This window comes from Sorex fumeus, unplaced genomic scaffold (assembly GCF_029834395.1).
Source record: "Sorex fumeus unplaced genomic scaffold, SorFum_2.1 ptg000063l, whole genome shotgun sequence".
Taxonomy (NCBI): Eukaryota; Metazoa; Chordata; class Mammalia; order Eulipotyphla; family Soricidae; genus Sorex; species Sorex fumeus.
This window is the reverse complement of record NW_026606120.1, coordinates 75184635-75252832: the sequence shown is the minus strand read 5'-3', so window position 1 is coordinate 75252832 and position 68198 is coordinate 75184635. Positions and strand designations below refer to the sequence as shown.

General features: G+C 49.8%; 6 protein-coding genes across 6 annotated transcripts in view; all 6 read left to right on the top strand.

Annotated features, from left to right (window-relative positions):
- KRT35 (keratin 35) overlaps positions 1 to 3010 on the top strand; it is a 4483-nt gene extending 1473 nt beyond the window's left edge. Inside the window, exons 3-7 of the mRNA XM_056128193.1 lie at positions 1 to 135; positions 714 to 875; positions 1129 to 1254; positions 1710 to 1930; positions 2872 to 3010. The exon at positions 1 to 135 is cut by the window's left edge and continues 22 nt beyond it. Coding sequence (XP_055984168.1) covers positions 1 to 135; positions 714 to 875; positions 1129 to 1254; positions 1710 to 1930; positions 2872 to 3010 — 783 coding nt within the window. The remainder of the gene's footprint in view (positions 136 to 713; positions 876 to 1128; positions 1255 to 1709; positions 1931 to 2871) is intronic.
- Positions 3011 to 11756: 8746 nt separating this feature from the next.
- On the top strand, positions 11757 to 18430 carry KRT32 (keratin 32). The gene is made up of 7 exons (XM_056128195.1): positions 11757 to 12212; positions 12855 to 12937; positions 13107 to 13263; positions 14595 to 14756; positions 14846 to 14971; positions 15924 to 16144; positions 18199 to 18430. Exons 1-7 carry the CDS (start codon positions 11757 to 11759, stop codon positions 18308 to 18310), a joined length of 1317 nt encoding a protein of 438 aa, XP_055984170.1. The 3' UTR covers positions 18311 to 18430.
- A 9557-nt stretch (positions 18431 to 27987) lies between these two features.
- LOC130035083 (keratin, type I cuticular Ha8-like) lies at positions 27988 to 31517 on the top strand. The gene is made up of 7 exons (XM_056126564.1): positions 27988 to 28353; positions 28481 to 28563; positions 29317 to 29473; positions 29800 to 29961; positions 30045 to 30170; positions 30647 to 30867; positions 31385 to 31517. Exons 1-7 carry the CDS (start codon positions 27988 to 27990, stop codon positions 31515 to 31517), a joined length of 1248 nt encoding a protein of 415 aa, XP_055982539.1.
- An 8855-nt stretch (positions 31518 to 40372) lies between these two features.
- LOC130035082 (keratin, type I cuticular Ha8-like) lies at positions 40373 to 43760 on the top strand. Its single transcript, XM_056126562.1, has 7 exons — positions 40373 to 40738; positions 40873 to 40955; positions 41796 to 41952; positions 42276 to 42437; positions 42521 to 42646; positions 43116 to 43336; positions 43661 to 43760. Exons 1-7 carry the CDS (start codon positions 40373 to 40375, stop codon positions 43758 to 43760), a joined length of 1215 nt encoding a protein of 404 aa, XP_055982537.1.
- Positions 43761 to 50267: 6507 nt separating this feature from the next.
- On the top strand, positions 50268 to 55000 carry LOC130035081 (keratin, type I cuticular Ha8-like). The gene is made up of 7 exons (XM_056126561.1): positions 50268 to 50696; positions 51698 to 51780; positions 52666 to 52822; positions 53150 to 53311; positions 53391 to 53516; positions 54104 to 54324; positions 54943 to 55000. The coding sequence occupies exons 1-7, from the start codon at positions 50268 to 50270 to the stop codon at positions 54998 to 55000; spliced, it is 1236 nt and encodes a 411-aa protein (XP_055982536.1).
- Positions 55001 to 64301: 9301 nt separating this feature from the next.
- LOC130036196 (keratin, type I cuticular Ha3-I) lies at positions 64302 to 67760 on the top strand. The gene is made up of 7 exons (XM_056128196.1): positions 64302 to 64652; positions 64764 to 64846; positions 65299 to 65455; positions 66266 to 66427; positions 66522 to 66647; positions 66775 to 66995; positions 67634 to 67760. Exons 1-7 carry the CDS (start codon positions 64305 to 64307, stop codon positions 67758 to 67760), a joined length of 1224 nt encoding a protein of 407 aa, XP_055984171.1. The 5' UTR covers positions 64302 to 64304.
- Positions 67761 to 68198: the final 438 nt, after the last annotated feature.

Genomic DNA, 68198 nt, shown 5'->3' with positions numbered 1-68198 from the left:
CGGCAGCTAGTGGAGTCGGACATGAACGGGCTGCGCCGGGTCCTGGATGATCTGACCCTGTGCAAGGCTGACCTGGAGGCCCAGGTGGAGTCCCTGAAGGAGGAGCTGCTGTGCCTCAAGAAGAACCATGAGGAGGTGAGCAAGGGGGAGCAGGTGAGGGTAGGGGAGCAGGTAAGCATGGAGAAGGTGAGCATGGAGGAGGTGAGAATGAGGGTCTGGTGAGCCTGAGGATCAGGGAGCAGGTGAGCATGGAAAAGGTGAGCATAGGGAAGAAGGTGAATACAGAGGAGCATATAAGTGTGAAGTAAGTGAGCGTGGGGGAGCAGGTGAACATAGAGGAGCAGATGGGTGTGGAGGAGGTGAGCATAGGGGAGCAGGTGAGCATGGAGGAGGTGAGCCTGGGGGAGCAGGCAAGCATAGTGGAATAGGTGAGTTAGGGGAGCAGGTGATCATGGGGCAACAAGTGAGCACAAGGATCAGGTGGGGATGGCGGAAACAGGTGAGCATGGAGGAGGTGAGCATATAAAAGCAGGCATGAATAGGAGAGTAGGTGAGCATGAGGGTCAGGTAAGAAAGGGGCGGCAGGTAAGCTTGGAGGAGGTGAGCATGGAAGCGAATGAGCAGGAGGCAGGAGAGGAGCATGCGGAGCAAGTAGGTCTGCAGATGAAAGAGGCAGCTGGAACAGTTGGTGCTGAGCCTGGTCTGTGCCACAGGAAGTGAACTCACTGCGCTGCCAGCTTGGAGACCGGCTCAACGTGGAGGTGGATGCTGCCCCGCCCGTTGACCTTAACCGTGTCCTGGATGAGATGCGGTGCCAGTATGAGACCCTGGTCGAGAATAACCGCCGGGATGCTGAGGACTGGTTCAACAACCAGGTAGGAGCTGGCAACACTGCAGCAGAGACACAGGGTGGGCCACCCAAAATGGGACCTGGGAGCTCTGTGCCATAAACCCTGAGCTCACTGGGGTCCAGTTGCTGGCCCCTAGGCAGCAAAGTATGCAGGGAGAAGTAAACGTTGTGAGTGGCCGATTTGAAGACTTTTCTTGGCTCGAGAAAGTCAGTAGCACCAGAGAGCTCCGAGTTAGTGCCCGGAGTTCCTCACCAGCTCCTGGCTGTGTGCATTGCAGACCGAGGAGCTGAACCAGCAGGTGGTGTCCAGCTCGGAGCAGCTGCAGACATGCCAGGCGGAGATTATCGAGTTGCGGCGCACTGTCAACGCGCTAGAGATCGAGCTGCAGGCCCAGCAGAGCATGGTGAGTTCAGAGACGGGCAAGCTGAGACTGGACCGGCAGCCCTGAGCCCCTGATCCAGGCTCTGATCCCCCACCCCCCACCAAGGCAGGATATGAGTCTCTGCAATTTCCTGTGCCAGAAAGAGAGGGAGTGTGAACCCAGCTCCCCATCATCAATGTCTCAAGGGCGAGAAAGACAAAGATAGGCCAGTAGCGACCAGCCTGTCCTGGCTGCAGCTGCTGCTGTCGCAACTACAGATACATCTGAGTGATTATCACTGAGAGCAGAGATTTTCTTAGGAGCTGGAGGGGCGAATGGGCCCGTTTCAAACGAGATGTTCGACTTGTACACCTCGTCCTGGCATGAGGCGGTTCACTGGGATTCTCTGAGTTTCTTTCTGTTCTTGGATTTTGAATCCTCACTGAGCCTCGGATGTAAAGCTTACCTTTTTCCCTGCCCTGTTCTTGTCTTCACAGAGAGATGCTTTGGAATCCACGCTGGTTGAAACTGAGGCCCGCTATAGCTCGCAGCTGGCTCAGATGCAGTGCATGATCACCAACGTGGAGTCACAGCTGGCTGAGATCCGCAGTGACCTGGAGCGGCAGAACCAGGAGTACCAGGTGCTGCTGGACGTGCGGGCCCGGCTGGAGTGTGAGATCAACACGTACCGGGGCCTGCTGGAGGGCGAGGACTGCAAGTGAGTGTCTACAGGGACCTGTGTTCTGGGGCAGTGGCCAGGTGTCTGGGAAGAGCCTCGGATTCTGAGTCAGGAGCCTTGGGATTGGTGCTGGTCTTGGTTATATGACCTTGGCAAGTTTTTTTTCTCTCAGTGGATCTCTGTGTCCTGTTGGTGAAACAAATACTGGATGATTTTAAATTGAGGGTACTCCCAAACAGTTCTCAGGGCACACAAGCAAGGCAAGTGCCCTACCCACTGTACTATCACTCTGGCCCTGGGTACTGTGCAATTTAAAGGTTCCCCTAGTCACTCAGGTGTGCAGCAGGGGCCAAAATCCCTTCATTAGGTGGAGGACAAGGCAGCTGGGGCTCAGGGACTCCAGACTGTACAATGAGGCAGAACTTAACTGATGACTGTGTTAGATGTTTGACTATTTCAGCTTTTGCTTTTTTTTTTTGTTTTGTTTTTTGGGTCATACCTGGTGATGCACAGGGGTTACTCCTGGCTCATGCATTCAGGAATTACTCCTAGTGGTGCTTAGGCGACCATATGGGATGCTGGGAATCGAACCCAGGTTGACCTTATGCAAGGTTGCCCTACCTACTGTGCCATTGCTCCAGCCCTGACTATTCCAGTTTTGGCCCTATCCCTCAACTCCGTTAATTCAAACATTTGGATGCTTGAATTAAAACACTTGGAATGGTTCATTTTAGTTGTTAAACACTAATAATAACAGTGATAATTGGTTGATTGGGTGCAGGCAACAGTCCAAGGTCCAAGCCCTGTGCTCAAGGACCATGCAGTGCCGGAAATTGAACCAGTCTTGGCATGTGCAAGGCCTCCATCTCTGACTGCCAAGCTCTCTCCTGGTGTGGGACCCGGTGATTTTTGAGGTGCTCTGAGTAATTGGTGGCAGCAGTGGATAAACTATACTAACCTGACCTTTTTCTTTCTCTCAGGCTTCCATGTACCCCTGACCTGTCCTCCTCCAAGTCCAGCCTTCCCTGTCTCCCGGCAGCCACCTGTGCCCCCAGTGCAGCCCGCACTTCCTGCAGCCCCCGTCCCCTCTGTGTGCCCTGTCCAGGGGGTCGGTTCTGAGAGGCTCTGACTCAAAAGCCAAGGCCGCTGTCTCCAAGGGTCGGTCTTGGCCTCCACTTAACCCTAGCCTCAAATTCTGATCCCCTGTGTCCCTGCCAAGCCAACCCCGAGAGGGATCACTGCCCCAACTCCCTGACTCTCAGGTTCCGCAGGCCTGAAACCAGTTCCTGCCTTGGAGTGCCCAGTGCCTCCTGGGTTGGTCTTCTTTTGGATGCTGCACCCATGGGTTCTGGGGTGGAACAATAAAAAATCATGTGTTGGGCTTTCTTTGCTGAACTCTCACCTTCTAGTCTTGGTTGGTGTCTGCTGGGGCGACAGGTGTGACTGCTGGGCAGGTGAATGGGGTTTGGACCAATTCTGGCCCTGCAGCACAGGACCTGAAGTTGTTTATGTGTGTGTGTATGGGGGGGCGTGTTAGTGTTTAATTTTCCTTTTGTCATGATGTTCCTAGATCCGTCTTATTACCCATCTTAACATACCCTCCTGTGAGGATCCTGGAGACAGGACAAGATGAGTGATGGGGGAGCAGGAAACCACATGTTCACCCCATATTATGGGCCTTGTAAGAGCAACTAGCTAAAGTCCCAAATTCGGTGCATTTCTGGGGCTAGTATTTATATCACCCCCTTCTGGTGCAGCCTTCTACACACCCTTTGAACCCGATACCCCTCCCACACACCCCACACCCCATCACAGCAAGATAATAGCATGCTTCTTATATGGTTCATGGCAATCTAGAGGGTCTTGTCCTGGGAAACTTGGCCAGTCATACCTCCCTGGAGCCAGTGCTCACCTTTTCCTTGCCCAGAATTTCATTTCTGAAGCTCTAAAGTTAAACCAAGTGGGCCAGAGTAGCTATCTAGAAATATGACTTATGACCGGCATCTGATCCCGAGCCCAGTGGGGTGGGGGTGGGGAGGGCACCACATTGCCAGTGGTTCTGCTCAAACTCACACTCCACATTCCCTTTGAATCCTTCCAAGCCTATCTACCTCTCAGGGGGAGTTGACCAGGACCCGGACAGCCCTGTCTGAATTAGGGTTGCTTCATTTGTATGAGCTTTAGAATTAAATGCTGTTTCCCAAGAGCCAGAGGCACTTAGCCTTAGTGTATAGGAAGTACTTGGAATGCTTTAAAAACAAGAGGTATTTGGTCTGTCCCCAGAAATCTTAACGACAGTCGGGACCAGGCACTGTTTTTTGTTTTGTTTTGTTTTTAGTTATTTTTTTGTTTTTGTTTTTGGGTGGGCTGGAGTGATAGCACCGATGGTAAGGTGTTTGCCTTCCACGCGGTCGACCAGGGTTCGATTCCTCGGCCCCTCTCAGAGAGCCCAGCAAGCTATCAAGAGTATCTCATCTGCATGGCAAAGCCTGGCAAGCTCCCCGTGACGTATTCGATATGCCAAATACAGTAACAATCACTCTCACAATTTGTTGTGAGACATTACTGGTGCCCGCTCGAGCAAATCGATGAACGGGAGGACAGTGCTACAGTACTACAGTGTTTTTGGGTCACACCCGGGGACCATATGGAGTGCCACAGATCAAGCCCAGGTTGATCACATGACAGGCAAGTGCCCTACCCACCATGCTATCACTCTGGCCCCAGGAACTGTGGAATTTAAAGACTCCCCTAGTCACTCAGGTGTGCAGCAGAGGCAAGAACCCTTTCAATAGGGGGAGAACAAGGCAGCTGGGGCTCAGAGGTTCCAGATTGTGATGAGCCAGAACTTAACTGATGCCCCTTTAGTTTTGCCCCTTTCCCCCCACTCTTTTTAATTCAAACATTTGAACTGAATGTTTCATTTTAGTCATTGAGTTGTTCAATTCATTTCATCATATATTCAATTCCAAAGAGCTATGTTTGTTCTCTGTTCTTCTTTCATAACACTCAGCTTTTGTTTCAAGGCTCTAACTGTGATACTTATCTCTGAAATTATTAAACTTTTGCATATTTGTATCTAGTACAGGCAGACTTAATTTATTGGGCTTTGCTAGATTTGTTTGCTTACTGAGGTGCCAGGGACCACATCCAGGACCTCACACATGTTAGGTCTGCCACTAAGTCACTAAGTCACACATGTTAGGTCTGCCCCATCCTTTGCTTTGTTAGACTTTGCAGATAATGCTGGGGGCGGGGGAAGGAAGATTGTGACAACTCCAAATGAAGAAAGTTGATTGGTACCACTCTCCCAGCAGCATGGACTCGTTTTATGTCCCTGCAATATATTTCATACATTATTCATCACCTTCTAATATTCTTATATCTCTTATGGTGATCTGTGATCAATGCTTTTTGATGTTACTTTTCTACTAGTTTTGATGTTCCATGAACAACACCTCTAGAAGAGATTCAACTGTGCTAGTAAATGTGTGTGTTTTGCCTCCTCCAACAACGATCCATTCCTCACATTTCTTGTGCCTCCCTATTCCACAAGACACAGTACAATGAGGTCAATTAACCCCTCAATGGCCTATAAGTATGCAAGTGAGAGGACTCATGTGTCACTCACTATGTGACAAAAGCTAGACAGGTCTGACTAAGCTGAGAGAGGAAAGCATACCAAAAGTGGAGAGAGCCCAAAGATCAGCCTCTTGTACCCATTGGCCAACTTATGAAGGCATAGGCCAAGGTCTTGAGAGAAATGGAAGGTGCTGCTTCAGTGAACATAGGATAAAAAGTTAGTTGTCCAGATTTACTGCTGATAGGGAGAAAGTTTTAGTGGTTTGGGCAAAAGTCACGACATTCCCTTAAGCCAAAGCCTCATGCAGAACAAGACTCTCTCTCTCTTATTCTATGAAGACTGAGCAAGGCAAAGAAGCTACAGAAGAAAATCTGAAGCCAGCAGAGGTTGGCTTAATAGGGTTAAGGAAAGCAGCATCTCTGTCACATCAAAGAGAGAGGCAACACAGAAGGACGGATGGAGAAGCTGTAGCAAGTGTTTCCAAGGGTCTAGCTCAGAGAATTAGTGAAGGTGATGACAGAAACATCAGAGCTTCAAAGCTGATGAACCTTCTTTGATTGGAAGAAGGTGTCTTAGAGCTGGAAAGAAGTCAATTTCTGGCTTCCAAACTTTCAAGAGAGACAACTCTCTGATTGGGGACCTACACAGCTGATTACTTTCAATTGGAGTCCATGTCCATTTACCATTCAGGAAATCCTAGGGGCCCAAGAATGATGTCATATTGCTCTGTTTGTGTTCTATGAGTAGAACAGCAAAGCCTGGAGGGCAGCTCATTCATATATCACACAGTTTACTGAATAGCTTAAGTCAACTTTTGGGGCCTATAACTGAAAAACCACAACAATATCATCAGCCACAAAAATGACTTATTCCCAAAATACTGCTGAGTTTGGGGTAATGTTTGTGGTTCCCTAAGGGCTGTGATGAAGACATTCAGGAGTCTGAATGCTTTCAATACTGTTTACATGCCTACTAATCTAACATCTATTCTACAGTCATGAATTAGGGCTTATTGTTTTCTTTTGCTTTTTGGGTCACATCTGGCGATGCTCAGGGGTTACTCCTGGCTCTGCACTCAGGAATCACTCCTGGCAGTGTTCAGGGGATCATATGGAATGCTGGGAATTGAATCTGGGTTGACCACATGCAAGGCAAATGCCCTACCCACTGTGCTATCGCTCCAGACCCAGGGCTCATTTTTTTCCTTTATTTTTTTTAATTGAATCACCATGAGGTACAGTTACAAAGCTTTCATATTTGAGTTTCAGTCATACAATGATCAGACACCCATCCCTCCACCAGTGTATATTTTCCACCACCAATGTCTCCAGTATCCATCCCCCCCTCCCATCCTTTCCCCTGTGTCTATGGCAGACATTTTTACTCTTTACTATCTCTCTACTTTTGGGCATTATGGTTCGCAATACAGATAATAAACAATAAACAATAGTTTACTTTATATTGCTTGTTACCACTAAAAGGCTAATGGGGTGATCAGAAAATTTTTCTGTAGAAGAAAATTTGTGAAAATTTCTCACCACGGGGACATTAAGTCCTTGTCTGAGGGTTTGCTAAGCTGTTGTTGCAAGTTAAGCCTTCTGTGTTCCTATTTTGGCTAGTAAATCTTTGTTGGTTTTCTGAACCAGACTGAGTCATCTGAGGGACCCTTGAGAGGGGCCAGTGAGGGCCCAGCACCCACCCAAACAGAGCCCTAGCAGCCGAAAACCTCCACACTCCACAATCACTGCCATGCTCATGGCTGGACTCCACAGGCTCAGGACGAGCATCATCTAGAAACTCATCTGTTGAAAAACTCAGGTATGTGGGTTTTGTGACTGAAATCTCCAGGCTCTCATGGATTCGGGGATGTGTTGCCGTACCCCATCTTCCTGTTCTTGAAATCTGGCAGTCATGCCCATGAACTGTCACTGTGCCAAATAAGCACATTAACCAGCCATGATATAGAGACTCATATATAAATCTTGAAAGAGACTAACAAGTCGCAGAGTTGCTCCAGACACCACGATAGGGCACCCAATGTCACAATACAGTAAAATTTAACTCCTGCTGTATCACCCCATTCAAAACTTTTAATTTCCTGGAGCATGTGGTTGCAAATGCGGCTGTACAACATCTTAAACTACATCACTGATAAACCAGGAATAGCATACAACATTGATGGGATGTAAAGAAGAAGGCAACCAATCTTGTTTAATAAGATATAAACACACAAGTCTTAACTAACCTGTAACAACATGTTAGTAATCTCTTATACAAGAGATCTCTTGTATACAAGTAATCTCTTACACAAGGGCTTTATGGTGAGATACAACAATCTTCACATACTTTCTTCTAAGGAAACTTTTAAAAAATCATTTTTAACGAATGATTTATAATAAACAAACAACAAACACTATCCTCCCGTTGTTCATTGATTTGCTTGAGTGGGCCCAGTAACGTCTCCATTTTGAGATTTGTTGTTACTGTGTTTGTCATATTGAATATGTCACAGGTAGCTTGCCAGGTTTTGCTGTGTGGGCGAGATACTCTTGGTAGCTTGCCAGGCTCTCTGAGAGGGGCAGAGGAATCAAATCTGGCTTGGCCGGGCTGGCTGCGCACAAGGCAAATGCCCTACTGCTGTGCTATTGCTCCAACCCTGATTTATAATAAGCAATATAAAATAAGTTTTACAGGGCCTGCTATAGGGGGAGGCTTGAGGGGTGGCTGGGAAAATGGAACTAATGGTGGTGGGATGGTGTAATGGTGGTGAGATTGGTGTTGGAATATTGAGAGTAACAAATCATCATAAACAACCTTATTAAAAAATTTTTATTTTTTCTTTCTATTGATTCACCGTGAGGTACAGTAACAAAACTTTCATGTTTAAGCTTCAATCATACAGTCATCAAACATCCATCCCTTCACAGTGCACGTTTTCCACCACCAAATCCCCAGTATCCCACCACCCCATCAACATCCTTCCCTGCCTGTGTGGAAGACAATTTGCACAATACTCTCTTTCTCTACTTTAGTTATCTTCGATATTTCGAGACCAGTCCCACCAGCACTCATACCTGCCTAAAACGTAATGCTAGACAATGTGTTTTGTGCACTCTAGGAATTCTAAAATTTTAATAATTAGGGTCGGAAGAGATCACTGCAGCAAGTTGCTCAGGTCTGAGATTTTTTTGTGTGTCTCTAGATCTCGGCTGTGTGGGAGATTAAGTAGAGGTGGCTGGATGTGGTGTCATCTCGGAGTCCCATTAGGGTGGGGGGAAGGAGAAAGGCGCACTCCTCCCCTGTCCTGTGAGACTTGGCATTTGTTGCCACCGCCACTTGTACCTGTAGCTTTTCACTGACTTCTAGAAAATAGTGGCCACTGGGGATCCTAGAGGGCAGGTGAGGGACAGCACCTGCCCCCGTCTGGAGCAGCCCAATGGGAATGGCCTACTGAAAAGTCTAGGGCCATCTCTGCAGCAAGTAGCTCGGGTCCGAGATTTGTTTGTGTGTCCTATTAAAAAAACTTTTTTGAAAAAAAAAACTTTTTTGAAAAAATGACTGGTTGGTTCTGTGGCTTCTGTTACATCCCAACCAATTTGGTGTGCTTTTACTGGGCTATCAGTATTGTAGAATTTGGAGACATCATACAGAATGCAGACCTGTGCTCCAGAAAATTCAGAATATTTAACTCAGCAGTCTGTGTGTCAGCAACTTTGGGGTATGGGAGTGGCTGCTGGGGTTTTGTTGGGGTAGGAACTAGTCCGCCCCCTCTGAGATCACTCCAGAGGTCTCAGCTGGGAACAGGTGGCTAAGAAATGTTTGCAGCTAGTTAGTCACTTTTGAGATTTATTTATGAGTCTTTGGAACAACGCTGGTAGATGAGCTTACATGGTGGTGGCAGTGGGACATGGGCCTATCTTGACATTTTTTTTTTGAGACCCCGGGGGCGTAGATCTCCAAGCCTGCTCGTATTGGGACTGGGGCCTCCTCCACCCAGATACCCCATCTTCCAATATGTAGGCGTTACACCCACCAACTGCCCCCGGCACCATGCAATCCCATCAATGGCCAAGACCCAGAGTCTATAAAACCCTGCTCCCGGAAGAGAACAGTGCAGAGTCTCCTGCCTCTGCACCTGGCTGTTCTCACCAGGGTCCCTTGGAGGAGGGTGGGTTGAGTTTTCCTCCCCACCCCGAGCAGAGCCCTGGCAGCTGAAGACCTCCTGTTCCAGCCACAGCCATGCTTAAGACCACTCTCTACACGTTCAGACGATCCTCATGTATGAAGGAACCAGCCAAGGAACCCAGGTGTGCTGGACCCGGGGCATAGATCTCCAAGCCTGCTCGGATTGGGACTGGGGCCTCCTCCACCCAGATACCCCATCTTCCAGTATGTAGGCATTACACCCACCAACTGTCCCCAGTGCCATGTAACCCCATCAACAGCCAAGACCCAGAGATTATAAAACCCTTCTCCCGGAAGCACGCGGCCGCATTTGCAGCTGGATGACATCTTATCATCTAGTTCTTACTCTGGAGAACCTGGCAGGCTACCAAAAGTATCCTGCCCACACGGCAGAGTCTGGCAAACTCCCCGTGGCGTATTCAATATGCCAAAAACCACTAACAACGATAGGTCTCATTCTCCTGACCCTGAGAGAGCCTCGAATGTGGCACTTTTTAAAATACCAGGGCTAGGATGAAGGAGACGTTACTGGGGCCTACTCGAGGCAATTGATGAACAACAGGAAGACAGTGATACAGACAGTGATAGTGATTTTTGGGTCACACCCGGCGATGCTCAGGAATTCTTGGGTTTGCACTCAGGAATTAGTGAGTTCTTGGGGGTTCAGGCGGTGCTTGGGGGATCATATGGGATTCCAGGGATTGAACCCGGGTCAGCCACGTGCAAGGCAAATGCCCTCCCCACTGTACTACCGCTCAAGCCCCTATCTTGACTTCTTAAGCAAAGAACTTAAGGGAATAGGAAAAGGTGGCATTTCCCCTTCTCTACCCAGGAGCTGAAATTTCTTCAAACACTTGGAAAGTTGGACAAGCCCATTTACCACAGCATTATAGAGAGAATGTGAATGAGAAAAAAAGCCATGAGGCCTGGGAGCCCTCCAGCCTGCAGGCAGGGCAACAGCCCTGGGCTTGCATGGTGCTCTGTGCAGAAGGGCCGAGGCTTCTGGCCTGGAAACAGTAGCTTTGTTTCCAGGGCTTCAGTGCGTCACCCATTTCTGCAAGCAACAGTAGAGCCTATTCGGGCCTGTCCCATCCCTGACAATCCAACCTCAGCCTGCCCAACCTTGGCTTGTCCAACCTCGAGGGTTAGTCCTATATCAGCCTCCCCCCATGACCTGTCCAACCTCAGATAATCATCAGATAATGTCGAATAATCATTGACCCCTCAACAACGTAAACTATGGAGATGATGATGAGGAGGAGGTTTAGGAGATGGTCCCTTACAGAGCCGCATCTTTCAACCTTTGTCTGGTTACCACTGCTTGGTCTATAGACCAGCTATTATAACCAAGGCAGACCCGTAGTCTTCAACCTTCCCACCCCTGCAGACTGGAATGGGTCTGTGGCCTGGCGCTGCCTCATGTCGCCTGTCATGACATGGTCCTCCTTTCCCAAGCATGGGGTCCTCCCATCATCCTCAGGAGTGTCTCTGCTTCCTAGACTTCCTGCCCATCACTTAGCGTCACTCTTTCTCCTGCTCCATACTCTTTCTTCCTTGTGGCAGGGAGAGGGTACAGAGGGGGACTGTGTGATTGCTTACCTATCCCTAGGATATATACGGCTGCCAGTTGTGCTGTAGCTTCAGTCACCCACACATTTCCTTCTTAAGGGACCAGACTACTGCCCACTCGCTTGTTAAAGGCTGGGGACTTTCTCAGGGTGGCAATGGGGGAATGGGGTACAGGGGTGGCGTTCTGGCAGCCCCACCCAAGTAATGAGGGCCCAGGCCCGGGAGCAGAAGCTTTGAAGCTGTGTCAAGAAGCTTTCCCCAGGGGAAATCAATGATAGGACCCCAGAGTCCTGCATTCACCAAATGACACGCTTGGTCCCTTTTATGAGGAAAGGAACTCCTTATTGGAAACCAAATTACAAATTAATTAGCAGCTTCCTGTGGGGCTGAGGAGCCTCATCAACACCCCCCTGCTGACTTTCTAGCACGAACCCCCTCACTGCGTGGCTATAAAAGGTTGTCTGCAGGCCGGCGATGGCAGAAACTGGGGCTCCAGGGAGCTGTGTGGAGGAGAAAGACCTACCCAGCATGCCATCCAGCTGCTCCCCAGCCTCTGTCAAGAGCTGCCCCCGGCCTGCCTCTGCCTGCTCCAGCAGCCTGAGCTTCCGGCCCGAGCTGTGCCTGGGCTACGTCTGCCAGCCCATGACCTGCGTGCCTTCTGTCTGCATGCCCCCCACCTACCGGCAGGCCAGCTGCCTCCCCAAGGCCTACCTCTCCAGCTGCTGCCGGCCCACCAGCTGCCGGCCCACCAGCACCATGGGCGTCTGCGGCTGGGTATGCGAAGGGACCTTTAACAGCAGTGAGAAAGAGACCATGCAGGTCCTCAATGACCGCCTGGCCAACTACCTGGAGAAAGTGCGACAGCTGGAGCAGGAGAACGCCACCCTGGAGAGCAAGATCCAAGAGGCCTGCCAATCCCAGGTGCCCACCATGTGTCCCGACTACCAGTCTTACTTCAGGACCATCGAGGAGCTACAGCAGAAGGTGAGGGACATGCTGTCAGTGCCATTTGTGCGCTGGGTGACTGCCATAGGGGGTTGCCGATGTAGGTCTCACTCCACAGAGTCGGAAGGTCCAGGGAGAGGACACTTCCTCAGGGCGTTGGGTTGATGCATCATTTGAGCACTCGGCCAGATTCCTTCGTGGGGAAAGAGTTCTGGGGTCCCTCCGGTCTTTGTTCTTCTGATGACTCACTGCATGCCTTGGAGAGCCACTTCTCTTCCCTAAGCCTCAGTTTCTCATCGGTGCAATGGGCACTGTAAATGGTCCTCCCTCAGAGGTAACTTAGGTGGGATCTTTGAGTTCTTACAGGCATGAACTTGCCCAGCTCTCAGTGCTCAGAGAACTGTCAGTCAGCTGCACTCAGAAGTATGATTGACTTCTGGCCAAACATGAATCTTTCCTTCCATGCTGGGCATGGCACCCAAGATGGGGCATCTGGGCTGAGAGGGCTTCAGATATCAATCTCATATTCTCCAAGGACAAGCATGCTTCAAATATCCCCTTGCATTTGTGGGAAGTGGGCTTCTGCAGGAGGGGGGCACCCCACCTGGTCCCCACTGGGGCCTTTTATCTCCTCTCATCCTAGACCCACCCCACTCTTTTATTGTATATATTGTCTCCCAGGTTCTATGCACCAAGGCAGAGAATGCCCGGATGGTCGTGCACATCGACAATGCCAAGCTGGCTGCTGATGACTTCAGGACCAAGTGAGTATGGCCTGGGGACAGGGAAACTTCATCTTCAGGTGTATCCATGGGGAGGAGTCAGTGTTCTATTAGCTTCTTTGAGGCAATCCAATACCAGCACTTCCAAGTGGGTCCCGGGTCTCCGTGCCTCCCCTTTTCCCACTTGGTTGCTGACCCTGTCCCTATCCAGGTATGAAACTGAGGCAGCCATGCGGCAACTGGTGGAGGCTGACACCAATGGCCTGCGCCGGGTGTTGGATGAGCTGACCCTGTGCAAGGCTGACTTGGAGGCCCAGGTGGAGTCCCTCAAGGAGGAGCTGCTGTGCCTTAAGAAGAACCACGAGGAGGTGAGCCCTGAGGTCAATTGGGGGCTGTGCAGGATGGGCTCAGCTTGTCCCTGGGAACACCAGCAGCCTTTCGAGGCCTCGGCCCAGTACTTCCAAAGGTACTGGGGCGAGGCCTTGAAAGGTACTGAGTACTGGTACTGAGTCACCTGCTGGTGTCTGGGAGCCCTCTGCAGAGGTCTGTCCTTTCGAGGTCACATGGAAGGGTAACTTGTGTGTCTACTTGTGTGTCTACTGATGCCTCAGTGATTTTTTCTTCTCTATCCCCTGCCTCGTTCTCCCTTCTCTCTGCAGTTAACTTCTTTTTTGTTTTTGGGTCACACCTGGCAATTCTCCGGGGTTACTCCTGACTATGCACTCAGGAATTACTCCTTATGGTGCTCAGAGGACCATATGGAATACCGAGAATTGAATCCAGGTTGACAGCATGCAAGGCAAACACCCTACCTGGCAGTCAACTCTGAAACACATCATCCAAAAGCCACTGGCCAACCCTAAATCCTCTGATTTTTAATTTGGCTTTGGCAGGTCTGGGAAATTAGCTCCTCTCTCCCTCTCCTCACACCCCACATCTGTTTGGGCAGGATTCACCTGAACTATGACACCTCCCCCTCTTCCCTAGCTAGACTTGCAACCCTTTGACTTTGTGCTTTTTTAATTTTTGGGGTCATACTCAGTGGTGCTCAGGGTTTACTCCTGTTTCTGTGCTCAGGGATTACTCCTGGTGGGGCTTGGAGGTCCATGTATGGTGCTGGGGATAGAACTGGGGTTGGACTAGTGCAAGGAAAGTACCTTACCTGTACTGTGTCTTTGGGCCTTGGGATTGGGTTGAGGAGGTGCCCACCATTCTGGCTGTGTTTCCTTCACTGTAAACTAACAGCCAGTTATAACTGCTCCCCATGCCCAGAGGCCCTTGACTCAGACCACAGAGATCTGGGAACCCCACCAAGAAGCCACTAATGAGGCATGATCAGCCTCTGTAACAACTTTCTGTCTTTGGCAGCCAAGCCTGCTCCAAGTTGGGCCTTGGACTCGGGGAAGCCAGATCCTGCTATCTGGAGGAAGGCTGGCAACAGCCGGGTTTGGCCCCGTGTGCCAAACGAACTCAGCTTCTGCCAAGGGGACAGGTAGTGCTGTATTGGGGAGCACCTCCCCTCACCCATCCCCGGGTGTCCAAGTGAAGCAGGGCGACCGCAGGACCCTGCAAAGTGGACAGAACCAACAACATAGACACCTTACCCTGGCCACTTCCATTTTTTTCCACGCCTCTCTGGGGTGCCGTGAGTTGAGCTTTCGTGTCCTCCCACTTGCCCGGGACTCTTATGCCTTTGCAGGAGGTCGGGGCCCTTCGCTGCCAGCTTGGGGACCGCCTCAACATTGAGGTGGATGCCGCGCCCCCCGTGGATCTGAACAGGATGCTGGAGGAGATGCGGTGTCAGTATGAGACCATGGTGGAGAGCAACCACCGGGACGTGGAGGAGTGGTTCAATATGCAGGTGGGCCTCCCCGCTGGGCTGGGCGGAGCGTGGGAGCACCCCTGCATCCCCGAAGAGCACCAGCCTCCCCTCCGCTCCCCCACGGGCAGATGGAGGAGCTGAACCAGCAGGTGGCCTCGAGCTCAGAGCAGCTGCAGAGCTACCAGTCGGACATCATTGACCTACGACGCACTGTCAACACTCTTGAAATTGAGCTGCAGGCCCAGCACAGCCTGGTGAGGCCCACGGGGTAGTGGCTCCCCAGCTGTGCTCCCAGGGCAGGGAGGAAGTGGGGAGGGGGACTGAAGCAGCCACACCCCTGCCCTCCCACGCCACCCCGTACCTCTGCTGAGACTCCTGGAGGGAGTTTTCTCCCAGGGCCCCTCTGTCTGCTGAAAGACCTTGTGTGCCTCTGTACTGCTGTGGGCACCCATGCCTCATTCCTCCCTAGAGGGACTGTTTAGTTCCTCGTTTATGTTTTTATTTTGGCTTTGTTTTGGGTTTGGGGGCTATACTCACCTGTGCTCAGGGCTTTCTCCTGGCTCTGTGCCCAGGGATCATTCCTGGCAGGGCTCGGGGGACCTTAACTGGTGCCAGAGATCAACCAGGGCTGGCTGCCTGTGAGGCAAGTGCCTTAATTCCTGTGCTAGCTTTCCGGGCCTGGACCAGTTTCTGTAAGTGCCCTTGAGGTCTGGATGTTTTACAAGACTCTCCCTGGGGCTTAGCAGCCAGCCTTGGTGACCTCTGTTTTGACAGGCCATCAGGGAGGGACACCCCATCTCCCAAGCTTGAGTTTAAAGGAGGAACAAAGGCATTCATGACTTCTTGGATCTGGGTTCAAACCCTGGTTTGGTGTGTGAGCAGCTACTAAGAACTTGCAAAAGCCACTAACCTTTTCTAGGCCTCATTTTCCCCAGATTTGAGAGGGAGGGCCTGAGACACTTGACTCTTCTTGGCCTTTTCTTATCTCTGTTTGATTTTTGGGCCACACCCAGCTATTCTCAGGGATCACTCCTGGCAGCGCTCGGGAGACTGCCTGTGGTGCCAGGATCTAACCTGAGTCAGTCGTGTGCAAGGCAAGCCCCCTCCCTGCTGTGCCATTTCCCCAGCCCCTTCTCGGTTCTTTTGGAATCAGGTCACATTCCCTGGCTCGCTGCCCTTAATAACCTTGTCTCTACTGGGCCACAGAGGGACTCCCTGGAGAACACGCTGACCGAGACTGAGGCCCGCTACAGCTCGCAGCTGGGCCAGATGCAGTGTATGATCACCAATGTGGAGGCACAGCTGGCTGACATCCGCTGTGATCTGGAGCGGCAGAACCTGGAGTACAAGATGCTGCTGGACGTCAAGGCGCGGCTGGAGTGTGAGATCAACACATACCGGGGCTTGTTGGAGAGTGAGGACTGCAAGTGAGTGGTGGCCCTGGTGGGGCCCTGCAGACCCCAGGGCAAGGCTGGGGGTGGTTGCAAATGGGTCTCCTCATAAGACAGAAGACGCTGTCATGATGGAGGTGCTAGGAAGCGGGTATGACCAAAGATAGCTGGGCAGGGAGTCATGGCGCCAGCCCCTAACCCAGCCTGTGGAGAAGGCTCAGTTCTGCTCCGACTCTGTAGACTCCTCTCCTGTGCCATCCTGTGCCAGGCAACCGGGTGGGGTGGGTGGTTACTGAGATAGATGGTGGCAAGGCAGCTGCTCTCAAGTTATTTCCTTCGGCTTTGGGAGCTGGGCAGACAGTCAGCTGGTGTTCAGACTTGGCAGGCTCACGGGCGGTGCACAGAGCTGAGGCAGGGCAGGCGGGAGGAGGATGAAGGGTCTGTTTCAGCCTGTCTCTGAGATCCTTGACAAACTGCAGGGGAGGGAGGAATCTTTCTTTCTTTCTTTCTTTCTTTCTTTCTTTCTTTCTTTCTTTCTTTCTTTCTTTCTCTCCTTCCTTCCTTCCTTCCTTCCTTCCTTCCTTCCTTCTTTCTTTCTTTCTTTTTTTCTTTCTTTTGAGGAGGGAGTAAGAACTGACTTAAGTGCCTGTCTCCAGCATTAGATGGTAAACACCCAGGATTCAGAGACAATAGAAAGTATGTTAGCCCCTGTCCTGGCACGTAGGTGCTCATGGAACCCATATCCATGGAGTCAGTGACAGGAAGAAGGTGCAGGTGGATGCAGGAAGGACGGAGTGGAGGGAGTAGGGAAGCTGGGCAGGAGGATCTGGCCATGGTTGGGTTCACCTGAGGAAGAAAGGGGCTGGATCAGGGCAGTGGGGACCTGGTGGAGCTGCGCAGTGCTTGCCTGAAAGCTGCCTCCCTCCCTCCCTCCCTCCCTCCCTCCCTCCCTCCCTCCCTCCCTCCCTCCCTCCCTCCTTCCCTCCCTCCCTCTTGCCCTCCCTCCTTTCTTTCCTTCTACTTTTCTGTCCTTCAGGATCTTGTCTGGAAAGCCCCATGCTGTTTACATGCACAGTGTTAACAACTTGATGAGGCTAGAGAATGGGGAGTAGGGGACCCAGTCCTTGTCCAGTGCGATGGTGCTGCTCCCTCGGACCATTTTCTACAGGAGAGGCGCAGGCCCAGCATGCTGGGGGATGATGCTGGGGGAGCCTGGAATCTGATTTGTCTTAGATGTTAAATTTCCCTGATTTTTGAATGTTTTTGGCAACAACAACAACAAAGAGTGTAAGGATCAGGGAAGCACATGGTCCTTGGGCTGCCTCTTTGGATTGGGGTCCACCCACTGTCCCCTGTGCTGGCCTTGGGTTCGAGCTACTCTGCCAGACTCTGAGATTTCCCCTCTTTCCCTTTGCCATATATTCCTATATTCCTTCCGTACTCATCGATGAGTTCCTCTTATTCACCATATTCTTTTTTGTTTTGTTTTGGGGTCACCCCTGTGGTACTCAGGGGCTACTCCTGGTTCAGTTCTGGCATCAATCCCAGCAGTGCTCAGGGGATCAAATTCAGACCCTCCAGCATGCAAAACATGTGCCAGCAATCTCCCTGGCCCCTTTCCCACATTCTCACCAAATGCCTGCTCTGTGCCAAGTGTGGGGTGTGGGGTACACATGCACATATGCACACACACACACACACACACACACACACACACACACACTCCAGCTGGACTCAGGCCTATGGGGAGAAGGTCCCGCTCACTTGTCCTATGTGGGGATTTGATGTGGAGGGAAGCTGGAAGCTCTTCTTCACCTTGAACACCAAGGTGGAACCATGGAAGGTTCTGGGCTGGGGAGGGGCATGTTTTGTGTTTCTAGAAGATTGCTCTGATTGTAGAGTTGGTGATGGACAGGCTAGAGTGGTCCGTTGGGGTGGGGGGACTTCTGTTAGATGTGATCAGGGTCCTGGGAAGATAGGTGGAGATGGTGCTGTGGGGGAAACCCTGCTGGATACTGGGGTGGGAAGTGGTGGATTTGTGGCCCTAGTATCCTTCTCCTCTAACCCCACGCCTGTGCCTTTCTCCACAGGTTGCCCTGTAACCCGTGCTCCGCCCCCTCCTGCCCTCCATGTGCGCCCTCCCCGTGTGTGCCTCGCACTGTCCTTGTCCCCTGCATGCCCTGCCCCCAGGGCCGCTACTGAAACCCTGCAGGACTGGAGCAGGCCTGAGGGGCCTCTACAGGACCAGCCTGATCACAGTGTAGGGGCCACCCAGTCCTTGGGGAGCCCCTTGCCAGGAGGAGGAGCCTGGGGGTAACTGGATGGGGCCCATCTGCAATGCGCTTTGCTACAGCAAGGGGCGCCCCAGCCCCCGTCTCTTGGAAACTGCCTCTCATTTCCCCAGGGCAACTTGTTCTCTGCTGAAGCTTCTGTCTCGTTGCCTTGAAGGGCCTGTGTGCTGATTTGACTGAGTTAATAAAAGCCTCATTCAGTGGCTCTGTAAACTCCTCTACTCTCTTAGGCTGCTGCGTTCACTGCTCAGTTCCACTCAATTGGGCTCTGGAAGAATGTGGCCAGATTCTATCCTTATTCCTTAGGCCCCATCAGCTTCTGTGGAGCTTGTCTGAGAGGCATTTGCTAAAAAAAAAAAAAGTCTTGAAACTATGTAAAACCGGGAGTTGGTCCAGAGCCAAGTAATAAAATAATAAAGAGAAGGAGGGAGATAATTATGCTTAGAAGCCAAGGCCAGACAACTGTAATTGAGAATAATTCTGTAACACCCCACCCTCCACCTCATTATAGCTGGTACAATGGGATCATTCATTCCCCAGTTTCACCGACTCCCTGCTGAGTATAGGCTCTGCATTTGGGGCTGGCTGACCCAGATGACAGCTCCCAGGTCACTTTGTTAATAATGTCCCATCGAAACCTTGCAAAAAACCAAATCTATGAAAAAAAGTGCCATTATAAAGCTACCCTTTATTAATGAGGAACCTGGAGTCCAGAGAGATGAAGAAACTTACCCAAGGAAGCATAGCTCAGAAGAGGTGGACCCAGGACTCAAAGCTAGTCCTTCAGTTTTAGCGATGCTCAGAACATCCACATTCCAACTCCTTCTGGGGATACCAAACCATGCAAGTGACCCCCTAACATTTGGACACAAGTCAAATGGGTGGCCCCATTCTATCCTCAGTCAGGGTCACCTAACAACAGCAACTGCAAACACTCCCATTACTTCCACTGACCCTTCTGGGCGTGCATTAGTGCCAAACAACAACAGTGGTTTTCACAGCCTCCCTGTAGGACCCATCGGGTTCAGGGTGGTTTTAGGGGTGCAAATGGAGGTATGGAGAAGGCCTGAGTCAGGGGCCCAAGTGACCAGCAAGAACAAAGCTTTCACTCCACCACTGTAGCATTCTTGCTGTGCACAGCTGCTGGCCTTCCTGGAAGCTCCCATGGGGGCAGTGTTGGGGGGTGGCTGGTCTGGTCTACAGGGAAGCAGAGTCCTATCCAGCAGGCCCTGGGGAGGGGGGCTGCGGGGAGCAGCAGGGGCCTGTGAAAGACAGGTGGGAATGAAGCCCAGAGGTTTTGGAGGTGTCTGCTATGGGGAGGGGAGCTTAGTTTCCTACAAAGTTCCTGACTTCTGACTCCAAGGGCTGCTGCACAGTCGCACCAAGGATGGCCTGAGTAGAGCAGAATTTGAGAAGGTTCCCCCAAGGAGGATAAACGGGATAGTGGGGGGCTAGCGTGTGGTAACAGGGACTCAACCGGGGCATTGTTTTTGGGGATGAAAAAGGAATGCTCTTGAGGGGTACTATGAAGAGGGGGGGCATGGGGGTGGCTAAACATTGGCAGTGGCAGATAGAGGAGAGAGCCAGGAATAGGAATCTTGAACCCCTTTCTGAACACCATGCTCCAAGTCTATAGTTCTTCCTTTAGGAGGGAGTAGGGGTTCTTTCAGGGATTGGCACGTGCCAAGAAAGGTCAGAAATGGACTGGGTCCCTAAGCTGCCTGTCTTGCAGGCACGTAGCAAGTGTATGGTGAGACCTCACCCTGCACTCAGCTGGTAGGTTCCAGCACATCATCAGTTTTAATAACCAAGTGCAAACCAGCATCCTTCTCTGCATCCTTCTGTAGCATTTGTCTGCATTGAGATTATCCTGGTAAATGTCATACAGAGAAGGGAACTGAATCTTTGTTCTCTGGTACTTGATCTGCTCTGGCTAATCTGACAGCCATTAGTGATACCAGTTGATTTTTTCACCTGAAATCAACAGGATTGAAATGGCAGCATTGAGCCACATTTCAAACACTGAATCCCTACCTGTGGCTTGTGGTCCCGCCCTTGATGGTGAGAATATAGACTACTTCCATCATGACTCTGTTGGCTGGTGCTGTGCTTTCAGCATCATGTGGAGCTTTGCAAGGACCTGGTCCAGCCTTTTTCCTGTGCAGACAAGAGCCTTGAGCCCAGGAGACTGGAAAGATGTATTCACAGACACACAGCCGACAGGTGGGAACTGCAGCCAAGCCTAGCAGGTCTCTGCACTCCTTATTCATCCTCCAGATTTTATTATTATTTTAGGCAGGTACATGGTTTCCCTTTCCCCTTCTTCCATGTCTCTAAGAATAGACTCTTTTCTCTGAGAGGATGGAGCTCTTTTCTTGGACTAGAGTTCTGTTGAAAACAATGAACAACTGCCAGATTCAAGACGTCCTCATCCTTGAAACACTTGACATAAAATAGGAGGAGCCTGGACCTCAGAGCAATCAGCTCAGAGCCTTGGGGTGGGAGGGGAGTCCTGGGCCCTTTGGGAATTTCTACTGGTTCCTGTGTCCAGCAGATATGGTTCAATTCAACTTGGGGCTTGTTTTCACAACTGTGTGTCACTCTGATTTGCCAAGGCCTGTCTGACTACCTCCTGCTCACCCCCCACCCCTCAATGTCTATTTACATTTTCTAGATGAAACTTAGTCCCAGGTCCTGGAACACACACCTCTCCTGGACATGTGTGGCTGCCATTTTTCTTAGTGGATGGTGCCTTCCCACTGGAAATGCCATGCCCGGCTCCTGATGGCTCAAAGGGTTGTTGATATGGGAAGCATTTCTACCCACCTGCACCAGGACCTCTTGGAAACTGGGGCCAGTGCATTAATGCGAGGATTCTCCTATCAAAGCATTTGGGTTTAATTAGCTCTGGTTTACAGGAAAACTGAGGTGTTCTAAAGCAATAAAACCTCCAGTCTATTTGATGTTTGGGAGAAACTCCCACAGATATCAGGATCCTCCCTCATTAGGGTTTGGAAAGATAGGACAGTGTTTCAGAGACATCAGCTTTCACACGGAGGCCTTTTGGACCTCAATACCCTAGGGGCAGACCTCTGTGTGTGTGTGTGTGTGTGTGTGTGTGTGTGTGTGTGTGCTGTTCAGGGAAACTCAGCTAGAGGGCGATGGTGAGTGAGAAGCCAGGGGGTGACACTTCCTGGGAGGAGGGTTGGGTCTTCCACTCTCTGTTCTATGAGGCACACTTTTACAGTCAGATCAAAGAAGAATACAGCAGGTGATAACTGAAAAAAATAAATCAGTAACAAACAATGCTTTTTGGGTTTGTTAATTGTAGTACATGAATGCAAGAAAGGACCTCAGTTTTGTTCAACAGAAAATTCTTTATTTTATTTTTAAACAATTAGCCAGGGACTGGAGTGATAGCACAGTGGGTAGAGCATTCGCCTTGCACACGGTCAACCAGGGCTTTCCCAGCATCCCATATGGTCCCTTGAGCACTGCCAGGAGTAATTCCTGAGTGCAGAGCCAGGAGTAACCCCTGTGCATTGCCAGGTGTACTCAAAAAGAAAAAAAAAAACAATTAGCCAAGATAAAAATTTCTACTTCTAAATAGTTCTCGTTCTACTCCACAAATCAGTAATCAAGTTTTCCTGTGCATGTTTTTTTCCTGAATAGGAAATGACTGGTGGCTTTGGTTTTGTAGCACCTGGGCTGAACCCTCTCACCTTCATCCCATCCCCACTACCTACTTCCTCTGTGTACCTCAGTTTCCTTCTCCCCTTTGGAGGCAAGTGTGGTTCCCCTTCATCACAGGTCGGGGACAGTGTGGGTTCACACATCTCACTGTGGCTGGCAGGTTCTAATGCTCCAGAAATGTTGGCACAGGAAATTTTCTATGGCCACAAGCCCCCTGTCTTCTGCTTGCTTCCAATGATGGTGGCTGTTGAGTCCAATGTCACTTTTCTGAGAATCTGGGAGTCCAGGTTCCAGAAAGAAGAGTTGCTGCAGTGACCGTAATGGCATCCGGGCACTTTGGAGACACTCTGCTCTGCTCCTACATTAGAAAATGTGGACGGATTCAGTTATGGGCCACAAAGACTTGGTCATGTGGGCAGTTCTGAATCTGAGGCTTAGATCTGGGGTCCACCAGGAGGATGTCCTCTCTCATACCAGTCCTTTGACTTCCCAATCTAGGAATCCCCGTCAGGTTTGTCTCAGTGGTTGGCCTCTGTAGACCGGGGATTTGCAAACCAGAAACTCAGGTATTCCGTCCTGGAAGGAGAGGGGCTGGAAACTGAGTTAATGATCCATCAATGCCTGTGTGATATGGCTACCATAAAACCCCTGTTCACAGGATTTGGAGAACTTCTGGGTTGGCTAACATGCTGAGGTATTAGGAGAATGGGGTATGTGTTCTTTGCACCCTTCCCACATACACGCCAAGGTCCCCTGCCTCTGGTAGTTTTCTGTGTCTTTTATTATATTCTGTCTAATCAAACACCAAAAGCAGCTTATGTGCCTGATGTCTGGGAATAAATCCAGCAAATGACCAAACTCCTAGGTCCCTGGGATCCCCTCAAGGCAAAGCAGGTACATCAGAACTATAGTTGACAACCGGAACTTGAACTTTGCCATTGGAATTGATAAGGTGGAAGTGATAAGAAAAAATGTGTAAGGTAGGGTTAACAGCAAGTAAGGGATTAAAGGTGGCAGAGACTGATCTTACTGAATCAAAGGGATGTGAACTATAAGGCTTTACAGTTTACGTTAACAGCAGGTAGCTATGGCAACAATGGGGAGCTGGAGTCCTAGGGTTAGAGGTGGCAGAATTGGGTGGGGGTGGGGGGTAGGGTGGGGATACAGAAACATATATTGCAGCACAGATTAGAAAAGGAGTAAATCCAAGCAACACATTTCATAACAGGGTACACATCCATAAAGTTCAGGAGTGATTTCCCATATCAAAAGTGGAGGGGAAGAGTACCAGGTGAATGACTTGATTAAATTGGTTATTTTGAATCTTACCTGCTAAAAAGATCTCCAGTCAAAATAGATCATGGGATGGCTGGAGGTGGGAGCTAGCAGATTAAGGGAAGCCCCTAGCCAGGTAATGCTCTTTGCCCTCTCACCCAAGCCTAGACAGATGGATAGATAGCAGAGGGCTGTGCCTATATGCCTGTAGCCACGGTCAAGGCGACAGGAAAGCCAAGGTAACGGGAAACTGCCAGGGGACACTTTGGGTAGCCTAGGAAGTGGGTTCGAGGTGGCTGGGTTCCAGCTGCAGATTCCAGGCCAGGCACTGGACAGAGAATAGCTCAAGGACAAGATTGGGTCATCATACACTGGAGCCAAGCAGAATGTCAGGGGCAGGACTAAGACATTGTAATCTGGACTGGGCATTGAGGGACAGGATGAGCGACATCATACATGGATTAAAGGAGAGGCCTGGATATTGGGGGAAGGACCTGAGTCCATCGACTTCAACTGTAGAATAAACCTCAACTTCTTTAGCATCTGAGTTTTGTATGCAAACCTTTCATCAAGTTCTCAAGAACCCACGAGTTCAAGACTAAATCCCCTTCCATGAATCTCAAGTGGGCAGTCTCAGGAGGCAGAACCCTCACCATATGCGATGGCAAAGGAACCTGGGTGGGGCCATCACAGAAGGACATTCTCAGACACTTGGGTGGGGCAGACAATTGTTCAAGGTGTGGAAAGCTCACACATCCGGTGTGTGGAAGAGATAGTGAATGAGCAAGTAAAGAAAAAGACACACGTGGTTTTCTAGATTGTGTCTCCTTTGACCCCTTCTTTGGGCCACCCACAGGGCAAAAGGAAGAAGGAAAGCTCTAGACACCAGAGTGAGTGGGCCCCCAGTCCCAGCCCATAGAGTGGAACCTTGTCACAAATGGCTCCCCCCTTTCAGGCAAGGACTGTACTTTTTAATAGCTGCTTCCTAGAACATCTTGAGAAATGGACAAGAGAGGAAATAAGTGAACCCAAGAAGCTGACTTCACAGATTCGGGACTACACTGAGAAATCAAATGGACGCAGTTGTTCCTCTTTAAAATGAAAAGGTACCTCTTTGTTTATTGCCACTTTAAGGGCTGTACCCCTGGAACAAGAAAGTCACTTAAGTCCCCAGCCTCTTCTCCTGAGCTTCCAGGCTTCCTAGACCTGCAATCTCTGCATCCTTCCCTTAACCCCCTCTGCACTGGCAATTTTCAACCTCTGAGACAGAAGTGTGTACTGGATGGTTTTTCCTTTTTTCCTTCCAGATAGAACCAAGCCTGGGGAGTAGGGGGCAGGGAGGGAGCCCCATCTCTTCCTCAGTGGGCTCCCCCACCTAGAAAGGTCCACAGGGGCTCAGGCACAATTTCCAGGTGCAGGCTTTCCATGCCACATCTTCACTGCGTGCTTGTGAAGAGTCTCACCACACATCAACTCCTGACGTCTGTCTGCATTGGACACCTTTCCTAGAGGTTGGCTGGCCTTTTCCAAGTAAGAATATGTGTGGGTCCCTTGGTGCACATAGGTGGGTGGAGGATGGCAAGCTTCCTCTCTGCTGTTCCAGATGTTAGCCTGGATCTTGGTTCTCCTTTAGTCACTGAGGACCACAGGGACTCCTGTTAAAGGCTCAGGGAGGGAGGCCCCTCTGAGATAGGAGGGCGAGAATCCTCACCCCACACTGACCTCCTTTGAGAAAAATGCAAATCAGAGCAATCAAGCTACTACACAAAGTCAGAGTCAGCAAATCAATCTCATCCTACAAAGCAGCATCCTGGGAACCCGCCAGGGGAATTCCTGAACTGAGAATTTTCTTCAGAGAAAACTGTGGAATCTGGCTTGGGGTCAGTCTGGAGGTGATGAAGCACGAAGTGTGTTTTGAGCTGGAAGACATCACGGTTTTTTATTTAGGTGACGGAATGAATCCTGCAGGAAAACAAGGCCACAGACTGGACTCTAACTAGCCCGTCAAAAGGAAGGACTTTGAAAGTTGAGCTTTCGGCTTTATAGAGAAGCTCATTGCTGCATGAGGAGGTGGAAGAGTGCAACAAAGGGGTGTTTGAAGGTGACACCTATGCAGATTGCACCCGAAGCTTCTGAAGGATGGGGTGGCCTGGGTCGGGTGCTGGCTCCTAATTATGGTGTCTGAAGGGGTAATTCATCGAGGAGCTCTGAGTAACCCTTTGGTCAGAGCCGACCACTACTTTGCCTTTCCTGGGAAACCCCATCTGCACAGAATTCACCATGTCTCTGTTCTCCTTCACAGAACCCCAAAGCATGTGTCAAGCCTCCATATATCTGCTCCCCAAAGCGTTGTCTGTTTGGCTTTTGATCCATGCACAGAGCACTGGCAAGTCCTCATTTTTTTTCAGAGATCTATATTAGGTCTCTGTTGGGCCTAAGTACCCAGATATTGCAGTTAGAGAGAAAATATTTTGTCTATTAGCTGTTAGCAGTTGGCTGTCTCCTGGCAGTGTGAATAGGAAGCATAACAGGGCCATTTTGGAGAGAGAGAGTTCTCTTTGGTAGATCCATGTGTGTGGTTTTTGGAGAAACCCTGCCCTATCACTTTAGGACCCCAATATCAGTGTTTTTGAGAAAAAATTCCCCTTCCTTCTTTCCTTCCTTCCTTCCTTCCTTCCTTCCTTCCTTCCTTCCTTTCTTCCTTCCCTCCTTCCTTCTTCTTTTGACAGTACTCAAGGGTTACTCCTGGTTCTGCACCCAGGGATCACTTCTGGCAGTCTCGGGGACCATATGGGGTACTGGAGATTGAACCCAGGTTGGCTACATGCAAAGTAAACACCTTCCCCACTATACTAACACTCTGGCCCCCCAAATTTCTTTTTTTAATATCAAGTTCATGGCCAGTTTTGACACCTTTTAAATTCTTGTTTTGGCAATGACTCAGTGATTCTCCTAGTGGGGGCGTCCGGGAGAAGAAAACCAGATAATGAGAACAGGCCTGGCCACATCACAATGGGGTTGGTTAAGTTTAGAAGAAGGACTTCACATCTCTGGCTCTCAGCACCTTCTTTCTTTGATGAAGTTAAGATCAGACCATCCACCTTCCAGGATGGTAGGAAGGATCTGACAGAGGTATGGCTCACACGTGGCCAGGACTCTGTCGCTGACATTCAGTCATGGAAGGAAGGCACGCTTTGGTTACTCAGGGTCTTCTGCATTCCTTAACTAGTTTCTTATTTGAGATTCATCTGTTACTGACTTAAAAAATAAATTAATTAAAAAAATTGAATTACAGTGAGATACACAGTTACAAAGTTGTTCCTGATTGGGTTTCAGTCCTGTAATGTTCCAACACCCCATCCCTTCACCAGTGGACATTTCCCACCACCAAAATCCCCAGTTTCCCACCAACTATACCCCTAGTTTCTCTTCTGCCCTCACCCCTGCCTGCCTCTATGGCAGTCTCTCTCTCTCTCTCTCTCTCTCTCTCCTTTCTTTTGGGGTCACTGGCTTCTTTTTTCTTTATTTTTTGCTTTTGGGGTCACACTTGGTGTTGCACAGGGGTTATTCCTGGCTCATGCACTCAGGAATTACTCCTGGTGGTGCTCAGGGGACCATATGGGATGCTGGGAATCGAACCTGGGTCAGCTGCGTGCAAGACAAATGCCCTTCCTGCTGTGCTATCACTCCAGCCCCATCACTGGCTTCTTAAGCTCAGTTTTCAGGCTCTGGATCAGTCATGGTCCTTAGAGTCACCCTGATATTGATGACTATCTCAGAGTTCCTGTTGAGCCCCTGGGCTGCTCAAGTGTGGTTATGTCCTGATGGACAGCAGTAGCCACCTGCATGTGTGCACCACAGTGCTGGCAGAGAGGATGCTCCGGAAGGTGCCTGTTGTATAAATAAATGTACTTTGTAACCATTGTTTCTTCAAGGGAGTTAAAATAGCCAACAACTGATATAAGGAAATGTGGGGTCTCAAGCTAATCAAAACATGGGACAGCTACCAATAGCCAGTTTTCTTCTTTTACAGGGAAGCCTGGTTGAGTCTGAACTCAGGAGAACGCTGCTGGACTCTGGTCTCTCTTGCAAAATGCCATGGACAGCTGAAAGGGCCCAGTGGGGTGCAGGTACAGCCACCAGGAGGCCAGTTCACCCAAATAAAGGTGCCAGCATCGAATGGGTCAAAGGACTCATGTTCTTTGAAAAATGATGAAAAGCTTCTGATCTCCCACTGACAGTCAACCTGATATCAAAGAGTCAAGAGGTACCTCATTCATCACCGTTCTTTTAATGAGGCGGAGAACGCTGGTGGTAACTCAGGAGCTGAGTAACAGATGACCCACCGCACTAAGCAGAGAATCAAGGTGTGAGGTCAAAGCCCCGAGCCAACACCCACCGGGATGGGGTATAAAAGGGCAGGAGGGAAGAGGGGTGTCAGACTCAGACGCTTGGCCTTGGAACCTGCTCTGAACCACCTGTCACCGTCAGCTCAGCACCATGACTTCCTCCTGCATCAGCTCGTCCCCCTGCCAGGGCAGCACTAAGTTTCCTGGAGTCAGACGTTTCTGCATCCCCCCCATGGACCACATGGAGCTGCCTGGGCCTGAGGTTCCCCCCATGTGCCTGTCAGCCACGGTGGCACACGCCAACAAGGTGCGTGTGGGGTCCACACCCCTGGGAAAACCCAGCTTCTGTGTGCCTGCCAGCTGCCACACGGCCTGCCCCCTGCCAGGAACCTGCAACATCCCTGGCAATATTGGCAGCTGTGGGCCCTATGGCGAAGGTGCCCTGAATGGCCACGAGAAGGTGACCATGCAGTTCCTGAATGACCGCCTGGCCAACTACCTGGAGAAGGTGCGGCAGCTGGAGCGTGAGAACGCGGAGCTGGAGACCAAGATCCAGGAGTGGAGCAAGTGCCACGAGTCGACGATGTGTCCCGACTACCAGAGCTACTTCCGTACCGTGGAGGAGCTTCAGCAGAAGGTGAGCACCAGGCAGGGGGGTGCTGGGTCTGAGGAAGCAGAGGACATGGACCCCTGAAGGTCAAGGAGCTCTGGGTCTTGGAACCTCTTGAAGGAGAGTAAATACCACAAATGTTCTGTTTTCTCAGATCTTGTGCAGCAAGGCTGAGAATTCCAGGCTGATAATCCAAATCGACAATGCCAAGCTGGCTGCTGATGACTTCAGAATCAAGTGAGTAACCTTGAGGAATGATGCTTTTCCCTGTTCCACATCTCAGGGTCCAAATACTTGCTGAGTACGGGAATGGCTCTTCTGTTTTTCTTTCCTTCCTAAATTCCCCTCTCTCTTCCCAAATGATTTGTTTGCTACAACTCCACTGGGTTGAAAGTAGAAGAGAGAATGATGAAATCAAGCAGGGTGAGTGTTGTTGTGACATCTTCGCTTGTCTTTGTAAAAGGGTTATGACAAATCAGCCTGGGTTCACTCACCAGGAGCAAAATCAAGTAGCTTCAGAATAAACTGAGCATGCGCTTATGAATTTGGAACCATTTAGGAATAGGCTAATGTTCAGTTTTCCCCTTGGAGAGCTCTGCTCTCAGGTGCTTCCAAGATAGAAAGGGAAGAGATGGAAAACCAGCTGAATACAAGGACCGAGAGCAGATATATAGCAGCCAACACTGCTCTCCTTCACTTCAGAGAGCTCTTGCAATGGTGTCAACCCTGGGATACGTGCGCTTCCCAGTCTCTTCATCTCTCTAACCCAATGTTGCCTCAAAACTCACCAATAAATTGATCCTTGCCGTGACTATGTCTCTCGACCCTGGGCAGTGGCACAGAAGAGTATGAGTCTATTTTGTCGGAGTTCAAATGATGAACTCTGAGTTCAGTGAGCCTGGAAGGTTAATGAGGACAAGAGGGTTCAGGAGCAAGGGCGCTGAGTAGAGTTGGCCATGACAATGCTGACCTTGTGTCTCCCCGATGAAGGCTCGACAGTGAGCACGCGCTGCGCCAGGTGGTGGAGGCGGACATGTGTGGCATGCACAAGTTACTGGACGACCTGAGCCTGGCCAAGGCTGACCTGGAGGCCCAGCAGGAGTCCCTGAAGGAGGAGCAGCTCAGCCTCAAGCAGAACCATGAGCAGGTGGGGGGCCTGGGGCCCCAGACTTTCAGGGAAGGGGTACAGAAAGGGGAACCTCTTTTACCTGGGCTCAATTGGTGCTGGGATATAGAGGTGATCTGGGTCTGGGCACAGGGCTGAGACTGTGGGGGGCACCAGAGGAGGGTTTTGTGCCCCTTTGGGTTACCACGTGACTTTGGGTAAGTCCCTATGAGGGCTTTCCCCTTTGCTCACCAGGGTGTGTGTGTGTGGGTTGATCCCAGAGGCTGCTGGTCACAGAGAGGCTCTGTGCCACCTGCTCTGTCCGAAGCCCTTTTGTCACCAGGGCATTTGTCTTTCTGCCCATGCAGGAAGTGAGAATCCTGAAGTCTCAGCTGGGGGACAGGCTGCGGATTGAGGTGGACACGGAGCCCACCGTGGACCTGGCCAGGGTGTTGGCACAGATGCGATGCCAGTATGAGACCATGGTGGAGACCAACCGCCAGGATGTGGAGCAGTGGTTCCAGGCCCAGGTGAGGCGGGCACTGCAGGGCAGGTGAGCCCTCCACTTCCTGTGAGCAGGGGGTGACGGTGTCCCTGTGTCATTTTGCTGCAGTCAGAGGGCATCAGCCTGCAGGCCACGTCGTGCTCTGAGGAGCTGCAATGCTGCCAGTCGGAGATCCTGGAGCTGCGCTGCACAGTGAATGCCCTGGAGGTGGAGCGCCAAGCCCAACACAACCTGGTAGGGGAGCCCCTGCATTGCCCCCCCCTGAGTTGTGAGGCATAGACCACACACTGTCACACACTGTAATGTTTCCTTTTAGTCCTCTTGGCTTGTTCAGTCTTTACATCTCCTTCCTCACTACCTGCCTGTTCCTTTGTCTATTTATGGTCAAGTTCAAGTCAAGCCCAGGAACACACTTTGCAAAGCTAATCTCTCATTTTCAAAAGAAAATTGAGTTTGACATTCATTATACAACATTGCAAGGGACTCTAACTTTCCATTAGGTACTGAGATAGGGGGAAGAAGCTTCAGCTTTGGGTACAGTGCAATTCTGTCTCAAGTCTCTCTCATTGCCATCTTTTTGATGGAGAGCTCCCAGGTGGGAGTTCCTGAGCCGGGTGTTCAACTTGGGGTGTCCCTGACGAGAGATGTTCGCTGAGTGTGCCTGGAGTTCCCCGAGGCCGCAGTCCCTGACCTGCTCTTCCCCATGGTAGAAAGACTGTCTGCAGAACTCCCTGTGTGAGGCAGAGGCCCGCTTCGGCACAGAGCTGGCCCAGATGCAGTGTCTGATCAGCACCGTGGAGGAGCAGCTGGCTGAGATCCGCAGTGACCTGGAGCGGCAGAACCAGGAGTACCAGGTGTTGCTGGATGTTAAGGCGAGGCTGGAGTCAGAGATCGCCACGTACCGGAACCTCCTGGAGAGCGAGGACTGCAAGTATGTGTGACCAAAGCACTTCTTGGAGAGACAAAGTAGGGAACCTCACGTGATCCCCAGTGTGCTTGCTGTAGATAGCTCCAATCATGTGCTGGCTGGGCACCTCATTGCTCTGGGCTTCGCAGGATCACACTGTGGAGGGGGTGTGCAGGGGATGACTGAGCACTGGGCAGTGGGCACTCTCCAGGGCTCCATGGAGTTCTGAATCAGAGGAAGTTGCTGCTCCTCAGACAGGAAACTAGACTGTAAACATCAGCAGGTTCGGAATCTCTTTTCCTTTCTTACAGTTTTTCTACTAGCTTCTGTGGGATAAAACCTTACTTGCTGTGGAGAACTGCAAGACCTCAGCTGACTCTGGGGGAACACAAGAGGCACCCAATGGCCAGGGCTCCCCTGGGGGCCTGTCCTGTTATTTCAGAGTGGTTGGGGTGGGGGAGCATTGCCCCAGCCTGTCACCAGAACCTCCAGTCCTTCCCTACTGTTCTTAACCTCATTCACCTTTTCTCTCTCTCTGCAGACTGCCCTGCAATCCGTGCTCCACTCCACCATCCTGTGTGGCACCCTCATGTGCTCCCCGTCCAGGCTGTGCCCCTCGAACCACCTGTGGGCCCGGTTCAGTCTGTGGAGTTGGCACGGGGGGCCGGTTCTGAAGACCCATGGACCAGTGGGGCTGGGGAGGACGAGGAGACAACATGATTGTTATGAGTACCTGGCTTCTCACAGCACCTCATCTCTGTCTGAATGGCCCTTGCAAAGATAGGGAGAGGCAGAATCGGGGCTCTTGGAGGGGCCCCTTCTTTCCTAGCTCCTCGTTTTTCCTGACAAGCCTCATCCCCCACTGCGATGGGACCTGACCCCCAGTGGGTGGCTCAGGGTGTCTACAGTTTAGGGTTCTGGGGCAAGGACTGGTCCTGACATTTGCATCTCCAGGACAGTAGTTTTAACTTGAAAAACCCCTCCTTTGCTGCTAATTTACCCATCTAACTCCTCCAGTTCCTGAGAATAGTGCAGGAAAGCAGGGCTGGAACTAGAAACTGCCGGCTGACGCTTTCTTTTCTCTCTCTGTTCTTTCTGCCCGTTCTTCTCTCAGACTTGGTTCTTCTTCCTCTCTAGGTGGGGGAGCATCCCTGGCACAAACTCTGAGTTCTGCTCAGTGCTTTCTTAGACAAAGGGCTTGGTTGATCTCTTGCCACCCTCCTGCCACCCTTTCTCTCCATTCAATTTTATAGTACAATTCACGGCGCCTTCATTGTCACTTGCCAGGTTCTGGGTCTGGAAGGGGTGTGGTGATATAAGGGTGATGGGGCCATCCTTGCTACAACACTGAACCTTCTCACCAGCCAAGGATGTCTTCTTCCATCACCACAGCCCTGTCTGGGTGCCTCTTGCTCTCTGTCTCTCTGGAAGCTTATGCCCAGGTTTCTTGCTCTGTGGTTCTCAACTGAAAGGTCATGCACCCACTGTGTCCTGTTTCTGTCCATCATGGGTATCTCTCAACCACCACATTGGTTTGCATTTTCACTGTTCCTCATTGGGGAGGATGAATGCTTGTCAACCACGGCCTTCCCAGAGCCTCACTGTTTATGAAGTAGATACTTAATAAACATCTGAAAATACTGAATGCCCCCTGGCCTGGCTTTATTTCCAGTTTATTACTTTGGCTTGAGATTTTTCATTGATCACAATGTTCATCCAGAACCAATATCATAAGGATGCATAAGAGTGTGGATGTAAGGCTGGGTCGGTCATGTTCAAGGCCCATCCTTGGCTAAGGCACTTCTCTTTAGGCAACTGAAATGAATTTTCTCTCACTTCTAAATTCAATCAGAACCCAATGGTGTGCACTCCATAGCTTGCTTTTCCAGAAAATTCTACTGGGGTATTTGCCTAAGTATAAAGAACCAGGGCACTTAGCCTTGAGGGCAGAACCTTTTTAGCAACTTCCTGTCATGGGTCCATACGAGAAGAGAGCAAATGATTTTATGGCTGGGTTTGTTTTCTTCTAGATGTCCCCTTGGGGTCTTCCAATGTTTAAAGCAAGTGTGTATTTGGGGAAGGGTGGATAACAAACTCAGGTAAGGCCTTAGCAACCCAAGACCATTCAAAGTCTTTTGGACTTTATATCAGGGGTGGGAACAGGGATGCAATGATGCTTATTTGTGCCTTGAGTTTCCCAAGGTGCTTTCTAGGTGGAGGGATAAGTAACTCACTTCAGCCTCACTGCTGGCTGTGTTTTGTGGCTTTATAAGAGAAAAAAAAGTCTGCGGAGAAAAGAATGGTGGCAGATCCCCAGAGTCAGAGTAAAAGCTGCCTGCTGTGCACCAACTTTCTCTTCCTGAGAAGGAGCTGCCTGCTGGCATTGGGGTCTGCATCTTCCAGGGCTAACTGTGGGCCAGGAGTTAATGACTCCTTCTTAAAGAACCTCTCAAGATGGGGCTGGAGCAATAGTATTGCTGGTAGGGAGCTTGCCTTCCATGTGGCTAACCTAAGTTCGATCCCTAGCATCTCACATGGTTCCCTGAGCACCACCAGGAGTGACTCCTGAGTGTTCAAAGCAGGAGTAAGCCCTGGGCACCACTGGGTGTGGCTCCCAAACAAAAAACAAACAACAACCCAAAAAACAGACACCTCATAATATAAAATCTTTTGATTTTGTCTGAACTTGATGGACCAGGCTATGTTAGGGGCAAGAATGAGAATCTTTTTTTTTTTTTTTTTATAGAAACTGGTTGGATATTTTGCTTCTTAGACTCTGAGTTCAAGTGCTCATCTTCTCCCTTGAGGAATAGACATGAATTCCATGGGATCCTGTGATTCTGAGATGCACCGTGAGCACCAATTATTACTGGTTCTCATAGGCAAGGGTCCTGGCCTGCAGTATAGTTTGAAAAGATTCTAGACCATGATGCATTTAGCACGACATGAAGGACAGTAGATCAGCTTCTGCACTAACCTATCCCAGCTCACTTCCACCCTATTGTCCATTTGCTACATTTGTGGTCTGAATTGAGCACATCAGGATCTGAGAAAGGGAAGATGGGGACTCTTGTGGGGAGAACATGCCCTTAGTCAAGAAGGGCTCTCCTCGGTGATATAAAGCCATACCAATGTCATCTACCATCAAATGATTCCATTCAGAGCTGAAGCGATAGCCTAGCAGGTAGGGTGTTTGCCTTGCACATGGCTGACCCAGATTAGATTCCCAGCATCCCATATGGTCCCTTGAGCACTGCCAGAAGTAATTCCTGAGTGCAGAGCCAGGAGTAACCCCTGTGCATCACTGGGTGTGATCCAAAAAGCAAACAAAAACGAAAAACAAAATAAACGATTCCTTCTTTCATAAGAAGACAAGGAATATGCTCACTTCTGAATACTCTGTAGGACTTTTCATTCTCAGTGTAAACCCAATGAAAGCAAATCTCCTCAAGTTGATTCATTTAGGACTTTAGGGCTTCAAAATCAAAGATGTCTTATGTCACCTTTGGTGCCATAACTGTTGTTTTATTTCATACTGTATTCATTCACTCATTCATTCATCCGACTCACATTTGCTGAACATCATAATGTACCAGTCGATGTGAAGAGTAGTACTCACCATGGTTTGCTCCCCTGAGATCATGGAGTCATTGCTTTCAGGTTTTCATTGATTGAGCACTTCCTGTGTTGAGAAGTAAAGAGATGACTGAGCCAAAGTAATAAGACAAAACTCCCTGCTTCTAAGGTTCTTCCAACTAAACCAGCAAGAGAGCAGACTATGATAAGGGCTACCTTCCACATAAATTACAAGTTCAGTGTGAGTGGAAAAGAGGAAGGGACTGAATGTCTAAGGTGGAAGGAAGCTTCCTGTGCAGTTTAGAAATAAAGTTTAGAGAGAGTCAGACAGAGAGAGACAGAGAGTTTAGAGAGAGAGTCAGACATAGAGAGACAGAGAGAGAGACAGAGAGAGACAGAGAGACAGAAAGAGACAGAGAGAGAGAGAGAGCACATGAGTGCAAAGGAACTGTGAATACAGGTCAGAAGAAACCATCTGGCTCAGTAGGGAAGTCATAGACTTCTACAAGGGGACACAAAGGACAAGGTGGCCAAACTCTCCAGACTGACCATTTTGGGATTCTTAAAAACAAAACTAGCTTACAGAAATTATACAAGAAGAATATTCATATTGTAAAAGTGTGATACAGAACAGAGGTCCATGCAGCGAGCAGCCCTGACTGCATTCCAGATTAAGGCAAGCACAGGGAGACTTGGATGTGGGAAGCGCTCAAAGTGGGACCTTTATCACAACTGTGCTCGAAGTGTTTGGTGATTTGGGGAAGTGAAGGCCTAGCAGAGGGCAGGAAAAAGGTTTCTGAGCCTCTGAAGGCTGCATCTGAGTGGACAAGAGCATGCACAAATAGGAAGTGGGACCATGTATCTTCTCTGATGGGATCAAGAACAATGGGAACAAGGAGGAGGGGAGGGGAGGAATGGGAAATTTGGGACTGGTTCTTCCCCCTCTCCCAGATCAGGGCATAGAATCAAGGACAGGACAGTTAGTTTGGGGTTCAGAGAGAGCAGAGGGGACCTGAATGTACTTCTACAGGCAGAGCCTAGAGGGACCTCAATTCCTCCACGGAGAAGTGGTTCTTGGGGAGCCTGAGCAGAAGGGTCTGAGAGAATCCTGGGGCCCAGAGATGAATGGATGTGCATATCAGAGATCTACAAGTAAGGAAAAAAATAAAGAGTGACTCCAGAGCTCCAGGGGTGCTATGGATGACCCAGGGATACCTGAGCTTTCTGACAACTGAGAACCAGGCTGGGGGATCCTGGGCTGGCACTGGCCCCAGGATCAAGATCAAGAGAGGTAAGGGCACCCTCTTGGAAAGTGCCCTTCAGAAGACAGATGGTTTCTGCTACTGGATATAGGAAGGGAAGGAGATTAGAGGAATGATCTCATTCAAGTATGAGAAAATAAAGTTCTACCGAAAAGAACAGGATTCATCCTTGACTTTATGGTCTAGATTTGTTCTTGCTCTCAATTGTAATTCTACATAGATTCCCTCTGGGTAACTATACTATAGTATTCCGGGGGAGTTTGTTGTGTACTTGCCTTTTCTTTACTTCACTGCAGTTGTGTCACTTGGATGTTAGTGTAAGCAGTCGCTAGTATAGAGAATTTCCTCTCAGTACTCGTCACAGTTTCAAGCTTTAGCTCTATGGCTGCATAGAAAGTTCTCCAGTCAGGCAGCTGTTGCTGGCGCCACTTGCTTTGCTCCTAGGCTGCTCTGACTCCCAAGGAGTTGCAGTGGATATTCTCACCATCCCATAGACAGGGCTTTGTAAGTGAGCCTATGGCACACATTCCTGCAGGTAGAACTACGGGGTCCTTGAATAGGACCATGGAACATCATCATGAAAGATCCTTAAAGGACTTTACTCCACAGTGCTGGATAGTACCTTTTCAACACAGTAGTGTTCACCTCTTGTTTAATTTTTTGTTTTGTTGCATTTTGGAGCTACACCTCATGATGCACAGGGGCACATTGCTTGGGGGAGCAAAGTAGGCTTCCCACATGCAAAGTGTGTGCTCTAGACCTTTGAACTTTTTCCCTGACCCCATATTTGCCTTTTTGATCTTTGCTAACTTCAGTAGGGACAATATGCTAATTTAATAAGCATTTTGAAATTATGCTAATGTGGGCATCTGAACCCACGACTAAAGGGCACTTAAAATAGCAAACCTGATGGTTAAATAGCAAACCTGAATGGTTTATTTAATCATTTAAAATAAAGACACACACTGTTTACTGTGCCTTTATTTTAAACGATGGACAGAAAACAACTTCTTGACTGCTTAATGCAAATCTGTGAGTGAGATGCTCTTATTGCCCACATTAACATATGCAGAAAGAGCTCAGTGAGGTCAAGACATCAGTTGAAGGTCATACAGGTTAGAAATGGTAGGGGTAGAAATTGAGTGTAGGCAGGCTGGCTCTGGAGTTCTCAGTCCTAACTCCTCCATCTCTGTTGCTTTAAAAGACTTGAGAATGGGTTCTCACAGACAAGAAGCAGGCCAATTTCCCACCCTAGAGTAACATGATAAAAAAACCTAACTTCAGGAGACAAAGTGGAGGAAATAACCTTCATAACTTATTCCAGTGCTTCCCAAAGTGTCATCCTGGGGTTTCTGGAACAATCCAGGGGAGCAGTAGTAGACTTGAGTGTTATTGTGGGGGCTTTCTGCTTGTCTTCCCACCTCCATGCTTCTAGTTTTGGGCTGCATGGAATGATGCTCAGGAATTATTCTTGGGTTTGCACTCAGGAATTGGAATTACTCTTGGCAGTGCTGGAAGGATTGTATGAGATGTCTGGGATTGAACCTGGGTTAGCTGCATGCAAGGCGAGCTCCCTACTCCTTGTGCTACTGCTTTGGCTTCTCTGTTCTCTTAAGGAAGGTAGATTTCCAGGTGGGGGAACTGAGTAATTTTTTTTTCTGAAAATGGGGAGGTTGCCAAATAAGTTCAGGAACTTTTTGACTTGGTTGTTGATGACATGGAGATGGGGAGCAAGAATAGCGTTGAATAATCATCATCTCATGGTCTGTAGAATCATCCTCAAGCTCCGTAGGCAGCCATGTTAGAAAGGCCCACTTGGTGGGAATGACAGTGTTCAGGCACATCTTTGCTTTTCAAAGCCTCTTCTGGGGGACTTTAGAATCACAAGTGTCCTACAGCGATCTCCTATCCACTCTCTGTGTTTGCGAGTGGCTCAGGAAACACCTGTCATGGTTTGCAGATCTTTCTCTGGTACACAACACACAATGGATGTGGCATGTGGCTAGCACCAGTCCTTACATATCTGCACTGTCTGTCTCCACAATGGAGAAGGTGGTTGCAGATCAGCCCCAAACCCAGGGGCTTTGCTTTCTCTTTGGCTCAGAGCAGCATCCCTCCACCTGCTCTCCAGGTACTGAATGACGCCATCTGGACCTATTGTCCCACTGTCCCTTGCAGGGACTGTAGCTTAAAGCTCTCCACTACGGGAGAGAAAGGTGGTGAACTCCACTCTGGGAGAGAAAGGTGGGGACAGTGGCGCCTCTCCCTTCTTCACTCCTCATCACCGGTATGCCCTTCATGCAACCTGGCTCATCTGTTATTCTGGGGACCAGGAGTCTTTGTTTTTGTTAAACTGGGGAAAGAAAGATGGGACATCTAGGGGCTCCAGGATGACCTCTCTCCATCCACGGGCCAAGAGCATCTCAAGTTCCTGCTTCATGCCTCCTACTTATTCCCAGTTCCGGTGCACAGCAGAACCAGAGCTCCACAGAGGTAAGGGCAGTGCTGTGTCCGCTGCAATCTGGACCTCTCAGAGCCAGCCAGGGGCCTGAGAAAGCTTTTGAGAGGGTGTGAGGCCAGGATGCACAGTTTCAGCTGGGAGACCTGAGAAAGGGTCAAAAGTTGGAGCTTATTTAGCAAATCAAAGGAGACCATTTTAATGGTCCAATTCTCTGGATTAGAGTCATGCTATGTGATGAGACCTTTGAGGGAAACAAAGGAAGTGTTTGAAGATGGAACATATGCAGATTGCACCCCGTATTGCACCTCTGAAAGATGGGATGCACTGGTGATGGCTCCTAATTATGGTGTTGGTAAAGGGTTATTCAGGGTGACCTTGGGAGAACTAGCAGGGTCAACATACATCCATAAGGGTCTTGCTTTGGGGCAATAATTCTGGATCCTTCATTCCTTCTTGAGTGAATTCCAAGAACCCAAGCTTCATTAACATTCCCGCCTATTATTGCCTTTTGGTTGGTTTTTGTGGACTGCTTGTTCTCTCATTTAGTGCAAAATAGAAGCTTATTTATACTCAAATGATGGATCCCTAGGTTCCCTCTGTCCTTAGGACCTCCTAATTTCCCTCCACTACTTTGGTGTCTGGCTCCTTTGCAGTGAACTACCTTGTTTTAGACCTGCTGGAAATTGCTAGGATCTGACCTCTCTTGGAAACTCTTCTCCACAGAGGGAAGGTCTCCTGCGCACATTTCTATGTCTTCTCTACCTCAGTCCCCAATTTATCTTCCTTTGCTGGAATCCAAGGACCCTTTATAACTTTCTGACTTCAATTTCTTGACCCATAACCAAACTTTCTCCATCCGGACTCATGCCTTCCACCTGCTCTCAGTTCCTTTGTGACAAAACATCAGCAGAAGCACAGAACAGCAACCCCAAAGCACCCCTCTGTGAACCCCAGAGCCGGGCCAGGGACCCTGCATCAGATCTAGGGACTCTCCCCTGAGCAATGACATATCCAAGACTGGTCTCACTGTGGGTGTGAGAGAGGAAAGAAGATGATGCAACTCTGTAGACAGGAGACCAAATTACGCCCCTTCACTATATCCCCCCCAAGAAACAGACACCAGAGACGAGGCTTCCCACAGGCCAGCAGACTTGATGAAGTGGTCTCATGCTCATGTTCCCAATAAATGATAGTTCTTGAACTTCTGCTTAAATACCTCTTGAGTTCTACACCCGATTCCTCTTTTCAGGGTCAAATACAATTTTTTTCTTGTTAGTAGCTATTCTGAAGATACAACCTTGGTTAGGGCCAGGAATCTCTCATCTTTTGCTAACATGCATTGGCCTTGGTTCTCAAGCAAATTTGTGGAAGACAACCTGGATTTCTGCCGTGCTGCTTCCTCCTGAGAAAAAGGACTCCCATAGGCCCCTTGGCTAAAACACTGCCCAACCAGGGTTGGGGTGGGGTCCCAAACATAGGGAATAAGTGAATGGAAGAAAGCCAGCTCATAAACATTCCATTCACCATAGTGTTTTGGGGGACACTGATTCTTTTTTTGCTTCCCAAGTTGACTGTGAAGGGTAAACAAGGGGAAAGGAGGAAAAATAGGGGTTTCCCCAGAATCAGGCTTTAATAGGCTTAGCAGTTTGAGAACTAGAATTTCTCTTTAACGCCTTTCATGGAATCCTGAGGCATGGAATCTCACTGGTTACACAAACCTCCAGAAGATGTGATCCTTCAATGGTGGCCAGGTCTAGAATGAGACCACCTGGTTCTCATGAAGAACCTTTGGGACAGAATTATTGCAGGCGACCATGGGTAAAAATAGTAATCTCTGATCTGCATCAATAGTCAACCAGATATCAACAAGCCAAGAGGCACCCCAAATTCATTACCATTTCAAATGATGCGGGGAACGCTGGTGGTAACTCAGGAGCTGAGTAACAGATGACCCATAGAACAAGGCAGAAAATCAAGGTGTGAGGTCAAATCCCTGAGACAACACCCACTGGGATGGGGTATAAAAGGGCAGGAGGGAAGAGGGGTGTCAGACTCAGACGCTTGGCCTTGGCACCTGCTCTGAACCAACCATCACCCTCAACTCAGAACCATGACTTCCTCCTGCATCAGCTCATCCACCTGCCAGGGTAGCACCATGTTTCCCAGACCTAGATGTTTCTGCATCCCTCCCATGGACCATATGGAGCTGCCTGGGCCTGAGGTTCCCCCCATGTGCCTGTTAGCCACGGCGGCACATGCCAACAAGGTGCGTGTGGGGTCCACACCCCTGGGAAGACCAAGCTGCTGTGTGCCTGCCAGCTGCCACACGGCCTGCCCCCTGCCAGGGACCTGCAACATCCCTGGCAATGTTGGCAGCTGTGGGCCCTATGGCGAAGGTGCCCTGAATGGCCACGAGAAGGTGACCATGCAGTTCCTGAATGACCGCCTGGCCAACTACCTGGAGAAGGTGCGGCAGCTGGAGCGCGAGAATGCGGAGCTGGAGACCAAGATTCAGGAGTGGAGCAAGTGCCACGAGTCGACGATGTGTCCCGACTACCAGAGCTACTTCCGCACTGTGGAGGAGCTTCAGCAGAAGGTGAGCTTTGGGCAGCCCGGGTGGGGGGCGTGGATGTGAGGAAGCAGAGGACATGGACCCCTGAAGGTCAAGGAGCTCTGGGTCTTGGAAGCTCTTGAGGGAGAGTAAATACCACAAATGTTCTGTTTTCCCAGATCCTGTGCAGCAAGGCTGAGAATGCCAGGCTAGTAACCCAAATCGACAATGCCAAGCTGGCAGCTGATGACTTCAGAATCAAGTGCGTAACCATTAGGGGTTCAATGTAACACTCTTCTGATCTATTTCCCAGGACTTATCACAACATTAGCTTAAAGCAGGTGTTCAGATACCACTGCTGATTAGAAATGAATGAATCAATAAACACATACTTATTACTTCTCTCTTTCCTTTCCAAATCATGATCTAATATCACCCAACCAGTCATTCTAAGGAGGGAAAGAAAATATAAACATTAAAACAAAAGTAGGTGGTAGAGTGCTGATGGGTTGGATGCTTTGCCCCTTTCTCCCTATACTTATGAGGGTTTGGGTTAAAACCCAATGAAGGAAAATGCAGCCATTGCAAGAATAAAGTCTTGGTGGATAGGTCACTGTTAGGCTTAGTGACCCTTGGCCAACTTCTTCAGTGGGAAGAATGGCCATTATAGCTTCTTGGTATAAGAGTTGTGATCAAATAAAAGAGCAAGATAGAAGGCAATGTGCAGTGATAAATCCAAGAGATCACATGTAAGTTAGAGATCCAGAGGCTTACTTTTATGCTACCATTTGTTCTGGCCCTTTCTATTCCACCTTTATGGCAGAATAGTAGACTGTTTTCAAAGTCTGAGAACTGAGATTGAGTCTATGAATTTTCCATTCAGAAAACTATAATCCTGGACAGTTCACTCACTGGTTCTGCGCCTCTATTTTTCATTAAGTTAAAGGGAATAGTGGTTCTTGCCCTGTGGGAACGCTTTGCTATAAGTTTCTAAATGGTGAATGTTGACCACTTGAGCCTGGGAAGGTGAGGTGGGTGAAGGAGGTCTGGGAACAGAACTGACTATGACAATGCTGATCTCGTGTATGTACCCCTGCTAAAGGCTTGAGAGCGAGCATGCACTGCGCCAGGTGGTGGAAGCCGACATGTGTGGCATGCACAAGCTGCTGGACGACCTGAGCCTGGCCAAGGCCGACCTTGAGGCCCAGCAGGAGTCCCTGAAGGAAGAGCAGCTCAGCCTCAAGCAGAACCACGAGCAGGTGGGGGCCTGGGTCCCTAGACTTGCAAGGGGGGTGCAGAAAGGGGAGCCTCTCTTACCTGGGCTCACTTGGTGCTGGGATATGGAGGTGATCTGGGTCTGGGCACTGTGAGTGGCAGCAGAGGGGGACTTTTTCCCCCTTAGGGTTACCATGTGACTTTGGGTGGATCCATATGAGGGCTTTTCCTTTTGCTCACCAGGGTGTGTGTGTGGGTTAATCCCAGGGTTACAGAGGGGCTTTGCTGGTCACAGAGGGGGCTCTGGGTCACCTGCTCTGTCTGAAGCTCTTTTGTCACTATGGTACGTGTCTTTCTGCCCATGCAGGAAGTGAGAATCCTAAAGTCTCAGCTGGGAGACAGGCTGCGGATTGAGGTGGACACGGAGCCCACCGTGGACCTGGGTAGGGTGTTGGCACAGATGCGGTGCCAGTATGAGACCATGGTGGAGACCAACCGCCGGGATGTGGAGCAGTGGTTCCAGGCCCAGGTAAGGCAGGCACCTCAGGGCAGGTGAGCCCACCACTTCCTGTGGGCAGAGGGTGACAGTGTGTTTATGTCATTTCGCTGCAGTCAGAGGGCATCAGCCTGCAGGCTACGTCGTGCTCTGAGGAGCTGCAGTGCTGCCAGTCAGAGATCCTGGAGCTACGCTGCACAGTGAATGCCCTGGAGGTGGAGCGCCAAGCTCAACACAACCTGGTAGGGACGCCCCTGCATTGCCCCCCGTCCCTGGAGAGCTGCAAGGGCTGTAAACCATGACCCCATACAGTCCCATCACTTAGAAAGTAATGAACTGGACACAGTCATTAGATAGGGTCCAATTCTCTCTGTGGCAGAGTGACTTTTCTCCCCAAATATGGTTCATGTCAAGTTCACTTCCTTCAGAAGAACATGCAGGAGTTCTGGCTTTTGGTCCTGTAGATTTCACAGGTCTTTTCTATATGTAACCACAAAATGATGTTTCAGGGTTGAACTGGATGCCCTTTCTGTAGTTAGATATTTTGGGCAAACATCAAGGACACACTGACAAAGATTCTTCTAGAACTTAGGGAAGTAATAACCTATGACTTTTGGGACCAGGCCCAGTGCCAGGCAAGTATGGCCAAGAGGTTGACCACTCTGTTTTGGGGGGACAGCCAGGTATCTGACCTGCTCTTCCCCACTGCAGAAAGACTGTCTTCAGAACTCCCTGTGTGAGGCTGAGGCCCGCTTTGGCACGGAGCTGGCCCAGATGCAGACCCTGATCAGCACCGTGGAGGAGCAACTGACTGAGATCCGCAGTGACCTGGAGAGGCAGAACCAGGAGTACCAGGTGTTGCTGGATGTCAAAGCACGGCTGGAGTCAGAGATCGCCACGTACCGGAACCTCCTGGAGAGCGAGGACTGCAAGTAGGTGTGATGGAAGCCAACCCCCTAGGGAACTATCTGGTGATTAAGCTCAGGGCGCTGCAGTGTGTGGGTGGGAAATTCGTGTGTAGGACCAGCCTCTGGTGCATGTTGCTGGCAACACATGACCCTACCCATGGGTGAAGAGAGAAATGCCTACACTACAGAGAAAGAAATGCCTACTCTAGGACTCGGGGTGAATGGAAGCGGACTGTCATATAGACTTGGTTGAGCTGTGTGAGTGGCTGGTGGCAAACTTTTGTTCTTATCCTATTCATTCGTTGCTCAGACCTTGTCTAACTCTTCCTTTTCTCTCTCTTTCCATAGACTTCCCTGCAATCCTTGTTCCACTCCCATGTCCTGTATCCTTTGTCCAAGCTGCGGACCCCCTGCCTGCGGACCTTCGTCGGTGACTGGCCCCTGCTGAGACTCCTGCAGGACACCTAGCTGGGGCTCTGGGCCTGGGATGACCCCCCTCTTGCAGTGTCTCCTTTCCAGAAAGTCCCAATCCCCTGGATACATTTTAATGGAATAAATGGCACAGATCATCTAAGCAGTGGGTCCCCATGTGTACCTTACCTGTTCTGTTAGTATTTAGCACAACTAAAGCTCTCATTCCTCCCTAGGTTCCTTCTGGGACTTGGGTTCTACTCCAAGTGCTCCAGAAGCTCTAAAAATATAATTGGGTTCCTGCAGTTCATGGTCAATAAACTTGCTTCCTCTCTTCCGCTGTCTCTCTGGTGTTTGTAATTTATATGGTATGAGAAGAGCTGAGGTCCTCATAGACCATCAGGGGTCACAGGTGCCAACAGGTTGGTGCAGGGCTCTCTGGCGTTTTAGATTCTGGCTGACATTGGGGTGCTGCTCCCTTGCCTGTCGAGCCTATGGATGTATCAAACTTGCATTCTTCCTTCAGAGCAGCGCAGAGCTAACCTGTCACTATCATGTTTTGGGCCCCTTTGACCTTTTGCTATTTTGTTCAAGAGCAGAAGTACACAATTCCGAGTTCCAATCTAGACAGGAGACTAGTGTTGAGAACAGTGCGAGGCAGACCGCCACATTTCTTCTCTGATTCACACTTCTCCAGGTAGGAGTTCCTACCTATCTCATGGGCATAGAGATGAGACTGGGTCCCAGGGCCAATGGTCTGGGTCTCGAGTTCAGGTGGGTTTTTCTCCAGAGGGATAAGGACATGCATACTCATCTCTTCTGCAGTTGAGGCAGTTAGCATGCCTGCCTGTTGTTTGGACGTGAAGGTGACTCTGGCTTCGGTGTGTGCCCAGAGCCCATCAGCTTGCTTTATCATCTTCATCCCCAAGGATCTTAGCACAGGAACTATTTACAGTGGGTCCAAGGAGCCCAGAATGCTCCCTGCCAGCTTTAGATTCTCGTCTCTGTGCCCATTGGGCAGTCCAACTCAGCTGCATTTACACTCTAGTGCCAACTTGAACTTGGCTTCTTCTTTATGATCCAGAGCTTAGCCGTAACATTCTAGACACTCCACTCTTCCCCCGACTCCCACAACATACACACACAACGACCAGCACATTATCGCAGCACTTTTGTTGTCCTTCCCCTTGTAGGTTCTCCTCTGACAGAGCAAATGGTCCAATCTTGTCCTGCCCTCTTTTTGGGTTTGAGGGTGTGATTTGGGTCAGAGCTGGTGGTGCCTGGGGTTTAGTCCTGACTCTGTGCTCAGGCTTGACTCCTGCTTTCTACCAGCCCAGCAGGATGTTCTGGAGATCATACCAAGGGGGATTCAGTTTTCTGCCCTGGCTATCTCCCGGATGCTGGATTGATTTTCCTCAAGTATTAGCTTCATTGTCTGTCTTGTCTGCTTTGAGCAGCCTATTCTATGCTCTGCTCTCTCTTCAGCAATTTAGATGAGTATGTGTCCCGATGGGCTGGAGCGATAGCACAGCAGGTAGGGCGTTTGCCTTGCACACAGCCGACTTAGGTTCAATTCCTCTGTCCCTCTCAAAGAGCCTGGCAAGCTACTGAGAGTATCCCACCCACACAGCAGAGTCTGGCAAGCTCCCCATGGTGTATTCAATATGCCAAAAACAGTAACAAGTCTCACAATGGAGATGTTACTGGTGCCCACTCAAGCAAATCGATGAACAATGGGAGGACAGTGCTACAGTGCTACAGTGTGTCCTGACTTGAAGGAATAAGATAAATCCAAAGAATGTCCACGGAGCAGAAGTAACTTGGACTAAAAGTCAGAACCTCAACTGTGTGGTGTATCTGTGCTTTCCAGTGGTGTAAATTCAGCCAAGTTCCCCTGAGCTCTATGAGCTGTTTTTTCCATATTCTATAGCAGGATGCTTGGAACCATGTTGCAGTGTGCTGATAAGGATGAAGAGAGATCCAAGGTAAAGCAATGTAACATGGGGCCATCTTCTACAGAGTAATATGTAATAGATGGTCCCATAAGGTAATGTGGTAGCATTGCAAACGTTGAATCTATAGGGGTGTGGTATCTGTAGTGACAGTGGGCACAGGGCCAGGGGGAGAGAAAGGACAAGAGGAATTCTGATGGCATTCAGTGCCAAGCGAGATTCCCTGCTACATAAATGGTACACTCAGCTTCATCTGTCTTCTGCAGATGCCAGTCACAAGGACTGGCTTCCTTCCCACAGGCTTCTCAAGTTATGGGTGGGTTTCCCTCTTGTCCCTTCCTCTCCTTCCATCTTGGATATTTTTATGAAACATACACCTCTACAAGGAAGAGAAATTAGGAAAAAGACAGGGGTGGGGCAGATTAGAAGTGACCTCAAGACCGGGGGGTAGAGTCTTAGGCACTTTGGGGGTGGTGAAGGGGCAGTAAATTTGTAGCCAAAAGCAGAACCTTAAACAAGACCTCAACCATGTTACCTCAGCTATAAATTCAAATAGTACCATAAAGATGCTGGTTGAGTCTTTATGTTTATGCTCTTCTGTCATTCAAATGTATCACTTTCTGGCTCTTGACTCAGACTTCTGAGGCTTCTATGACATTTCTACTTTTGCATGTGCTCAATTTTTTCTTAAAAAAACAAATAAACAGAAACCAAACCAAAACAAAACAAAAATCCTTTTTTCCCCCTCTCTGCCTAGCTTAGCCTTACTTCACTTCCTCGTGCCTGACCATGTCGTTTTTATTCCTTCCTTTCCCCCCATCCCCCACCTCTGCCACATCACCTCTGTGCCTGCCCCCTCTCGAGGGACTATCCTGTTGACCTTAATGCTCCAGCTTTCTGAGGACTAGGTATGTCTCTGATTTGCAATGTGCCCTGTATGGCGCTGAGGGGCTCTGTGGTGACTAGAATTTATCCCTAAGAAACCATTTACAGTGAGTCCCTCGGACAAGGAGTTCTGATGACCTAATAGCAGTTAACAGAGTAGTGTACCAGCATCCCCCTGTGTCTTGCTTGTTGACTTTGGGGTCAGAATGGGAGCCAGAATGGGAGCCAGAATGGGATTAGGGGTGGAAAGCTGGTGACCCTGCCATTATTCCCACCAGAGACCTCTCAAGGTTTGCTGCTGGCAAGGTTTGCTAAGGCCATCTGTTGGCAGCCTCTCAATCCAAGCTCACCAGCAATTCCCTTGTGGATTTCCGGTTAGGTGTGGTAAAGACTCTGGTGGATATTCAGAGAAAATGCTAAAGAACTTCATTCAGTGAAGATACAAAGAAGAGAGGTGGCATATCTCTCACACAGAGCTTGTACCAGTGCAGAACAGTTGGGTGCCTCTTCTCTGGAACCTCATGGGTAGAGATAAAAATGAAATGAAATGAAACAAAAGGACCAATTCTGATCTGCTTCCTAAGTTGTCATAAGTGCTTGCTGGGCTCCACGTACTCAATAAGTATCTGTCACATAAATGAAAACAACAACAACAACAACAAATCAAATGGAAGCAATGGCAGATAAAACACGAAGGGAGGTTTTTCCCTGTATAAAGAGCATTTAAACAATCACTCTCAAGGTAGGGCTGAGCTGTTCTTTATTTCCAGATGTCATTGCCTGGCACAAAGCTAAGGAAAAATTGGCACATACACTGCCTGAACCCATGTGCTGCTTGCGCCCATGTGATACCTGAGCATATGTGTCACTTGTATCTCTCCTTCTGAGATATGTACTTTCATGCTTCCATATCTAATGCTGGGGTGTGTGTAGGAGTTCTCTTTGCCTTTGGAGAAGCCTGTGTTTCTCTCTTGAGTGTGTTATTTTCTCTCTCATTTTCTTTCCCCCTTTCCCTTCCTAAAAAAACTCCAAATACAATCTGTTGTTACTTAAAAAAAAGGAAAGCTAAGGAAATGTTGAACTTTTGGTACCAAATTGGACAATGAGGAGATGGATTATTCTGGAAAATAGTGGACTAGCAGACAACTAGTTAAAAGGAGGTTATTAGTAGAGACCTAATGTTTAAGCGGATATAAATTTGCGAGTCCAAGGTTCTATGTTTGAGAGGCAATAGGAGCCAGGAGTGTGACTTCTAGGGCCTCCTGAGAAATTCATTCATCTTAGGAATGGTGTCAAGGGAGCATCTGTCTTCGTTAGCATAGATGGGAAGCTGGCGTCTGCCCTTCTTCAGGGCTTATTGAACAACTGGCTTCTGGATTGTTTGTTTTAGGGGATGGAGGAGGCCATAAAAGCTTCTGAAGCTCTGAGTGTGTCTGAAGATTAAGGAAATTTAAATTTTATTCTAGAGTCTCCTAAGTAATGGACAATCAAGGGAGTTCATTTCAAAGACCTTCAGGAACTTTCAAAAGATGAAAGATCAAAGTTTCGAGTGTGCGTATCTTCTTGTGGAGGAGGGACTCTTACAGGGAGGGGATCCGAGGGAAGGTGCCCTGTATGACGGGGAGGAGCCTGAGAACAGGAACCATAAAGCTCTAATGACCACCAGTCCTAATGAGCTGTACACCCCAAGACACAGGCCCATAGTCCTATGCCTGGTAATTACAAATTACCCATTGTTCCTTCTGAGGCTCCCCTGGTGCTGTCTGTTTGACACACACAGGGAAAGTGTTGATGGTCCAAATCAATTTGGTACATGGTATTTTCATTTTCATTCAGTTCAAGATGCTTTAAATCAGCAATAATCGTGCCTCGAATAAACGTATTTGCCACTGTGTAAAGCTGTTCAAGGTATTTTCTCATTTGATTTATTTTTTGGCTCATGGGTTATTAAAAAGTAGAATTTTCCTTTCAAATATCACCATACCTTTGGAATTCTGGTCTTTGGCTTTATGGTTCTCCCTGACATGGATCCAAGAACTTTTGGTCTCTTTTCTACCCTTTTGTTTTGTCTTGTCGGGGAATCAATTCCAGAGATGACACTTGGTGGACTCATCTTTACCTGGAGCCTAGAAAGGGGATGGTCCTGATATCCCAGGCTTCTCACAGGCGGCACATAAGGCAACTTTCCAGAGCTGGCAAACACTGCCTATGATCAGTGCCAACACTAGGAGACTATTTTCCATTTCCTGAACACATTGGTATTAGTTATTTTTCTGTCTGTGGCAGAGGCGTCTCTTGCAGAAACCATCTTTCAAAGTACCTTTAAAATGTTTCCCAGGATGCCCTGCCACAGAGGCAGGGTGGGATGGGGGAATGGGGGGTGGGAGGGAGGGATACTGGGATCCGTGGTGGTGGGAAATGGGCACTGGTGGAAGGATGGGTATTTGATCATTGTTTAATTGAAACCCAAGCACAAAATTTGTAAGTCTACAACTGTACCTCATGGTGTCTCACAAAAAAAAAAGTTTCCTAAGGGCTAGAAAGATAGTACAATGGGTAGGGTGCTTATCTTACCTATGGCCAACCCAGTTTTGATCCCCATCATCCCATATGGTTTCCTGAACACTGTCAGAAGTGATTCCTGAGGTCAGAGCCAGGAGTAAGCCTTGAGCATGGCCAGTATGGCCCCAAAACGGAATGAATCAATGAAAAGGTAAATATATAAAATGTTTTCCAGGGCCAGAAAAAAGTACAGGGGTAGGGCACTTGCCTTTCATATGATCAACCAGAATTCAATCCCTGGTACCACATATAGTCCCCTGAGAACCACTAACAGTGATACTGAGCACAGAATTGGGAGTAAGCCCTGAGCACTGCTGGGTGTATATCTAACACGAAAACCTCAAACCAGCAATCCCCACTCCCCCCTTTCAAAACCACTTCCTGTTCCATGCAGTCTTCTTCTGGTCTCTGAACATAATGTCTCTTTTCTACTTAAAACGTTCAGAGTTCTTTTTGGTGGCTACAATAGCAGGGCTGGAACCCACGCACCACTGGGGAACTGAACCCAGGACCTCACACATGCAGAGCATCTGTGCTACCATTTTGAGTCACCTCCAAGCTCCTTTTCTTTTGTTTAATACCCTCTTTTACTGCCTTTCTCATATCAAGATCATTTACTTTTTACTCCTCTTATTAAAGCCCAGCCCTTCCCTCCAGACAAGGAGTGTCCCACAAACCAGTTGTGATTTTTTCTTTTTCTCCGTGGGCCAGTGGGAGGAGGAGTGTGGCTCAGGCCTTGGAGGGAACATTCCAAGGGAGAACCCAGGAAAAAAACCGAACACCCTGAGGTCATGTTAGGAGCATCTGGGTCTTGTCAGGCTCTGCCAGGATTTACAGAGGGGGACATTCTCAGCCACAGAACATGGGAGCTCCAAGACCTCACTTCCGGTTTCCTCGGACCCTGCGTGGTGGGAAGCCTTCTGGGGGTGTTAAGGCCTCTTTCACAAGCTCGTTAACTCTTTATAGGAGACAAATCACCCAGTAATAGAGTGATTGTATAAGAATTGACATAAATATTAATGAGTAAAATGCCAGTTTCCTTGCACCCACACCCATGAGAAGCCTATATAAGGTCTAGAGAGGGATGCTTTCAACCTTCAGCAGACCCCACTGTGCACAAAGAAGGGGCCTGGCCTTTCTGAACCATGCCTGCTAATAGCTGCCATGCTCTCCTAAGTGGGCAGGTTTCAGAGCCCAAGGAAGCCCCCCTGTGCCTGTCAGCCACGATGGCACATGCCAACAAGGTGCGTGTGGGGTCCACATCCCTGGGAAGACCCAGCTGCTGTGTGCCTGCCAGCTGCCACACGGCCTGCCCCCTGCCAGGGACCTGCAACATCCCTGGAAATATTGGAAGCTGTGGGCCCTATGGTGAAGGTGCCCTGAATGGCCATGAGAAGGTGACTATGCAGTTCCTGAATAACCGCCTGGCCAACTACCTGGAGAAGGTGCGGCAGCTGGAGCGTGAGAACGCGGAGCTGGAGACCAAGATCCAGGAGTGGAGCAAGTGCCACGAGTCGACGATGTGTCCCGACTACCAGAGCTACTTCTGCACCGTGGAGGAGCTCCAGCAGAAGGTGAGGTCTTGTGACTGAAAAGTTATGGCTCTTGAACTGACTCTGGCCTTCTGCTTGTCTTTGTCAAGACATCACATTGATGCATGGACTATGCTCATCGCTCAGTCACCATGGGTTGTTTGAGCTGCTTTAGTGCTGTAAGGGCTGGATCGATGAGCTAGAATGGAGACTCATGGTTTGCAAAACCCCAAATATTTGCCATCCAGTTTTTACTGAAAAATGTCCCTGATGCTTGCAAGCATAGGACCTGGATTGTTGGTAGAAGCAGCCACAGCTGAAATGTGCTTTTGACTAATGAAAGAGAGTCTCTAGCATGGAGGTGAATGGGCAGGTATAGAGACTGAGAGGTAGGATTTGATGCTCCAGGATTCTGAGTTTGTGTTCCTTTCATTTCAAGTCTCCAATCCTTATGTTGTCATTGCAGAAATAGTTACCACTTTGGGAGGCAAGCCAGAATACAGCAGACAGGTTCTGGGCTCCTTTTTGAGGCAGGATTTATTATTATAGGGAGTATCTGAGATCCCTTTTGGTCATCAGTGCAATGCCTCTTCAGAGCCCACATCTTCGTTCTGGGGACAAGATGATCCAGAATGTTGGAATAGGGGCCATGGAAACCTGACTAGCTTTTAGAGAAGAACTTGGTGGGTGGTACTTGGACTCTAATGAGAGGGACTTCTTACAAGTGGGTCCCACCTAGAACTTTCATAGCCAACTACTGCTGTGGCTAGATTCCTACTCTTGTTGATATTAGATTGAGCTTCAGAGCTGGTAAAATATGATCAAACCTATCCTGTGTCAAGTTTGCTGCTTTCTTCCTTGTTTCCTTAGGCCTGTGCCTCCACCCCCGATCAACCATGTCATGCACCCCCATACTCATGGATCTCTTACGCGATTGGGGGTTTGTCTTATCCTAGGGAATGTTCCAGACCATGGAGCTTCCTCCAATCCAGGCCACAGAGGGCTCTGGGAGTGGAATCTCCAAGGCTCCTTTTTTCCCCCAGATCCTGTGCATCAAATCTGAGAACAACAGGCTGGTGGTGCAAATAGACAATGCCAAGTTGGCTGCCGATGACTTCCAGACCAAGTGAGTTGGGGGAAGGATCGTGTGGGGATGAGCCAGAGGCCAAACATGAACTTCCCTTATGGGATGTAGTTGGCACCAGAAGGGAAACAGATTCAGACTGCAAACCACCAGTTTTCATGAGGAGAAGACAGTCTGAAACAGAAGCTCTTATTCTTCACATTTGTTTAGCTGTCATAATTTACAGTGCGATTCAGGCGATATCGTATGCTTGATTCCACCCTAGGAACTGGGTTAGCAGCGTCTTTGGAGGGTGCTGGAGCTCAGGACATGCCCTGTCAGAAGTCATGTGACCTGCCAGAAGTCACGTGACTGGCATAATGACTTCAGAAGGATTCCCATAAAACTCAGCTGCTCCCTCAGCAAGGCTGTTTCCACTGTGCAGCGCCACCTGTTGTGCGCACTTCATTCACCAAATCAGGGGCACAGTCTGAGGCATCATGGGGAGGGTAGAAGGCTCAGGGCAAAAAGTGTCTGTCTTAGAGCACACAGGGGAGTTGTACCTCCCTGATTCTCCCTCAGGCACAGCTGAAGCTTTTGCCAAGAGCTAAAGAAAGCCGGCTTCTTCGCCCACTGCTGGCCCCTTGGTTCTAATCAAAGAACCCATCACAGTTGGGGGCAAGGAGGAGGATGGTCTACTCTAGCCTTGCCTTTGCCCTCAGCCGACCAGGGCATGTGCTGGCCACATGTCCACTCTGATATTCTCAGCAGCCACTTTGGTGCCACCGTGCAGCCTCCTGGGCTCAGCCTAGTGCACAGAAATTGTGAGCTCACAATCATTTGCAGAGGGAAGACCAGAGCGCTAATCTTACTCGGGAGTGCTCTGCCCCCCCCCCCCCCACCCCCGGCCCCTGGCTCTAACACCCTTGCTGGTTCTGTTTCGAGAAGGTATCAGGCGGAGAACTCACTGCACCAGCTGGTGGAGGCTGATGTGTGTGGGCTGCGCCGGGCACTGGATGACCTCACACTCGCCAAGTGCGACCTGGAGGCCCAAGTAGAGTCCCTGAAGGAGGAGCTGCTTTGCCTCAAGAAGAACCACGAGCAGGTGTGTGGCCCTTTGGGTGATAGGGGGTAGACATGTCTAGAGGTGAACCCAGGGTCCTTGGGGTGGGGCCCCTTTTTCTAGCTCAAAACTCTGCAGGATTGGTCTTGGGAGAAATCTCACAAGTCACAAGGGCGAGTTTGATCTTCTGGGGGCACCTGCACCCCACCCACCATCTCTGAAAGCTTCTGAGAGGCTTTAGGCAGTGCAACCTCCTTGGGGAGAGCACTGAGAAGTTGCTGGGGGCAGAAGGGCAGGAAGAGATAAGGCTTTTGGGTGGTGGGCAGCAGAATTCCCCAGGAATCAGGTGTCCTCTTCCTATGCCCACAGGAAGTCCACACTCTGAGGTGCCAGCTAGGGGACAGGCTACACATTGAGGTGGACACGGAACCTGCTGTGGACTTGGCCAGGGTGTTGGCACAGATGCGGTGCCAGTACGAGACCATGGTGGAGACCAACCGCCAGGATGTGGAGCAGTGGTTCCAGGCTCAGGTGAGGCAGGTGCTGCAGGTGATCCCCACCACTTCCTGTGGGCAGGGGTTGATGGTGTTCCTTTGTCATTGTGCTTCAGTCAGAGGGCATCAGCCTGCAGGCCACGTCATGCTCTGAGGAGCTGCAGTGTTGCCAGTCAGAGATCCTGGAGCTGCGCTGCACAGTGAACGCCCTGGAGGTGGAGCTTCAAGCCCAGCATCACCTGGTAAGGCTGGTGCATGTAATAAGTCTGGGGGTTTGCAGTGCTGTACCCACTTCCCTGAGCAGCCCATGGGCTCAACCATGCCTAGCCTCAGCTGACCAGGAACCAGCTCACACCTTGATGTCCTTGCCTTTTCAAGAACTTTCTTATAGCAGTAAAGTAAAGTAAAGTAAAGGCCCTCCCGTTGATCATCGATTTGCTCGAGCGGGCCCAGTAACATCTCCATTGGAGACTTTGTTGTTACTGTGTCTGGCATATCGAATACATCACGCGGAGCTTGCCAGGCTCTGCCGTGCGGGCGAGATACTCTCGGTAGCTTGCCAGGCTCTCCAAGAGGGGCGGAGGAATCGAACTTATAGCAGTAGAGGCCCTATAAAAAGACATTGGCCAGAGGAGAGACTTGAATCTTGTACTAAGGTCTCTGATGAATATCAATAGTTCAGAGATAGTTCGTCCAGCTGGAGGCAGCTTGCAGGAGCTGCATTGTTCTTTGGGACTGGCAGGGTCTTGGGGCTGTCAAGGTCTGGTGAATAGATGGAGGGCAGAGATCCCTGCTTTAAACCTGCCTTTTCCTCTCTCTGCTCTCCCAGAAAGACTGTCTGCAGAACAACCTGTGCGAGGCTGAGGCCCGCTTTGGCATGGAGCTGGCCCAGATACAGTGTCTGATTAGCACCGTGGAGGAGCAGCTGGCTGAGATCCGCAGTGACCTGGAGCGGCAGAACCAGGAGTACCAGGTGCTGCTGGATGTCAAGGCACGGCTGGAGTCAGAGATCGAGACATACCGGAACCTCCTGGAGAGTGAGGACTGCAAGTAGGTGCCCTGATTTTTGTGTCAACGTCAAGTGCAAAGCAGGCATCTGTAGAAATGCCCTAGAAGGGACCAGCCTCGAAGAAAACATCTTTGGGAACAAGTGCACTGTCTCGGCTGATGAGCCACCTGGACTTAGAGGAGAGTGAGTAGGAGACCTTTTAGAGATACATGCTAGGTGCCAGGTTGCAAATCACTTCCATTAGGATTGGCTCCATTGTCTACCTGAGCGTGAGATTCTACACACACGGTGTGTACAAATGTTGCCATAGGATTTGCTGCACTGATGCCTGGCTCTTGGTAGCACTGTGAAAAGGGCTCACTGGATGACCCGATCTTTCAAGCAATAGGGATGGAAGCCAAGTGCTGTCTCACCATGGAGTGTGGCTCTTCCAACCTTCCACACCACCCAGTTCTTTCTGCATATGGGTGGGTAGGGGGCAACATGGGCTTTGCACAGGGCGCCCAGAGCTCTGCCTCAGCTCTGCTGTGGACTCACGTATGTCACAGCCTCCTTTTAGGCCTGGGGGAAGTGGGGCATTAAGGTTGAAAACACCCTTGGTGCCTCCAGCTGTTTGGTGCCATTCATTCTCACCCAGTGTCTCATACTTCTCTCTACAGGTTGCCCTGCAACCCATGTGCCACCTCATCCTCCAGCACGTCCAGGCAGCCCCTGTAACTTGTACCTCCTGCTCTCCCTGGCTCTCTGGGCCTCCCTGGGCTTCCTGTGGGCCAAACCATCATCTCAGTGCTGAGGGGGAAGTATCTCTAGTCTCCTGGGCACCCCTTTCCAGGGCTGCCACCCTGGCTGTTCTTCCTTGGCCAACCTGATGGACAGGAAATCCAGGAGCCCTTCTTTGTCAGTGGGTTGTGCCTCAGATTTGTGCTTGCTCTCCTCAGAGTGTCCTTCCTTTGGCTTCCTGGCCGCTCGGAGATGTGGCAGGTGACCTTGTTTTTATTTTTGTTAATAAATTTCACGTCAGCAGCATTAGGGTCTTTGAGATGGCTGGACTCAGTTCCTCCAGCCTGCTGTTTGGGGGACTCCAAAGAGTGCAAGTGAGCGCAGTTGGGGGGGGGCTTATTGAGCCAACCATGCCCCTAGATGCAGGGGCTGGGGCTCTTTCACTTGAATTAGTTTTGGAAGATGGCAAAGCCAAAGAGGACCACGGTTTCCACGAATGTCCGCAAAACAATGCACCTGAGTGACACTACTCTCAATGCAAGCCAGGGAGCGCAGGCCACATTTATAGAAATTTTAAAGGACAGACATGAGGCAGTCTCACCCCTTTATCTGGAAGGATCCATCAGATCTTGGTGCAAGGAAGAGTTCAGGTCACAAGACATGCCCTGAGAGACTCATCAGATGCCCACAAACAGGGCTTCATGACCCAGCACCCCATAAAAACCCTGCAAAGAGGGAGTGGCTGTTATTCTCAGACTTAAACTCTGGTATCTTTGAACTAGATCCAAGACCCAGACTTGGGGAGCTTGGGAGGTGAAACCAAGGGCATGTGCGGAGGTGGAGGGCAGCTGTGCAGGGCAGAGTGTGGGCTTCTGTCAGACCTGGGGAATCACGGGGACTCGTGGGAAACGCAAATTTTCAAGCCCCACCCCAGAGAGTTCTGCAGAGGCAGCCATTTTTTTGGTTTGTTTTGGGTTGGTTTATGGGCTACACTCTGCAGTGCTTAGGAGTGACCCCTGGTGGTGCTGGGGGACCCTATGCAGTGCTGGGGATAGGCCAGATGGGAGGCTTGGTGGCAAATGCCTATCTCCTATACTATTTTTCTAATCCCAAGCAATCAGGTTTATGGAGACTTCCAGTAGATTTTATGCACACATACCTTTTTCTTGGGTTTTATTTGGTGGTGGTGGTGGTGGTGGGGTATTATATCCAGAGATACTCGGGGGTTACTCCTGGCTCTGCACACAGGGATTACTTCTGTTGGTGCTTGGGGGACCAAATGAGATGCCAGAAATTGAACCCAGGTTGGCCAGCTGCACAGAAGACAAACGCCCTACCCACTGTACTATAGTTCCAGTCCTGCACACACACCTTCAAGAACCACTGGGTTGGGGGTTTATTTGGAGAGTGAGCTCCTGATTGGTTGGAAACTTGGCAGAAGGGGTTGGCCTTACCCTCTCAGGGTGAGGATTCCTTCTCCTTCCATTTTTTTGAAACTCTAAATATGGTCAATAAGTCATTCTTGTTTTGGGTTTCCCAAGAGGTGCTTAGGGGATCCAAGGGCCACTCGAGGTGATTCTTGGCCAGTTAGGTCAGTGGTTCATGCAGGGGACAGACCACATGATGTTGCTCAGGGCTTGTGGTTCTGGAATTATTGGGGTCACCCTGGAAGCTGCATATAAGTCACATGCCTTAACCCCCTGTACTGTCTTCAAGTCTAAAAGTCATCCTTCAGAATAATCAGTATAGAAAAGTCAAAGTCACCCATGAGACTCTGTACAACCACCACCACCTGCCCCATCCCATTCCAGCCTCCGTGGCACGTCCTCTAATTACTGCCCAGCCTGGACTCTTGAGTGTTCAGATTAGCCACGGCAGGGAATGCACATCAGCAGTAAGCCATGTCAGAGCTTTCATGACAGGTAGTGAGCTTGCCATCTCTATGAACATTCAAGCAGGACTTTTACAACCTCTTAGTGAGGATGTTGAGGGGCTACTCCAGGTACCTGGTGTACCTGGTGTTGGATGCAATGGCGATAGAGGGCTTTCTAGCCCCTCAATTCTATGACTCCTTGTGAAGCCACAGGTGTTCAAGGAAAGCCAACACATCCACTCTCTGAGAGGGTTCTGGTATTCCCTCTGAATTAGTCACTTGCTGGCAAGTTTACACAGTTCAGCTGAGGGAGGCTGAGTCCAATTCCTCCTTGGCTGGAGTGACTACATCTCTGACCACCCCCCAGTGGAGAGAACTTTGTCCCCATACCTGGAGGCTGTGCTACTAATCACCATCACATCAGTCTCCCACCTGCTGACCCCTCTCGATACAGATAGGATTGATAGACCTGGGAGACATCAGGAGACTAATCATAGAACCTTATGGAAGGATCAAGACTGACCCCCATCCATTCCCCTTCGTGGCTCCTCTGCTCTTCCCCAAGTGACAGAGTGACTCCAGTAGAAAAGCACAGTCTAGATCACCTGACCCAAACACCTTTGCCTCCTCCTTTGTACTTAAATAACTTCTTTTATCCAACAAGTTCAAAGTTGTCTAACCAAATTAACCCATTTCTTCTTGCGCCACGTCAGAGTAGGCAACGCCGCTCTTCCCTTTCAAGGGTAGGCAAAGGGGTGAGTCAGTCAGTGGTTGAGGATTCTGTGGGTGACACGGAGTGAGTCAGTGGGGCCCCCAGGGTGACTGACCTGTGTTTCTGGAGTTCACATCCAAAGCCCTGGCTGTCGTTTATAATTAAAAAGATTAGCTTTGATGAGACGATATTTGTGTGTGTGTGTGTGTGCGTGTGTGTGCGCGTGCGCGCACATGTGTGTGCGCATCTGTTTATGCATGTGTGAAGTGGTTTGGGCTCCTGGGAAACAGGTGCTGGGTAGACTGGGTCATTATGCTTGGGAGAGGTTTGGGGATCCCCTGGAAACAGAAATCTCCCTATGACGATCACCACCATTAAGCCAGCCTCATCCTCGTCACAGACATTGCTGTCATTAAAGCTTGTGTCGTGGAGCTTTGACTCTGAGTCAGGCACTGAACTAAGTTCTCCACCAGGCAAACTATGTCTAAATAGGCCAGTGTTACCGCAGATGAGGAACCAAGTCTCAGAGGGGTTAAGCGACTTGCCCTGCATCACACAGCTCGAGGTGAAGCTTGGCTGCAGATTCAGGCAGCCTGTCTCTGGGAATCCTGCTCATTCATGACCACTTAGGTCAGGCCTCAGATTGTGCCTGCAATGGGACAGAATCCTAATTACCCACCATTTCCACTGGAGAGTGTGTTTATGTGATGGTTAGAGAATCCAGGCCTGGAAGGCCATTGGAAGGAGTGAAAGTTCTCAGCATCAACAACTAGCCTGAGGACTTCAGCAATTTGCATGTCTGGAACCTACCAAGGAAGGCCAATCTCTCTGGTGCCATAACAAAGCCCATTACCCCAGTGCCCCTGATGCCTCTTCACTGCTACACTGTTCACAAATGGGGAGTGGGGAATTCCATCTGTGTGAGCTATTCCACTGGGGATCCCCTTCCCTAAGCACTGAGAGCAGGGAACAGATTTCCCCAGTACCTACTCTGCAGCTGAAGCTGAAGCAGAGAACATCCTTCACCTCCAGGGTCTCCCCTAGTCCAAACTCTTCTCTTTCCAGCCAGCCCCAACCTCTAGTGCTTCTAGGGAGGGATGCGGGGTGAGACCTGCATGTTCAGATCCATTCCCCTAGACTGGGGCAGGGACCTGGGTGGGGGATATTTGACCACACAGATGCATTTGAGTTCGGGGACTCTCCCTGGTGTGGATATCCTAGTGATTCCCACCTAGGCAAAGTCCATCTTCCTAATTACATTCACAGCCTCTGCAGCCAAGGCCCTCCTCACCCCAGCCAGGCTTCTGTCTTCCTCCTGCCTGGTATTGGAACTTCAGAACTCGAGTTTCAGTCATTCACATTAATCTGTGAGAGCCTGTACCTGGGGGTCGGCTCTCCCACACGTCCCCTTGCTTGATTCTCAGTCCTTCCTCGTTCCTCCACCACCGATTGTCTTAGCACCGACTCTTCCTGACTTTCTGCACCATTCCCCTGGCAGCCTCCTTCACTTGCTCTTATTTACTTATAACTTATTTACTGGAGGGGAGAGGGCTCAGGGACTGGAGACAGAACTTTGCCCCCATCCCTGTCTGTGGGCGCCAAAGCAACAGGAGACAAATATCCAAACAACTAATTACCAACCCCCCTGGGAGGGCAGCTTCTCAGAGGATTAAGATTTCGATGAAATCAGTGGTTTGCTGCCTACCTCTGACTCACCTAAAGCCAGCAGTCACCCATCTACGTCCTGGGAGATTCAGGTAAAGACCGTTCTGAAATGGTCCCATCTCTCACCTCCTGGATTAGGAGCATGCGTGGGGGACACATGGCCTGGCAGGAGTTTGGGGCAGGAAAAGACATGAGCAGAAGTGGAGGTGGGGAAAGAAGACATGAGGAGGTGAAGCACCCCGTGATATCACCCATGTTGGGGTCGGTGTGTCAAGGAGGGTAGAGGTTTTGGAGAAAACAAGGACCTTCTTGGCTCATTCCCCAACTCTAGCACCCCATTTTCTAGCCCTGGGGCTCCACAAGACATCTGATAGACAAACAGCAGCTACCCTCAAGTCCCTCCACCCTCTGTGAGTCCGCCCACCCCCACAGCTTTCTATCAAAGTTCTAGGCAATCATCACCCATAGGCACCTCACATCTTTCAACAACTCCTTTCCTTCTCATTATTTTTGTTATTTTTGGCACCTGTGCTTCCCTGAATTGCCCATGACAAGATCACCTGCTACTGGAACTAGGATTCTCCAGTTTCAGTTTACTCTCATGCCCAGTCGGGGAGATGAGTAAAATGGAGCTAGCCGTAGAATGTGGGTTTGGATGGGCAACCAGCCACAGAGTGTGGGTTTCACGGGCCCTTGACTTATTTGCTTTCTCTCAGAAAGAATCACATCCACAAATGAGATCAGGACCCAGGGAGACCTGTTCCTCGCCCCTTGCTGCCTGTGCCCTTCACTGCTCACCTCAGCAGAGCGTTTCCTCCTGTTTCTAGCCCGGTGGTGAATCCCTGAGTGCCGCAGGGGTGGGCATGCACTTACCTGCCTGGTGCCTGGTCCGCTGTCTCCATCCTTGATTCTCAGCTGCAGCATTATCTGTGGCCAGCCAGGCAGGAGGAAAGGAATCTTCATGGGTCCTGATGACTCCCAGGTTCCTCTTCTTTGCTGCACCTCTCCCCGGTGGTTGTTGACTGACTGGAGGCTGGAGCTGGGACTCTGGGGATCCTTTGTCTTCACTTCCAGAGTCATGCAGAATGGGGAGCAGAATTTCCACTCTTGGACGGAGCACAGTCAGGGGGATAGTCAGCCAAGCAACCCTCAGACATGCCAGCATCAGGCTAGATGGTGGTGGAGAGGCTCAGGCTTGGTTTGCTGGGAGCAGTGTCACCACTTTCTTGGGTCCTGGGGCTGTGGATCTCTTCTGAGCAACTCTGTTGACTCTCCCAGGATACTTAGCCAAAGACCACCATCCACACAGGGGTTCCGGCTGCCCTAGCCATCTGTTTTGCCCCCTCCAGGCTTTCTTATTTGAAGACTGGCTAGTTTCTGCTTAATGCCGAGGATGCACATGGTTTCCTCCTTGTCTTATCTCTTCATGTTCTTCTCTCTCTTTGCAAATGCCTCTCTTCTGCTTCCAGCTCTCTGCTCTTCTCCCTTGTCACCAGTAGTGCAGGATAATTCAGTGTCTACTTTTTGGAGGCCCCACAGTCTGTGCATTTTTCTGCACTTAGACCTTCTCCTTGGGCTACAGTTTCCCTGCGGCCATGCTAGTAGGTCAGAGCGGAGAATTTGGAGAAGGCTGTCTGCTGGCTTCAAGCCCATACTCCTGGGCAAATCTCCCATGTGGAAGGAAGGTGGGGGGATGAGGAGCAGCTCATTGCTGGAAGGCTGGGACATGGGAGCAGGCCTAGCAGCAAGTGCTCCTCATCCAGCTCGCAGACCCTCTGTTTGCTCCAGGCCCTGGTAGAGGAAGAAAGAAACTTCCCTGACAGCCAGCCTTGAGTCTTCCTCTGCAGCCTTTGTGATCCAGCCTCCAGACCAACTTAGTCTTTCCTCTTTAATTGCTTTGGAGGAAAACAAAGAAAATTTGGTTTTACTGTCCTGAGGTGGGACTTTTCATCTGAATGGCATTATAATAAGCGGTGATCATGGCCTTGGAGGTGGCAGATGAAGGACCATGATCGGCGACTCTGGCTGAGTCCTGCCATGAAAGCGCGAGGTGGGGGGGTGAAGGACTCCAATGAGTTGTCAATAAAACTATGGCTCTGGCCAGCAGCCAAACCCACAGGCGAGGCTGGGGTGCTGCTCCCTGAGGTGCAGGGGAGACCAGTGGTGCCTATAATTAAGGCACTTTTATATATTCAGGACCAGGGCCACCCCATTCCTTAGACCTTCTGGTGTCTTCTTGTACCTCTCGCATCAACCCCAAATGACTCCCAGAATCTTGCAATCTTCCCCACCACGCTCTGTCTCAGCATTTTCTTTCTTGGTGCAGAGGTTCTGGTATTCAATTATATGACCATGGAGCCTCACCAGTACCATTAAAAAATGTTTTTTTTCTATACATGATAGTACTCAGGGTCTGCTCCCTGCTCCATGCTTTGGGTCTGTTCCTGGGGAACAGCTCAGGGGGGTTGGGAGCTACTGGAACCTGGGGCTCCTGCCTACAGAGCAGGCACTGAACTGTCTCTTCAGCCCCCTAGGATCTTTGATCTTCATTTTGAGACAGGTTACATGGACCCCATTTGGGTGGAGGTGGGATACCAGGAGGGGCTCTGTGGCCCCTCTTGCTGGTATGTCCATGTAGCTGTAAGAAGTGGACAAAATGTTATAAAATTTAATTGGAAACTTTGAATTATTTTTTTTGTGTGTGTGATGTTAAGGATCAGAAAGAGGGCCTCACACATCTGAGGCATGTTCTCTTCCAGTGAACTACCTCCTCGGTCCCCTGAAATGACATGGAAATATTATGGAATATAAAGTCAATTCATGGGGAATCTTAAGATCAAAAGCCAAGGTTTCCCATTGGAGGAGGTCTCTGTGGCTTGTTTCCTGCTTTTCCCAGTTTCCTTTACTGTTCTGCTGTGCTGGACGCCTTGGTGGAGAAGTTTGATGAGAGGTCACTTGTTCCTTTCTGTCATACCTGCTTTCAGATACTCTTCCATGGTTCAAATGCAGGTAGGTGGACATTTTAGCATATATATATACATATGTATATATATATTTCTTAACTTTTATTCCAATTTAATATATTTTTAATATCTTAATTTAATTTTTAAATATATCTATGCTAAATAGAAATTTTAGTTTACAGTCTTTTTCTTTCAACATTTGAATGTATCATCATATGTTATGCTAAGTATATGCTAATATATATTTCATTGAATCACCATGAGATAGACAGTTACATTGTCTGTTTTTTAAAGGCCTCTTATTTTTGTGAAACAAGATAGTTTTTAATGACAACTTATTATAAAGAAGTGAGGAGAGACAAAGAGAAGTATGTGTTCAAGAGAGAACATGAAGACACACAAATGAATCTTAGAATTCAGCAGCTCGATGCAGAGATGCCTCTGGACTTCGTAATAGGCCACTTCCACTGGGCTACTCCAGACGGGAACAGATGTTGTCCCTCCGCCTGTCCCCTAGGAATCCCGGCAGCCGCTGTCTTCCAGAGCTCAAAGAAAAGCCCAGGTACATGAGAGCAGTAATGGCAAATGCCAGGCCTCACGGGATAGGAGAGGATCCGGTCCTTCTCATCCTCCATCCTGATGGGACCCTGAGATGATGCCCACAAACTGCCTCTGGCTACTTATTAAGCTCCTCAATGGCCATGACCCCAGAGACACACAAACGAATCTTGGAACAGAACAGCTCGCTGCAGAGATCTCTCCAGACCCTAATTACTAAAATTTTAGAATTCCAGGACCAAGAGCGGCCACACAACATCATATGCTGTTCATAAAAAGCAATACAAAACAAATTGTCTAACATTGTCTTTTCAGAAGGTTTGAGTAGGGGCGGGAAAATTCCAAATAATAATGGTGGGACTGGTGTTGAACTATTGAATGTAGAAAGTAGAGAGAGAATATTGTAGAAATTGTCTGCCACACAGGCAGCGTAAGGGTTGTATGGGGTGGGGGCTACTGGGGATTTTGGTGGTGGAAAATGTGCACTGGTGAAGGGATAGGTGTTTGATCATTGTATGACCAAAACGCAAACATGAAAGCTTTGTAACTGTGTCTCATGGCGATTCAAAAAAAGGAATAAAAAATGAGAGAGAGAAAGAGAGAGAGAGAGAGAGAGAGAGAGAGAGAGAGAGAGAGAGAGAGAGAGAGAGAGAACACGGATTTCTCCAGAGTGGAAATTAGCAAGCAAAGAAACATTGAGACAAGTGACATCCAGGTTCAAGGGGGGGCATGTGTGAAAGCCCTCTTTTCCATCTTTTCCATCTGAACCTTCCTTGTTCTCAAACCAATGGTTAGAGCCCCTACTTGAAGTGCTCCTCAGAAATCCTTGCTCAGGGGTTGCTCATGGCAATGCTCAGGACACATGTGTTATCAGGGATTGTCCTGGGCTCAGTGGCATGTAAATCATACCCCTGTACCTTCTCTCCAGTCCCTGCTCTGCAATCTTTTCAGTGGTGCCAAACAGTCAGCACACAGCAGCTGATCAGCCTTCTGCACTTCCAGCATGGGATCCTTCTGTCCACGCTGATGGAACAAGTCCATGTTGCCACTCAGCTCAACTTCTTCCTTGAGCCAGTGCCAGCCCTTCCCTAGAAACGCCAGGTGGGCCCACAGGAGAGTCTGATTATGGGTTTGCCAGATCACATGACCCAGAAGAATGTCATTGGATGGACCAACTCCCAGTTAACAAGGGCTGATATTTGGGTGAGAGCTGTGGCCTCTTTGAAGGGCTACCACAAAACTCAGGTTTCATGGGTGTAGAGCCTGAAGAGGAGTCCTGACTTAGCAAGAAGCCCAAGTAAAGAATTTTATGGGACATGGAACTCTTCTGAGGGAGGCAAATAACAGACTGAGGAGAAGGGCATTTGAACCCCAGTGAAGAAGTAAAAAGAAAAGAGACATTACGAAGTCGGTCCACACCCTCCACAGAGTGGGTATAAAGGTTCCCCAAGAGGCAGGAGAGCCACAGCTCTGTGGCTTGGAGAACTCGGTCTCTGTCTTCAGCCGGGCTCCTTGCTTCCTGCTTGCACCATGCCTTACAACTGCTGCCTGCCCAACCTGAGCTGCCGCTCCAGCTGCTCCTCCCGGCCCTGTGTGGCCCCCAGCTGCCATGGCTGCACACTGCCCGGAGCCTGCAACATCCCCGCCAACATCGGCAGCTGTGGCTGGTTCTGCGAGGGCTCATTCAACAGCAGCGAGAAGGAGACCATGCAGTTCCTGAACGACCGCCTGGCCAGCTACCTGGAGAAGGTGCGGCAGCTGGAGCGGGAGAATGCAGAGCTGGAGTGTCGCATCCAGGAGCGGTGCCAGCAGCAGGAGCCCTACGTGTGCCCCAACTACCAGTCCTACTTCCGCACCATCGAGGAACTGCAGCAGAAGGTGAGGGGGCTTCTCTTCCCCTCTGGACTCTCAAGATAGTTCTTGAAGTCTCCTTCAAGAAGCAAATGATTCCATCTCATTTGAGTTCTCACATTCCCTCTCACTCCCTAGATCCTGTGCACCAAATCGGAGAATGCCAGGCTGGTGGTGCAGATTGACAATGCCAAGTTGGCTGCAGACGACTTCCGAACCAAGTGAGTTGCGTGAGATTGGCACTAGTGTCCATACCTGAGCTCTGTTCCATGGCTAGTTTTAAAAAAATAACTAAAAAGAATTTCCCTTGCTATTTTTTTGCACGAGCTCACCCTGTTGTTCCCAAAGTAGTGTGGTCTGCCATGGATTGGGGCCAGCCCACAAGTGTAGAAAGGTTGAAAACTGTTGGTATATCACCTTGGTTATTACTTCTGGTCTGTGCACCACTCTGCAGGCCCAGTCTGGGTCTGCAGGAGTTGAAAGGTGAAGGAGAGTGCTGTAAAGGATTCTGCAACGAATTGCGGGGTGGGAGGACCAAGAAAATGAATCATAAAATTCAAATTCTGCCTCCATGTTTTGCTCATTGTAGAAAGCGAACAGACAAGGTGAGGCGTAGTTATGCTCTCAGTCCCTAAGGTTTGCCAGTCATTGCTTTGACCCTGCTGGCTGACAGGTATGAGACAGAGCTAGGCCTGCGGCAGCTGGTAGAATCGGATATGAACAGCCTGCGTCGCATCTTGGACGAGCTGACCCTGTGCAAGTCTGACCTGGAGGCCCAGGTGGAGTCCCTGAAGGAGGAGCTTTTGTGCCTCAAGAGCAACCATGAGCAGGTGAGCCCCGAAATTAGAGCTGAGGACCCCTTGTCCCACCTGGGGTGGGAATAATAAAAAAAGTGTCAGGATTAGGAGTATGAGATTATGAGATTAAGTTTTGTGAATTTTCATGAAGAACACCCAAACTCCATAAAGCAAGAAAAAAAAAAATAGAGGGCTGGAATCCACCCCCATTTCCACACAGACTGTGTGCATTCTCCCCACACTGCAGAGGCCCAGGTGGCAGCTCCAGAGTGCAGCCATGAGCTTGGCATTGGTTTCTGGGTGCTGCAACTGACCTCAGTGTAGGCTGAACTCATGCCATGAAGTCACCCCTGAAGTCAAAGGCCCCCAAACCCACCTAGTGAATCTGAGTCTCAAAGACCTTATGTAGAGTGATGGAATCTCTCTCTATCTCCTGAGGGGGCTGGTGAGGGGTACGTGGGTGGGTGGTGTTAAGGACATGGCCCTCATGCAGGTGATTTTCTTGCTTGTGGATTCATCAACTGAAACTGTGGGTCCACTTTCTTGGGTCATGAGGTCATCTGTGGCTCATATGCCAACTGAAAAAGATGGGCGTATATGCCATCTTTCAGTGGTGGTTAGGAAAATTCTTGGGGGCCTTTTCTGAAGGCAAATGCCAAGGCACAGTCTCAGTGCACAGGAGCACAGGTCACAAGGAGCACAGAGAACTTGACTTAAATGGTTACCCCAGCATCCCTGAAAGTTTCTTTGTTGAGAACACTGACTACCAGAGCTTCAGCAAGGAGAGTTGTCTCCATTCCCTCTGCATTATGAGGGTTACGTGTGGTGTTTCTGCTTCTACAGGAAGTCAACACGCTGCGCTGCCAGATCGGAGACCGCCTCAATGTTGAGGTGGACGCTGCCCCCACTGTGGACCTGAACCGCGTGCTCAACGAGACCCGCTGCCAGTATGAGGCCCTGGTGGAGACCAACCGTAGGGACGTAGAGGAGTGGTTCACTACCCAGGTGGGCACCTCAGCTTGGGGACATGCAGGATTAGATGCCCCTGGGGACTCTGAAGATGGGGTCTGACCCGGTCTTCTTCCCTTTGCTCTTGCAGACTGAGGAGTTGAACAAACAGGTGGTGTCTAGCTCAGAGCAGCTGCAGACGTGTCAGGCAGAGATCATCGAGCTGAGACGCACCGTCAATGCTCTGGAGATTGAGCTGCAGGCCCAGCACAACCTGGTGGGTGTGGCTGAGTCCTCCTGGGGAGAAACGAGGTCTGGGATAGGAGTTATTGGTGGGCCCTTTAAAGGGTCCACGGGGTTTTTTCCGGGTAGCTGAGAGAGCCTCCCTGTCTTCCCCACCATAGAGGGACTCCCTGGAGAACACGCTGACTGAGACAGAGGCCCGCTACAGCTCGCAGCTGGGCCAGGTGCAGTGCATGATCACCAATGTGGAGTCACAGCTGGCTGAGATCCGCAGTGACCTGGAGCGGCAGAACCAGGAGTATCAGGTGCTGCTGGACGTGCGGGCCCGGCTGGAGTGTGAGATCGACACGTACCGAGGCCTGCTGGAGAGTGAAGATTGCAAGTGAGTGTCTGCAGCAGGTGTTTGGGGAAGCTGTGTGTAGCGCCTACCTCCCCCTCGGGAGACAGGGATGACTGCAAGTTTCGGAGGGGAGATTATGCTTCTGCACCAGACATGCTCCAGCAGATCCCAGAAACTGGCATCAATCATTACCAAGACCGCCACCACTGTTAGATGTTCAAGCTGAAGTTGTACGGCCAGTTCTTTGCTTTCCCCAGGGATAGTGTGGATATGAGAGCCATGATCTGTTTGGTGTTTCTAACCTTGGGTTGTGTAGGTGATGCATTACCACACTTTTACCAAGCCTTGCAGTTACCCCCAGGCTGGCGGCATCAGGCCCTGTTCTGCTGGGGAATAACAGGGCTGCAGAAAAATGAAGAGACTTGCCCCAAGTCACCTGCTAGGATGGGTAGTGTTGGGAGTTGAAGCTGAGTTTGAGTTTTAGCATTTCTGGACAACCCTCCCCCACCCCCACCCCCACCCCCACCCCGTCACTGGGATAGTGAGTTTGGTGATCTTGGGAACTTTCTTGTTTGTTTTAGATCAGATCAAGTTTCAATAGGCTTATTTCTTGGGAGTGTCTCTGTTATATGTTAACTCCAACCTTCTCTCCATTCCCTTTGCCTCCTTTCTTTCTCCAGGCTTCCCTGTAACCCCTGTGCCACCACCAACGCCTGCAGCAAGTCCATCGGGCCCTGCGTCCCAACTGCCTGCACGCCCTGTGTGCCCCGGCCTCGCTGTGGCCCCTGTAACCCCTGCATGCGCTAGACCCCAGGGAAGGTTGGAGGAGCAAGGAGGCAGGGCCCAGAGATCCAGAGCCTTTACAGGGACCCGTTTCCCTCCCTCCAAAGTGCCTGAAAATCCAGTTCGCATGGCCGGGGCAGTCAAGAAACTCCCCCCCTGACTCCAGAGCATTCCCTGTCCCCACTCATTCTCCCTGAACACTCCCACTCCCCGTATGTACTTCACCAGGGCTGGTCCTTCTGAACTTGCCATGGAATGCTCCCCAGGGCCAGGGGCCCTCTCCTTTAACCTCCTAATAAATGTGGTTTCCCTGGCAAGGCAGATGCCTTTCTCATTGCTATTCATTTGTCTTACTACGCCCATCACTGTAAAAAACACGCTGTAAAAAGCCACTTGAAAGTCAGGCCACAGCATGGTCCAGCCCATTCCTCCAGGAGCCCTTCCATGCCTGGAGGGCAGAGA

Bases quoted from the DNA above. Each gene is read 5' to 3' on its own strand.
- LOC130036196 (XM_056128196.1), top strand. From the start codon at position 64,305: ATGCCTTACAACTGCTGCCTGCCCAACCTGAGCTGCCGCTCCAGCTGC. The intron at 66,428-66,521 runs GTGGGCACCTCA...TTGCTCTTGCAG, and splicing joins AGGAGTGGTTCACTACCCAG to ACTGAGGAGTTGAACAAACA. The intron at 66,648-66,774 runs GTGGGTGTGGCT...TCCCCACCATAG, and splicing joins TGCAGGCCCAGCACAACCTG to AGGGACTCCCTGGAGAACAC.
- LOC130035083 (XM_056126564.1), top strand. From the start codon at position 27,988: ATGTGCCTGTCAGCCACGGTGGCACACGCCAACAAGGTGCGTGTGGGG. The intron at 29,474-29,799 runs GTGGGGGGCCTG...CTGCCCATGCAG, and splicing joins TCAAGCAGAACCATGAGCAG to GAAGTGAGAATCCTGAAGTC. The intron at 30,868-31,384 runs GTATGTGTGACC...CTCTCTCTGCAG, and splicing joins CTGGAGAGCGAGGACTGCAA to ACTGCCCTGCAATCCGTGCT.
- LOC130035082 (XM_056126562.1), top strand. From the start codon at position 40,373: ATGTGCCTGTTAGCCACGGCGGCACATGCCAACAAGGTGCGTGTGGGG. The intron at 41,953-42,275 runs GTGGGGGCCTGG...CTGCCCATGCAG, and splicing joins TCAAGCAGAACCACGAGCAG to GAAGTGAGAATCCTAAAGTC. The intron at 43,337-43,660 runs GTAGGTGTGATG...CTCTTTCCATAG, and splicing joins CTGGAGAGCGAGGACTGCAA to ACTTCCCTGCAATCCTTGTT.
- LOC130035081 (XM_056126561.1), top strand. From the start codon at position 50,268: ATGCCTGCTAATAGCTGCCATGCTCTCCTAAGTGGGCAGGTTTCAGAG. The intron at 51,781-52,665 runs GTGAGTTGGGGG...TGTTTCGAGAAG, and splicing joins GCCGATGACTTCCAGACCAA to GTATCAGGCGGAGAACTCAC. The intron at 53,517-54,103 runs GTAAGGCTGGTG...CTGCTCTCCCAG, and splicing joins TTCAAGCCCAGCATCACCTG to AAAGACTGTCTGCAGAACAA.
- KRT32 (XM_056128195.1), top strand. From the start codon at position 11,757: ATGCCATCCAGCTGCTCCCCAGCCTCTGTCAAGAGCTGCCCCCGGCCT. The intron at 12,213-12,854 runs GTGAGGGACATG...ATTGTCTCCCAG, and splicing joins TCGAGGAGCTACAGCAGAAG to GTTCTATGCACCAAGGCAGA. The intron at 12,938-13,106 runs GTGAGTATGGCC...GTCCCTATCCAG, and splicing joins GCTGATGACTTCAGGACCAA to GTATGAAACTGAGGCAGCCA.